This window comes from Meles meles, chromosome X (assembly GCF_922984935.1).
Source record: "Meles meles chromosome X, mMelMel3.1 paternal haplotype, whole genome shotgun sequence".
Lineage (NCBI taxonomy): Eukaryota > Metazoa > Chordata > Mammalia > Carnivora > Mustelidae > Meles > Meles meles.
The window spans coordinates 125,600,782-125,672,870 of NC_060087.1; positions in this window are offsets into that span (position 1 = coordinate 125,600,782).

Sequence of the window (72,089 nt, forward strand, 5' to 3'; positions counted from 1 at the left end):
TAGGGAGGGCACGTATTGCATGGAGCACTGGGTGTGGTGTAAAAACAATGAATACTGTTACAGTGAAAAAATAAATTAATTAATTTTAAAAAATAAGCTTATACATAATTTGAAATGTTTTAAGTAATCTTAACATTTACTTTTAAAACAGTTTAAACCTAAGAAGCAATTAAAAATTTATAATCAATACCTGCATACCCTTTATCTAGACTTCCCAATATATAGTCAGTTGTATGATATAATTATGCCAACATTAAGTGCCTTGTGTATGATAATGATATTATGGTCATTTTGGAGAATATCCTTGTTCTTAGGTGATATGTGCTGAAATCACTATGTTGAAGAGATATCTGCAACCCCCATGTTCAATGCAGCATTATTCACAACAGCCAGGTCCTGGAAACAACCTAAAAATCCATAGATAGAACATACACTCTTTTTTTGTACCTTCAAAATGGAATTAAATTAGAAATCACAAAAGGAAAGATGTCTGGAAAAATCACCAAATACTGAAAAATAAAGAACACACTTCTAAAAATCCCCACAGGTCAATGAGGAAATCAAAACTAAAATTAGAATGTATTTAGAAATGAAGAAAAAATGAAACACAGCTTATTTGAATGTGTGGGATGTCTCTAAAGCAGTAGTCAGGGAGCAATTTATAGCAATAAATTCTGGTGTTAGAAAAGAAGTAAAGCCTCAAGGACCAAGACTGCAACTTCAAGAAAGAAGTTAAAAGAATAAGAGCAAATTGAATACAAAGTAAGCAGATGAAAGGAAATGGTAATGAACAAAACTAAAATCAATAAAATATAAGAAAAGCAGCAGAGACAATCAATGAAACCAAAAGCCCATTCTTCGAGAAGACCAATAAAATTGATAAATCCTTAGCCAGAATGAGAATGACTGGTAGACAAACAGAGATGAGAGAAAGAGATGAAAGATGAGACAGAAGAATAGAGAAGACTAGAGAAGAGAGGTTCTGATTTAATTTTACACACATGAACACGCTCATGAGTGCACCACACACACACACACACACACACACACACACACACACACACACACAGACACTGGGGTAAATTTTCTTTGACCAGATTTAGGGAAAACATATTGCTCACCCACTGGTTTAACAAGTGCCTAAACTATCAAACTATTAAAGGGAGATATCTCACCGTTAGATGCAGTGCCACTTGTGAAAAATTTAAAATCACATACAACATTATATCAGCTGCCAAAAGTTAACTTGTCTAAGAATGACTACAGGGAGAAATTGTGATAAAATGACAGACATGTCTGCTCAGGAGATGATGGGAAATCTATCAGAGAAAAGGTTACCTGTAAGGTTTTCTCAGTACATCATGAATCATGATTTCAGAATGGATATTGTGAAATCAACAGGCTTAGGGAACAGTTCTGAAAGTAATTACCTTGACATTTTTATAAGATTTCACCGAAAGCTATGGAGCAAAGATGGGAATGACGACCAGAGCCTGGATTAATTTAAGGCTGACAAAAGGCATATTATATATTTTTCCCCCCTAATGGTATAGAGTCAGAAGAGAAGAGTTACATCTGTATTAGCAGTTCTCACTGAGCCAAAACCTTCTTTGTCAATACTGTTCAATGTATGAAGCAAGTGATTTTGAGGAGAGGAATTATGTATTATCACTATTCAAGGGACCAAATTTGTACCTATATTCTTAGTTAGGGAAAAGAACTTTAGTTTTATTAGGTAATGATGCAGGAAACAACTTTTTATGGAAATGTCAAGAACTATAATTTCACTCATTGGCAAAGTTAGTACTAAAAATTTGTTATTATCCAGTTGTCTACCTATTTTACGTTATATAAAGGTTAAACATTTGCATTATTTTGCATGATTTGTGAAAACCAGAAAATTCTGTGTTTGGTGATTTAAGAAATCTGTACCAGCTCCAACAATTTCCTCTTTCATTGTTTCCTCTTGGGTGTTATAATTTCTACTACAAGTATTTCTTGCTTTTAACAAAACTTTTCTTGTAGTATTGACTTCAATCAGATGGTCTACAAATTTATATTCCACTTTTTACTTGTATTTTCTTTTTTTTTTTTTTTTAATTTATTTGACAGAGAGAGAGATCACAAGTAGGCAGAGAGGCAGGCAGAGAGAGGAGGAAGCAGGCTCCCTGCAGAGCAGAGAGCCCGATGCGGGGCTCGATCCCAGGACCCTGAGATCATGACCTGAGCCGAAGGCAGCGGCTTAATCCACTGAGCCACTCAGGCGCCCCTTTACTTGTATTTTCTAACATTAGTGATTCTGATACATATTTCCCCTCAAAGTTTCTCATTTGATTTTCCTTAAAACCAACTTTTTATGTCTACATCAGTCTGTTCTTCCTCCTTTTCATGCATTTTTTAAAAAGATTTTATTTATTTGACAGACAGAGATCACAAGTAAGCAGAGAGGCAGGCAGAAAGAGAGGAAGGGGAAGCAGGCTCCCCGCCAAGCAGAGAGCCCAATCTGGGGCTCAATCCCAGGACCCTGAGATCATGACCTGAGCGAAGGCAGGGGCTTAACCCACTGAGCCACCCAGGCACCCCTCATGCCTTTTTTTTTTAATCTCAAAATTTCAAACCTTTGTCTTCTTCCATCCATACTAATTGAGATATAATTACCATAATATTGTGTAAGTTTAAGGTATACAATGTGATGATTTGATTCACTTGTATATTGTGAGATGGTTGCTACAATAGCATTAACACTTCCATCACCTCACATAATTATCATTTTTGTATGTTGTGAGAATGTTTAAGATTTACTCTTGCAGCAACTTTCAAGCATATAATACAGTATTGTTAACTATAGTCATCATGTTGTATATTATATTCCCAGAACTTATTCATTTAATAACTGCACATTTGTACCCTTTGACCAATAGCTAGTTCCCCCACACCCCAAACCCCTAGTAACCTCCATTCTACTCTCTGTTTCTATGAGTTTGGCTTTTTTAGATTCCACATATAAGTGACAACCCTAACTTGTTTCTCTTAGCCTTTGAGGTTTGTCTATGTTGTCACAAATGGCAGTATTTCCTTTCTCGTAGCTGAATAATATTCCATTGTAGATGGACACTTCTTTCCAAGTCTTGGCTATTGTGAATGATGTTGCAGTGACATGGGAGATGCCTTTGATATACACCCAGATTGGGATTGCTAGATCATATGGTAGTTCTATTTTTAATTTTTTGAGGAACCTCCATACTGTTTTCTATATCATATAATGATATGGTATTGTTAAGATGACAAATCTGCTGAAGTTGATCTATTAATTCCATGAAAGCACAGTCAAAATAGTAGCACAATGTGTTGAAATTTATAAGCTGATTTTTAAATTTCTATGTAAAGGTAAAAGACCAAGAACAGTTAAATAATCTTAAAAAGGAAGAGTGAAGTTAGAGAACTAACACTCTCTGGTTTGTAGGTAATACTATAAAGATGATGATAATAAAGATGTGTGATGCTTGGGATGAATACATAAATAAGTACCAATGGAACTATGGCGAGAGCCCAGAAGGAATCCACACATATGTAGTCAATCAATGTTCAACAAATGTACAAAGGCATTTGAATGGGGAAAAAACTTTTACAACACATGCGTAGGAATTTTGTTTATGTATCTTTTCTACATAGGACCAGTTTAATAGAGCAAAATAGCTCTCTCTACATATATGTATTTTTTGTATATTTATCCATAAGGAAATGTAAAACACACACAGGGAACAAGGATACTGGAAATACAAGGTTGACTCAGCAGTACCTCTTTCAGGTGGGTCACCTGGATAATGCCTACCACATGTATATTCTCTGGTACATATTACATATAAAAGATTAATTTCAGCATTATTTATAATTCAAAAAATAGGAGGTCCTTAAATATTTATCAAAATAAGAATGGACTGTGGTGTGAAGCCTCACCAGTAACTAGTAACTGAACACTACCAGAAAATAGATCTTAGATTTTCCAGCCTCTAGAACTGTGAGAAGACTAGTGTCTGTTGTTTAAGCCACACAGACAAGGATATATTGTTATGACAGCCTGAGGAGACTAAGACTGACTGTACGGTCATTACTTTGTTAGGTACGTATGTATGTATGGCGTATATCTATCAGTGTTGATATGTGTGAACATGTACAGGTGCTCCTGTATGCTTTTCTGAATCTTTATCTCTGAAGTTCTATATGTATGTCTGAAAACACCAAAATTTTTATAGATGTTACCTTCATGTAAAAGGATTACTATGCCTGTGTGTGTCTATCCACATGTGACATGTGTTTGTGTGTGTATGAGAAATTTTTTACAGAATATGTTTCCTTATATTATCATGATTATTCTACATTCTCTCCAATTATATGGATACTTTGTTTTTTACTAAATATTTAGATAACAATGGCAAGCAAGAAATTGAGCTTACCTAGTTGCTTAAGTGACAAAAAGAAAATCAACTGGATAGCATGTGGCCAAATATTCAGTTTATGGATAATTATTCTGCTTTATGGATCTTAGTAAGGAGTGAGGATGAGATTTTTTTTTCTCCCTAAGGAAAGAAAGGGAAAATATTATTTATGTGAAAAAAATTCTCTGAGCATTTTTGAATTAAAGGATCAAAGCCTTATTTCTAGGATTTAGCAAGCAAATTAGAATGTTTATTAGTTAAATGCCTCTCTCTGATCAGATAAATATAATAATCTTTGCTTTATGAGACTGGTTCATCTTGAGCTTGACTTCCCAAATCAACATAAAAAAGAGAGTCCCAGAGCTAGACTCTTTTTATTCTTTAAGTTGCCTTTCCTCCCTACTCATGAGTACTTTAGAATTTCTGCTAGAGTAAACATCTCAGTTAATAATAGACTTGAATTCCATTCAACATAACCCACTGAACTGATGTAGAAAATGACCCCTACTATACATTGAAAGGAGAAATGCAGAGTTAATTATTATATTAAATAATAATCGGTAGGACCTGAATGGGAGAGAAATATCTGGGAACCTGGGGAGAAAGAAAATCAAATCCAATGTGGTGATTCCAAAATGTTTACTCCCAAGTTAAAAATGGAAAAGACTGCATCAGATCACAATGGTCCCTTTAAGTACTGGGTTGAGATTTTGACATCCCTTCCACTACTGAAGTCAGACTGCTATCTTGGAGGCTACCATTGGTGGGTGTGGGGAGCCTCGAATGAAGCTCTATGCATAAAGCCTTGAGCTACTTATGGTCACCCTGTGTAATGAAGACTAGGAAAATCTCAACCAGCTGGTCCGAGGGGGGAGAAGGAAAGGTGCCTATGTTCTGAGCTAAGAGTGGAGAAAGTGTAATATATTAGAAGTTAGAATCAGAAAATTTTCCATACATGGACAGTGGGATCCAAGTACTCACTACCCACAAAGTGTGACTACTCTAAGACTATAAATTAAGCATTAAAACTAGTCCATAAGAAATGAAGTCTATTGAGTCCCATGGAGGCAAAATTTGAAACTGCCTCATAAGGTTGCCTCCATAGCTAGGGCAAGGGAGACTCCAACAGAAAACAACTCCCTCTAAAGAACAACTAAGAATTTTTAAAAAGTCAGTGCATATAAGGGGAAAAAATCACCATTAGAATCAGAAAAGACAAACCCGTAGTAGGAGAATTCACATGCCAGGAAAGAGACATTTGTAGTATCTGAAAGAGGCTGAAAAAAGTATCTTTGAAATGCTCAAGGGTATAAAAGCAGAAATAGTCAATTCAGTGAACTAAAGCAAGTTTTTAAAGTTAAATACCCTGTTTATGTTTGTGTCTGCATCAGGTACCATGAAAGTTTTTGTCTTTTTAACATTTTTTTAACCAAGGACATTGTCCTGACAATAAAATATTTAAAATTTGGTTGAAGGAAAATAATTCCTGTATGTAAAAGGCATTAAGGTTTTTTTTAATTATCTAAATTTAAAAAAAAATATTTTTCATTATCTAAATATTCACAGTGTATGCACAAATACATGTACATAGGTGTGCATGTGTGTATCATGTGTAATCACATATCTATATCAAGCTTCTATCTGTCATATATGCATGTATGTATCTAAGGGTGGAATTATTCTGGGGGAGGGAAGTGTGTAAGAAAGAAGGGAAATGGAGATGAAACAAGAAATGTAGGAGGAGAAATAAAGACAGATGGGAAAGAGGGGAGAGAAAGTAAAATATTTAATTTTGTTTAATTAAAACAAGAGCAAAATGGATTATAGTTGTTACTTGTGAAAGTGTACAAGTATATTCAACTGTTCCACTCATTCAGAAAATAAGGAAAAATTATCCTTTCTTCTTTCTCCCATCCATGATTATGGACTTTGATAGACTTCCACCAATGATGTAATAATACTTCCTTCCTTGCTTTTGTACCTCTTGTTGCAGTTCTTGAACTTCAGCTGACAGAATTAGGACTCCAAACAATATAGAAAAATTATAATGGGGTAAAAAAATCACATTATGTGCTGATAAGGTATTATGCTAGTTCTTTTAAAAAAGACTTTAAACTATATTTGAAAAGGTCTTAGAACTGATCACTCTGTTTTTTTTTTTCCCAAGCACAGTAGTTAACTGCTTAGTCAGACATTTTGAACTTGGATGGTAATATGTTTATTTATAAGAAAACATATTTTTAAAGAGGAAAATGACATTATTGTGCAGTAAAAGTTTGTCATTTAAAAGTATTTGCAGAATGAAAACAGCATGGAGTTTCCTCAAAAGGTTGAAAATAGAGCTACTCTATGACCCAGCAATTGCACTACTGGGTATCTATCCTAAAGATACAAATGTAGTGATCCGAAGGGACACTTGCTCCTGAATGTTTATAGCAACAATAACCACAGTAGCCAAACTAGGAAAATACCTAGATGTCCATCAACAATGAATGGATAAAGAAGATGTGGTCTATATATATAATGGAATACCATGTAGCCATCAAAAGAAATGAAATCTTATCATTTGTAATGACATGAATGGAACTAGAGGGTATGCTGAGGAAAATAAGTCAATCAGAAAAAGATAATTATCATATGATCTCTCTGATATGAGGAATTTGAGAGGCAGGGTGAGGGATAGTCGGGGGTAGGGAAGGAAAAAATGAAACAAGATGGGATCAGGATGGAGACAAACCATAAGAGACTCTTAATCTTACAAAAGAAACTGAGGGTTGCTGAGGGGAGGGGGGTAGGGAGAGGGTAGTTGGACATTGGGGAGGGTATGTGCTATGGTGAGTGCTGTGAAATGTGTAAGCCTGATAATTCACAGACCTGTACCCCTGGGACAAATAATACATCATACGTTAATACAAATAATTTTAAAAAGAATTTGTAAAATGAGAATATTTTGATATATTTGAAAATAACAAGATAAACGCCCCATTTTTAAGATAACACACACTAGTTTTTGCCATTTTCATGATATACTTCTTAAATGTGTCCTGCTTATGAAATAGATTAATAAGTATATGGAGTAACTATAAAAATAAAATCTAAAATTAGAAAGAAGTGTTCAGTAAGCGATCTGGTTAAGAAAATATCTTGCTTTCTTTATTATAATTTCAAATACTCGTTTTACTTGGGTATAGGAATTGCACAACTTCTGGGAGAGTACTACCTATAAAATTAAGTACCATAACTCCCCATTTTCAAATATCTTTGCCTTTAAGTCAAGGATAAAGTGAAATTTTATAAGCAACCAATTCCAACAATGACTTCCAGGCATTTGTCGTAAGATGTGAGCTTCTCATTCTCTTTTATTAAAGAACAATGATGGTTCCAGAAGAATACAATAATCAGTGACAATTTTATTTTTTTTAATTTTTATTTATTTATTTTTTCAGCGTAACAGTATTCATTGTTTTTGCACAACACCCAGTGCTCCATGCAATACGTGTCCTCCCTATTACCCACCACCTGGTTCCCCCAACTTCCCACCCCCCCCCCCTCAAAACCCTCAGGTTGTTTTTCAGAGTCCATAGTCTCTTATGGTTTGCCTCCCCTTCCAATTTCCCTCAACTTCCTTCTCCTCTCCATCTCCCAATGTCCTCCATGTCAATCAGTGACAATTTTAATTGAAATCTAGATGCCTGTCTTTCATTTTAAAGCAGTGACTCATTGTTCAAGATGAAAGAGTATTTCCTATAAGGGAACATTTAGATGTCAGACAAGGAATGGACTACATATCAGTAAAGGAATGTACTAATAAGGATTTTGCATTTAGGATTGTTTTTCAAGTTAGGATTTAAAACCCATTCTATAGGTTCAAGGAAAGGCCACTGAGTTACAGGATGCTCCAGCTTATTGGGCATGTATTTCAACAGAATTGGAAACATATGAAGGATGAGGAGCCATGTGGACAGCTGCTCTATATTCCCCCAAGGAGTGGGTGGAGAGAAGCAGCTATATGGATGGATAACACCCAGCCTGCCAAAAAGTAAATATCAAATAACTTTTCAATTCCATCTTAGTCAGTGACAATGTAGTATTTAATATAAAGTTTCTATACTTATACGGTTAAACTTTCTAAGCAAACAAAAGAAGGACAGATAAAAGGCAATAAAGATATGCTCAAAATTATCACTTTGAGCTTCTTTCTCAAAAATGGAAGGCTGTACAAATACACACACACACACAAACACACATACACACATACACACACAATATGCTTGTGGACCTGCTACATTAAGTAGAGAATAATATTCTTGATATTTGGCCACCAACTTCTGTAGAAGACCTCTGCCTACTGTATGCCAAACTCTATGATACGTATCACAACTTCATATCCTAGGAGAAGGAGAAATAATGAAACTTTGTCAAAATAAGACAAAAATAGAATTTAAGCTAGAATCACCTGTGGTGACAATGATATTTTACAAATTCATAAACTGGGACCTAAATGGGAGTTGATCCACCCAGGAAAGTGGAAAAGGTGCATCAGATTACAAAATTTGTCCAACTCAACTGTATGTTCTCTAGGTTATTATTTTAGGGTTTAGCATTCAGGAAACTGGGAGCAAGTAAAGGTGGCTTTCCAGAATAAAGAGATGAACTAAGGGCAGTGGACTGCTTCCAAAATTTGTACTGCCCACAAAACTCACATAGTAACATACTTTCATCTCCTCTATATTCCTGACACTGTTACTCATCAATTGTTTCTATTTGAAAACATTGAGGTAAATATCTTTTGTCAATATTATATATAATGTACAATATCTTATTAAAAAGTCTAATATTTAAAAGAAGCTATATGCCATTATTTGGGATAACCCCAATAATGTATGAGGACAAGCTCAGTATAGACAGAAATATTAGTAGTATGTTAAAGTATATGTAAGTAAAAACATGACATATAGGAACACTGGGTAAGAGGCAGTTATAGTAGTACAAATAAGAGATAATCCTGGCTTGCATTAAACAGGGTTTCTTACCCAAGCACTATCGAGATTTTGTTCAGATTTTTTTATGTGGAAAGCTGTACTGTCCATTTCAGGATACTTAGCAGCAACCCTGGCCTCTATTAGAGGCCACAAGATGCCAACAAATACTTCCCCAGTGTGACAACTAAAAATGTCCCCAAATATCCCCTGGCGGGGGGGATGTTCCAAATGACAACTATTGAATGATAATGATGGAAGTGGGAGGTGGAAGTAAAAGGATCCTCCATGAGTTTTGGTGACAGAACTGGCTGAATTTGCTAATGAATTATATATGGGAATAAGGAAAATATAATTAAATTTAGGGTATTTTTAAAAATTAGGATGCTTTGGGTTTTTATCTTGGGAAGCTGTTGAGTGGATGTTCTATTTAATAAGAGGAGAAAAAATAGACTTCTATGCTGTGGATAGTTCTTGCTGCATTATACTGAAATTACATATATGTACTCTCAACAGAGTTCCCTGAGAGCAGTGCCCAAATTTTATATGCCTTTCTATTCCCCAAACAGTACCTATTACCAGCATGAATGGCAGATGTAAAGAAGTGGGAGAATTCAAGGGAAATTCATAGATTTCTGGGTTAGGACAGTGGGTGGCTGCTGGTTACATTTGCAGAGATGGGTACAACTGGAAGTAAACCACATATGGGATTAGGATATGATGAGTTCAGTGTTATGCATATTGATTTGGAGCTTCCTGTTTTTCATACATTGAAGGTATTCAATATCCCAATTAATATATGTGGCTAGAGCTTAGAATAAATATTTGGGCTAGGGATGTAGATCTGAGAGTTATCAGTAATCAAATGATAACTAAAGCCATTTGAATAAATTAGATAACCCTAAGAGAGAGTATAGAGAACAGGGTGTAAAAATAATCATAGGGAATACATACCATTATTGTATGCATAGATTATATCCTGAAGAGACCAAGAAGAGACAAAAAACAAATGCATGTGTACACCTGTGCATGTGCATGCACACACACAATATTAAGATATTGTAGAATGATAATTATTATCATGGCACATATTTATTGAGTGCATGTTATATGTCAAGAGAACTTCAAATATACATTACCTTATTAAATCTTTCTTGACAATCTTAAAAGCTAGATAGGTACTATTATCTCCACTTAAAAGATAAAGAAAATGAAGTACAAAAAGGTTAATTAATTTGCCAGAGATTACATTACTAGTAAGGTGTACAGCCTGGATTCAAACAATGTGACTAACGAACTTACTCTTCCATTCAACTGTGCTTTAAAGAAGTTAAAGGAGAAGAGTGTCTCAAGGAGAAAGAAGTGGCAACTTTCAATGTGAAGGTCTTGCATATGTTTCATAATATTTGTTTCTAAGTATTTTATTTTCATGTTATTGTAAATTGAGTTGTTTTTAATTTCATTTGATAGTTACTCATTGCTAACATGTAGAAATACAATTGATTTCTGGATATTGACCTTGTATCTTGCCCCACTGCTAAATTTTCTTATTAGTTCTAGTGTCTTTCTTATAGTTTCCTTAAGATTTTCTATATAATCTATACAATATATAGATTAATTTCTATATAACCATGTCTTTCTCAAAACAATATTATTTCAAATATTTATACCTTCTATTTATTTTTTTTCTGCTTCAATGCAAAGATGAGCAAACTACAACCCATTGGCCAAATTCAGTCCACATCTTGTTTGTTTAAATAAAGTTTTATTGAAACATAGTCCTCCCAGTTCATATAAATATGGTATATACATCGTGCTACAATGGGAGAGTTGAGCAGTTGCACAGAGATTATATGACCCACAAAGCCCAAGATATTTAATATCTGACTCTTTACTTAAAATGTTTTCCACTCCCCTGTCTTATTGCACTAGTTGGAACTTCTATACAATAATGAGGAGAATTGGTTAGGGTTGATATATCCTGGTCTTTTCCCAATATTAGGGTGTTAAAGTCAAGAAACTAAAAATGTCTTTTAGTTCTAGTTTGAGGAGAGTCTTTACAAGAAGTAACTTGTGGTGTAAACAAAAAATGTGCCCTTCTAATCTTTAATTGGCAGAAATATGTCCCCAAAACAAAACTATTGCATTTAAGCCACATCACCAAAAAAGAACAAAACAAACAAAAACAGCAGAAAAAACAGAGCATAATCCCTTTTTTACTGATGAATCTTAGAGATTGACATGACCAAAAATCATATATTTTCATTCAATTTCCAGTCCCACCTTCTGCAACATACACCAATAAATATATGCTTCTGTAACTTCTGAAAGATGGTATGTAGGATTAGAATTATTGCATCTTAAATGTTTGATACAGTTTATGAATGAAGACATATATCCTGGAATTTTCTTTGTAGAGATGCTTGAAATGATGAATTCAAGGCGTTTTATTGATATGTAGCTGTTCGAGTTTTTTTCTTACTTCTTGGTTCAATTTAGATATTTGTGTCTTTCAAGAAATTTGTCACTTTTTTTTAAAGATTTTTATTTATTTATTTGACAGAGAGATCACAAGTAGGCAGAGAGGCAGGCAGAGAGAAAGGGGAGGAAGCAGGCTCCCTGCTGAGCAGAGAGCCTGATGCAGGGCTCGATCCCAGGACCCTGGGATCATGACCTGAGCCAAAGGCAGTGGCTTAACCAACTGAGCCACCCAGGCTGTCCTGAAATTTGTCACTTTTATATAAGTTGTCAAACTTAAATTTGCACGAACTTGTTAATAATACCACTTTGTTACTTTTAATGTTATATAATCAATATGGTGTCACTACAGTCACTTCTGATATTGATAATTTGTGTCTTCTTTCCTTCCCTCTCCTGTTCTCTCATCCCAGGCGACCCCCAATTTTTTTTCCTTAACTATAATATTATTTGGTGCTGAGTTGTTTCATTTGCAAACATTTGAGATTTCCCCCCTAATTTCTTCCTATTATTGATTTTTTTTTAGTTCAACTCCATTATAGTCTAAGAACATCATCTATATGATTTCAGAATTTTAAATATTATTGAGACCAGCTTTATGGCCAGAATTAGGATTTTTCATGGTGAATGAGCCCTATGCAATTGAAAAGAATGCTGTGTAGCTATGGTTATATATAAGGTTTTATACTATTAACCCAAGGTGTTTGATAATGTTTGATAATCTATATACTAATATTTTTTCTAGTTATCAGTTACATAAAGATGGCTGCTGAAATATCCAATTATGAATGTGAAATCATCTATTTTCCTCCCTTATTTTGGTCAATTTTGCTTTATCTTTTTTGACGATACATCACTAGGCACATACACACTTATGATTAATAGGCCCTTCTGATAAATTAGCCATTCTATCATAGTGAAATGTCCATCTTTATTTCTTATAATAATTTTGTTTATTTTGTCTGATATTAGTATTGCTTGGCATAGTTTTCACTTTCCTTTTGCTTTCATTCTGTGTTCAATATATTCAGTCTCTTGTAGATGATTGGTCTCGGGGTCCTGGGATCCAGTCCCACGTCGGGCTCTCTGCTCAGCGGGGAGCCTGCTTCCTCCTCTCTCTCTGCCTGCCTCTCTGCCTACTCGTAATCTGTCAAATAAATAAATAAAATCTTAAATAAAAATCCTTAATTCTGATAGTGTTTACCTTTTAACTGGTGTGTTCAGTTCTTTAGTGTAATGATGGTGTGGTTGTATTGGGGTCTATTCTATTATTTGCTTTGTAATTGTTTCAACAATATTTATTCCTCAAATCTATATCTTTATTGGATTTTATAAATATTTTAATATCAATATTAATTTTCTATTGGCTTTTTAATTATATTTGTTTTATATTTTAGTTATTGAGCTATAAATCACAATATGTATCTGAGTTTTTTGCAGTCCACTTAATCATGTGTCTTCATATGAAATACAGAAACCTTACATAACTATAGATTATGCCATTGCCTTCCTTTATATTTGTCATATGTATATATGTATAATTGTCATATATATAGTAAACCCCATAAAAGCATGCTATATTTTGGTCTACACTTATGATTTAAAATATATTAAGATAAAAATCAGAAAAAACCCATAGCCTTCATTTTTATCCGGATTTCAATCCTTTTTATTCATTTTTGAGTATCCCAAATTCCATTCAGTATCATTTCCCTTATCCTGACAACTTTTAGCATTTCTTCTAATAACAACCTTCTGGCCATAAATTATATTGGTTTCTGTTTACATAAAAAGTCTTTTATCTTTCCTTCATTTTTGAAGGGCTGTTTTTATTTGTTCATTTGTTTTATACATAGTTCTAAGTGAATAAATTCCCCCTCCCTCATTACTTTAAAGATATTATTTCTATCTTCTGGCCTCAGTCTCTAATAAGAGGTCAGCAATCAACTCTGTCATTGTTATCCTCTTTGTAATATGACATTTTCTCTGCTTGTTTTCAAGATTTCTTCATCTTTGGCTTTTGACAGTTTGTCTACAGTATGCCTCTGTGAACTTCCTTCTATTTATTCTGCTTGTAATTTTAGACTGCCTAGTCTCTATACATCTCCCAATTTTAGAAATTTTTGGCCATTATCTTTTCAAATATCTTTTTCTGTCCTGTCCTCTCTTCTCTTTCTGGGTTCCCAATTATGCATACATTGGACAATTTTAGATTTTCTGATCATTCTCTGAAGCCCTGTAATTTTTCCATTGTTTATCTCTTTATTCTTTACATTGGATAATTTCTATTAGTCAAGCTTCATGTTCACTTATTTCTTCCTCTAATGTTGGATACATTTGACTGTGGTCACTCTCTACCAGTCATTTTATTTCACTAATGATAATTTTCATTTCTAGAATTTCCATTTGGTTCTGTTTTATAGTTTCTGGTTTCCTTTTGCTATTTCTGTTATTCTCTGGAAATATCTGTTATTTTTTTTTTTTTTAGTAAAAATGACTACTTTGGAACAATATTGCCTAGGTTTGAATTTTATTAATTAAACAACATACTTTATTTCATTAATTATAGAATTAATATATTCTTTAAAATCTTTCTCTGCCAGTTCTATATCCCGTTTATACTGAAGTTGGAGACTGTTGATTTTCTTTCTTTTTTTTTAAAAAAGATTTTATTTATTTATTTGACAGACAGATCACAAGTAGGCAGAGAGAGAGAGGAGGAAGCAGGCTCCTTGCTGAGCAGAGAGCCCGATATGGGGCTCGATCCCAAGACCCTGGAATCATGACCTGAGCCAAATGCAGAGGGTTTAACCCACTGAGCCACCCAGGTGCCCCGAGACTGTTGATTTTCTTATCTCTTGTGAATATGTTTCATTTTCTCAATTCAAGTAATTTTGGATTATGGTCTGGATATTACTATTGAATTGTAAATAATCTGGATTCTTGCTTTTTTTAATAGATGAGTACTCTATCTTGAGAAATGTTTTCTGGTTTTGAATACTGACTCTACCATTTGCACAACGAATAAAATGAAACATTTCATCATCTCTCTGTTTCTTAGCTATGTGTAATAAAAACAAATACTTACGGTACTTTGTTGTACATAATGAACTCTTCATTAAATGCCAACTGTTATCATCATTGTTTTGATTATTCTTTCACATTTTTCCCAAATATCTGGTGATCCTGGATTGTACAGGTAAGTTGCCAAGTAAGAAATATAAGTTGTTACCATAATTTAGGTTTCTTTACCGAACAAATTTCTGTCCTGAATCAGGTTCTGATGAGTGGTTCTGTATGAGTAAAGTTTTTTTTTTTTTTTAGGAATAGAATCATTTATCACTGACATGTGTGTGGGAGCACTGGGGGGAGCAGGGGGCCAGCAGGGGCGGGGGACAGGTGTGAGGTGTACATCATTTCAAAGAGAAGAGAGGGGTCTCCCTGCTCCTTGGGAGGGCCCTGGCGGGGGGGCAGCCATTGGCCAGGGAGACTGTGGGTGATGGCCAGCCCTGGGGGCATCAGCGCTGCTCCAGCAGTCCCACGAATTTGCAGATGTCCCAGGCCAGCAGCTCTGGCTTCTCAAAGCTGGCAAAGTGGCCTCCACAGGCCAGGTAGGAAGAGGAGACGAGTTTCGGGTACTTGAACTTCTCCCATTTTTCAGGAACATGCATTAACTTACAAGGGAAGGCAGCAAAGCCTGTTGGCACGTGGACCTTGATCTGGTTGTGCTCATGGGGAGTACTGACCCACAAATTTCACTTTAAGGTTGCAGAGGGGTGGATTGCTAAATTGGGGATCCGGTCTCCCCAGTGACTAAAATAATAACAGCTTACAACCATATTTACCTTCTAGTCAGCACCATCATGGTAATTTTCCTCTCCTTTTGTTTGTTTATAATCAAAATCTGAGTCTGAAGTAATTCTCAGGCAGGTGCTTCAGTCTTTTACAGTGAATGTCTTGAATTTATAGAATTTACTAGAATTTGTCTAACTACATACTACATCAAAACTGCTGCTACTGCTTGCATGTGTGTGTGCACATGCATATGTGCTTTTGGGTGGGTTAAGGAGTGGACTCTGATGGAGCTCAGTGTTCAGGATGTATTTATTTATTTAATTAATTAACCCAATTGTCCTAATGCTTCTTCCTGCTTTGTGTATTTGTTCAAGCTGAGATTTTTCTTTGAATACTTTGTCTTCATCAATAGGTTTCTCCTCCATAGTTAGGTTTTAAGCAGTCTATTTTCATTTGTATGTTATCTCACAAAAGTTCTTCAAATTCTGTGTTCTCTAATAATGTAGTGATTTCTTTCTTCTGCTTATTTGTACTTTTTAGAGATGTGTACTAAAGCACTAACCCTAGACTCCTACAAATATTTACTTCCATCTTTGGCTTCTCTGGTATACAACAATTAAATCAAAGATAGGTCCCTCATTTGTACAACACAAGATCACTAATTCCTGCACAGAACACAGTAAGAGCATGACCAAGACTTTTTGAAAAAAATGTAAGTTCTTTTAGAAAACAATTTAAAATTTGTTGAGGTTACATAGATTGATGCACATTCTTTGATATATGGGAATATTCTGTTTGTATCCTGACCTTTTTTAACAACCCACTAACAGGGGCACCTGAGTGGCTCAGTGGGTTAAGCCTCTGCCTTTGGCTTGGGTCATGATCTCAGGGTCCTGGGATCGAGCCCCACATGGGGCTCTCTGCTCAGCAGGGAGCCTGCTTCCCCCTCTCTCTCTACTTGCCTCTCTATCTACTTGTGATCTCTCTATATATACCAAATAAATAAAATCTTTAAAAAAAAAAACAACCCACTAACATACCTATAGAATCCAAAGTTTCTTTTTTTTTTTTTAAAGATTATATTTATTTGACAGAGAGAGGTCACAAGTAGGCAGAGAGGCAGGCAGAGGGGAGGGGAGCAGGCTCCCCACTGAGCAGAGGGCCCGATGCGGGGCTCGATCCCAGGACCCTGGGGTCATGACCTGAGCCAAAGGCAGAGGCTTTAACCCACTGAGCCACCCAGGCATCCCTAGAATCCATAGTTTCTCTGCCAGCCATTTTCATGGCTCTATTCTTACTGAGTGGGTAGGCATAAAGTAAGACCTACCTCTCACAACCTTCCCTCATCAAGAAAGACAGAAAAACAACTTTCAGACAATATTTTTCATTTTCAGTCAATTAAAAAAAATTTTTTAATTTTAATTTTATCAGGTATACAAAGGATTTATCAGGATTTTAATGTTATCAGGTATACAAAGAGTCATTGATTAACACAAAACAAAACTCTGTCTCTAGGAGAAATGTGAATTTCTCCCATAGACTATTTTCAGGTATTTTAAAAGGAACAATCCCCATGATAGTGAAATGAATTTAATTGCATAAATTTGTGGTGATAACAGCCACCTGATAAAAATAACCAGGGACAAACCTGTCATCAAAGTTCTGTTAATTAACTTTCTACCACATAGAAACCACACAGGAGGGAAACAAGGGGTTTTTCATCATATTAAGGAAGAGACAGGGTAAGATAGAATTTGGGGGAAGGATGGAGTTTAAGTAAAATTTAAGTGAGGCAGTGTTTTGATAGACACAAAACAAACCAGAGTGTATATAAAGGGGTAAAAAAATTCCTGGAACAAGAGGTTTTCTTGAAAACTATAACGTTAACATAAAGGTGGAGTGTGTGTTCCAAATCCTTTATCTTTTGCTCTGCACCTAGGTTGGAAATCAACCTTTCTTTTATGTCAAAGTGACCATATTTTAGATCCTCCAGGCAAGAATGAGAGGTTTCATTCTTGCTAAGATGATTTCTATCAACACATTTCTAACAATCCATAATTTTAGAGAGCAAGGTGTCTTAACACTGTGCCCCTTTGTTAGTCACCCAAAGTATTTTAAAGTTTTGCCTAAGGGTGAAATAAGTATCTCTCCCAATGAAAATCTGTCACTTTTTATTCCTAATTTGACAGCCAGAAGAAAAATGCCATCTGTTTTTACCCTCAGAATCCCTCAAAACTCAGTTATTTTCATGTGAAGCCAATAGAAAATTAACATTCGGTAGAAGCCTAAGGCTCCTAAATATGCCCAAAGCTTCCTAGGTAAAAGGGACTTATTTACTTCTGTAGAAAAGAAGGAACATATAAGAGAGAATGGATAAAAAGGAAAAGACTAAGAGCAGAAGGTAGAACACTAAGAATTATGGGAGCTCTATTTGATACATCCTCTAATTTGCTTTTCAAGCAAAATCTTGACCCCTGTAGAGCAAGAGAGAAGGAGCCAGCTGCTGGCGTCATATTTAAGTAGCGACTTCAGCCTTTTTATGTTTACTGTGTACATGGCAAATATATGTCCGCAGATTCTTGAATAATTATCCCTTTAAGAGTAAGCTTAATTCTGTTTTTTTTTTTAAGATTTTATTTATTTCACAGACAGAGATCACAAGCAGGCAGAGAGAAAGGAGGAAGCAGACTTCCTGCAGAGCAGAGAGCCCGATGCAGGGCTTGATCCCAGGACCTTGGGATCACGACCTGAGCCGAAGGCAGAGGCTTTAACCCACTGAGCCACCCAGGCGCCCCAGCTTGATTCTGTTTAAACAGAGTTGGATTTAGTCACTCATTTGTAATTAGGAGAATATAAGAAACACAAAATTGTGTGACTTCTAAGACTAAAACACAAAATATATTGATGTTTCCATGATTCTTTCTTTTGGATTACTCATTCTGAGGGAAACCATCTGCCTGCTGTTAGGACACTCAAGAAGATACACGCAGCTAGGAACGGAAGACCTTTCAACACCCAACAAAGAACTAGGGCTTCTTGTCAACAGTTATCTAAATGAACCATTTGAGAACCAGATTTCTCCAGCCCCACTTACACTCTCAGATAACTGGAACCCTAGCTATATTTACTGCAACTTCATGAGAGATCTTAAGTTGGAAATAACTGAGGGTCACCTGGGGTGGCTCAGCTGGTTAAGTGTCTACCTTCAGCTTACGTCATGATCCCAGGGTCCTGGGATCAAGCCCCACATCCAGCTCCTTGCTCAGTGGGGAGCTTGCTTTTCCCTCTCCTTCTGCCCTTCCCCCCAACTCATGTTCTCCCTCACTCACTCTGCTCTCTCTCTCAAGTAAATAAATAAAAAACCTTAAAGAAAAAATAAAAACAAAGCCACTAATGAATTCAGGACTCACAGAAATTATGAGATTGTAAAATCTTGTTGTTTTAAGCTGCTAAATTTGGGGGAGATTTGTTATGCAATAATAAATAAATACACATGGCATATATTTTTCATCTATTTATTTTCAATTTACCTATGTCTTCATACTTTAAGTTACCTTTTGTGGGTAGCATATAAAATTTTTCTGTTCTATTCTATCACTACATTTTAGCCTGTTTAGGTTATTAGCATTTATTTTCTCAATTATTTTAGTAGAAAAAAACGAGACAGATACAAACTTCCAGTTATAAAATAAACAAGTCATGGAGATGAAAATTACAGTATAGGGAATATAGTTAATAATACTGTAATAATGTTGTATGATGACAGATGGTGACTACACTTACAGTGTTAAGTACTGAGCAATGCATAGAATTGTCCAATCAATATGGTGTATTGAAACTAATATAACACAGTATGTTAATTATAACTCAATAAAAACAAAAAAAATTGAAAAAAAACCAAAAAATTAAGCATCAGATGAAAATACACACAGACACACACACACACACACAATGCCCGTTAATATATTTAAAAGGAGTTAACCTCACTCATAATTAAAGAAGTATAAGTAAAAAGTAGAAATGCCAACCTCATCTATTCGGGAAGGAAAAAAATTTTAAGACTGTAACTACTCTTTATGTTAGGAAGCCCAATTATGCCTCCATACTCCTTGAGTTGAGGTTATCTTTTTGAAAATATGTATACCCTTTGTAGGTCATTAACATTTAGTGTAAGCATTGGTGTGCTTGGACTTAGGTCTACTACTTTATTGTTTTCTATTTTTCTCCTCTGTTTTATGTTCCTCTTCTATTCTTTTCCTCTCTTTCTTTGAATTATTTGAGTAATTTTTAGGATTTCATTTCAATTAATCTGTTGGTGTTTTGGGTATATAACATTATACCATTACCCAGTGATTAATCTAGGAATTATAATATACATGTCTAATTCTTCACAATCTACTTAGAGTTAATATTGTAACATATCAAGTAAAAAATAGGAGCCCTTTAATCATTTAAGTTTTTTTTTACACTCAACTCCATTAATCTTTGTTACAGTTGTCATATGTAATATATCTACATTCGTCAAGAACCCCATCAAACAATGTTACAAATTTTGTTTCTGACAGTCCTCTCCATTTTTATATTGAGGCTATACAGTGGATTTTATTTCAAGTATCATATTTTTCAGTTCTAAAGTTGGCATTTTATTCAATTTAAGCTTTTTTCTTTTTCTCTGTCTCTACAGAGAACATATCTTTCGATTTCTTTCAGGTGTATTTTCCTTGACACCAAGTTGCATAATTATAATAGCTGCCACACAATTATTTTCCTCCCCAAGGCTTTATCTTAATTTTTTATCTTAATTTTTACCTTAATTTGCTTTTGCCAGCTTTATTGAGATATAATGGACATATAAACATTTTATAAGCTTGAGATGTACAATGTGTTGATTTAATACACTTACATATTACAAAATGATTACTACCATAGTGTTAGCTAATACCTCCATCACATCACATAATTATATAGTTTTTGTCTTATAATCCAATCTGAGTTAACTTGGGTATGGTACCTATTGACTGCTTTCTCTTGTGAGAATTGGTCACACTATTATGTTCATTATTGCAGAGTATTTGGCATTACATTCTGAACATTATGAATTTTCTGTTGTGTAGAACCAGTTTCTTCTTACAATCTTCTGGAATAAGTTTTAATTTTAGCTGATAATCAGCCCTATTAGTTTCAAACTACAGGTTCTATTTCACCTTCATTAGGTAGTAATTCAAATTCCAGTGCCTTTCTCAAAATCTTTGCTCTACTAGTTTAGGTCTGTCCCACACATTTGCCTCTCAGGTATTAGCTCGAGTCTTCTATGGTAACTCTGATTCTCTATACCTTAGCTATTCTGGTTTACATCTCTCTCACTCTTTTTTTTTGAAAAATATTTTATTCATTTACTTGACACAGAGAGAGAGCAAGTGCACAAACAGGGAGAGCAGCAGAGGGAGAGGGAGAAGCAGGCTCCCTGCTGAGCCTTGGCATTATGACCCAAGCTGAAGGCAGACACTCAGCTGACTGAGCCACCCAGGTGCCCCTACTTCTCTCTTTCTTAAACATTCAAAGATCAGGGATTATTTTGAGAGTTGTGCAAATTCAGATAAAGAATTAGAGAGCCCCTTCTTGGTTGGCTCAGTGATGCTCCTGTCATTTTCCAGTCCCAAAGGACTCCTTTTCCTTCTCTCTTTAGCTGGAAAGGTGGGGTGTCTAATGGCATTTTACCCATTTGGATCATCACTGGCATTGTTTTGCTTCCTAATTGAGCTCTGCCCTCAGAACAATGCTATATGGGAATAAAACAAATGAGAAACTGAGTCGTACATTCACATCTCCTACTTTTGACTGTCCTCCAAATTCTGCCTGCCTTTGTTTACTTTTCAGAGTTCTCTTTGTCAATACAAAGAAAATAACTAATATAGATAGATGGATAGATAGATTCAAAGACAAAGATTCAAGGGGCACCTGGGTGGTTCAGTGGGTTAAGCCTCTGCCTTCGGCTCAGGTCATGATCTCAGGGTCCTGGAATCGAGCCCGTATCAGACTCTTTGCTCAGCAGGGAGCCTGTTTCCCCTCCCCATCTCCTTGCCTCTCTGCCTACTTGTGATCTCTCTCTCTCGGTCAGATGAATGAAGTCTTAAAAAAAAAGACAAAGATTCAAAAATAAAAATTAGTTGAAATAAAATGTGTACAGTTTAAATCGTGTGAACAATATCTAAAAGACATCTGAAATACCTATAGTAATAGGAAACAAATAGACATTAGGACAAAAATTGTTTTATGTTTGAATAATCTTCATTTATTCTTTTGCACATTTATTTATTAATTCAGTAGAACATAGTTATTGAGTGCCTATCATGTGCTAGACACAAAATCCCAGACACACTTATTTCCTAGTCTCAGTACTAACTAGTAGATTCCTTCAGTGTTATATATCAAGCAAACTTATAATGCCAAATGGTTCCAGTATTGTTTTACACATAGTTTTAAATGAACTATCACCAGTTCACCGGGTCTTTGTTCTATGACTAGACACATTCTTTTTTTTTTTTTTTTAGATTTATTTATTTGACAGATAGAGATTACAAGTAGGCAGAGAGGCAGGCAGAGAGAGAGAGAGGAGGAAGCAGGCTCCCAGCCAAGCAGAGAGCCCGATGCGGGGCTCGATCCCAGGACCCTGGGATCATGACCTGAGCTGAAGGCAGAGGCTTTAACCCGCTGAGCCACCCAGGCGCCCCTAGACACATTCTTTACTGTCACTTTAGTTACTATCTTTTGTCTGCTTTGAGTCTATCTTCTCTGATGATAATATAATTAAAAATTAAAAATAAGAAAAACAATAAGAACAATAGTGGTGGTAGCAGCCTATTTACTAATCACTGATAACTGACAATGACACTCTTTTCTCTCATGAGTTTCAAGGATTCAAATTCTCATAATTATAAGGAATTCAAAATTCAATTACCAATGTCAGAAAACATGAAAGCTATTTGCTATCCTGAATCTAGAAAATTTCACAGAATTCTACTAAACATATCCACAGCACTTCCCATGGGGTACCATACTCTTCTTTGGGATTTTACCTCAATTTTCACAATAATTTTCCTGTATTATTTTGATTCAAACTTAGCTTACTCTTCATTACTGATCTTTCTGTGAGTATGAAATATCTTATAAAAGGGACTTGAAGTATATTGACTTTTGTGCTGATTATTTTACCCTTTACTGAATATGTCCACATGTATTTAAGGAAGTATCTAAAAACAAAGATATTTTCTAACAAATATAAAGATATTATCTAAAAACAAAGATATAATATAATCTGATTATGAAAATTTTTGTCTTATAGTATGATCCTAGGAGGAGATGATCCATGGTAAGTAATTTTCTTGTAAGCCTCTTCACCACTATGACCATTAGTTTGAATGTCTTTTTTTCTCAGGTTTCAATAAAGACACCATTGTTAATGTGGTGGGGGCAGGATGTTAACAGTATTTGATTTGTTGTATCATTGGATTATTCAAAAAATTGAACTGGACAAAATGATTTTGCACATGGGCACCCCAGAAATTGGAGGTCTCTCATACCATATATTAAAAAAGTAACTCCAGGTGGATTACAGACTTAAATATTCAAAACAAATCTTTAGAAACTTTACTAGAAAATACAGTAAAGAAATACTAGACCCTGACAGCAAAAGCTTTCTTTTTTTTTATAGCAAAAGCTTTCTTAAACAAGATTCAAAATCCATTGACCTAAAATAAACTGTTATTAATTAGAACCCAAGTTGTTCACCTACAACTCTCTAGGATAAAACCAAGTTGGTTCATTTTGAAAGTCTGTGCCCTGTGAGAGAGAGAGAGAGAATGACAAAACAGGCCCAAAATGAGTCGCTTGTGCCAAGCTTACATCACCAGAGACATAATACTTTTTTTTTTTTTGATGCAAAAAAAAAAAAATGGTTTTATTAAAGCATGGGGATAGGACCCATGGGCAGAAAGAGTTGCACTGGGGTCATGAGAAGTGGCTGACTATAAGCTTTCAGATTGGGAGGGGATTAGAGAGAACATAAATCTCTAAGGAATTTTGAAATCAAGGTTTCCAGGACCTTTGGGGGGCTACGTATTGTTAAGAAAATGTCATTTATTACTGTCTAAAAAAACCTTAGCCATGAGACCCTTCAGTTACATATTGGTGGGTCACATGTTTGGGGAATGACTGCCAACATGTGTCTTGGGTGGTTGGTGGGGGGGGGGGGGGGGGGCGGGGCAGAGATAAAGGAAGTTTCCAAAGGAACTTCCAAAGGAAGTTTTTTTTTTTTTCAATTTTAATTTATTTAATTTATTTTTTTCAGTGTAACAGTATTCATTCTTTTTGCACAACACCCAGTGCTCCATGAAAAACGTGCCCTCCCCATTACCCACCACCTGTTCCCCCAACCTCCCACCCCTGACCCTTCAAATACTTAACCCAGCTGCAGTTTTAGCTTCTTCCAGGAACGTACTCTTTACCAGTCAGTCTGGAATTTCCTGGTCAGCTCTGGTGAGCTATACCACCTGAGAGACTCCTGTCATCCCCCCAAAGGAAGGTCACCTTGTCTGAAACAATCTACTCTTTGCTAGTATCTTCCTTGTCCTGCCCACTTCTGACTAAAAAAGGTTTTGCTCTATACAGCTCTTTGGAGTTTCCTTTCTATTTGTTAGATGGGATGCTGCCTGACTCATGAATCATTGAATAAAACCAATTATATTTTTTAACATTTACTTAGTTGAATTTTGTTTTTTTAACAGCCTTTTGCACTCGACCCCAAAATATGTATACCCCTTAACATGAAGGCCTCATTTTGTGACACTGTTAGGCATGCTTTATCTTATTTGTATTTATATATGTGTACCCTTTTCCGTTAGGATTATGAGCTTATTGAGGTAAGCTCTATACCCCCAGTATCTTTCATATTTCCTGTACATACTAAGTAGTTTATTAAAATTCTACACAGTGACTATTGCAAGGGTGATTTGTTTTTCCCCTTCTACGGATAAACTATACTGGTTTCCATTGTTCATGTCTCCCAATAAGGCACTAGATTCTTTCTTTGGTTAGCAGGCCCTTGTTAAAATGATCTTTCATCTATAGAGCTGTTAGAAAGAAAAATAAAATTTGTACCATAATTTGAGCTACTTAAATAAGTAGTAATGTATAAATAATATAATCTGATTATGAAAATTTAGGTCTGCAAAATGAAAAAAACGTAATTCACATCCTCCAAAACTGTGAGGACTACTTAAAAAAAAAAAAACCTATGTCTTAAAAAATTATTTACAAATCTGGGGCACTGGGTGGCTCAGTCTGTTGTATGTCTGACTCTTGATTTCAGCTCAGGTCATGATCTCAGGGTTGTGGGATCAAGCCCCAAGTTGGGCTCCAAACTCAGCAGGCAGTCTGTTCCAGATTTTCTTCCTCCCTCTCCCTCTGCCCCTTCCCTTGCTCATATTCTAACAAATAAATAAATCTTTAGAAAATTATTTACAAATCAATCACCATTCAACTGTGTCACTGAAACACTGAAGCAGTTGTGCAAAATTTCAAGTTTATAAAATCAATATTAACAGTATGCTTACACATGCACTAGAAAGGAAGCAGAGCTCTTTTGGTTAAAATACGAATTAGTGCATCAGGATAGGTAGAATACAGGAGACAGTTCCAGTGCTAAGATATATAAATATTAGTTCATCTCTGTCATTAATGTGCTGTATAAATTAGGCCAGGTAATTCACTGCTCTGGGACTCAACTTTCTCATCTGTGAAATAAAGGGATTTGGCAAGATCATTGATTCCTTACCAAGGTGAGCAGGGAAGCCATCTAGAGAACTATGTTTTTTTTTTATTTGTTTTGACATCACACCCAGTGCTCCATGCACTACGTGCAATATGTGCCCTCCCTATTACCCACCACCTGGTTCCTCAACCTCCCACACCCCCCCCTTCAAAACCCTCTGGTTGTTTTCAAGAGTCCATAGTCTCTCATGGTTCATCTCCCCTTCCAGTTTCCCTCAACTCCCTCTCCTCTCCATCTCCCCATGTCCACCGTGTTCTTTGTTATGCTCCACAAATAAGTGAGACCATATGATACTTTACTTTCTCTGCTTGACTTATTTCGCTCAGCATAATCTCTTCCAGTCCCGTCCATGTTGCTACAAAAGTTGGGTATTCATCCTTTCTGATGGAGGCATAATACTCCATCGTGTATATGGACCACATCTTCCTTATCCATTCGTCCATTGAAGGGCATCTTGGTTCTTTCCACAGTTTGGCGACCGTGGCCATTGCTGCTATAAACATTGGGGTACAGATGGCTCTTCTTTTCACTACATCTGTATCTTTGGGGTAAATACCCAGCAGTGCAATTGCAGGGTCATAAGGAAGCTCTATTCTTAATTTCTTGAGGAATCTCCACACTGTTCTCCAAAGTGGCTGCACTAACTTGCATTCCCACCAACAGTGTAAGAGGGTTCCCCTTTCTCCACATCCTCTCCAACACAACTATGTTTTAATGCAGATTCCTAAGTTTTGTTCCCAGCAGATTCTGATTTAGGAGGTCTGGAGAGGTGTTTAAAATCTGTACATTTTAAGTCCTATCAGTGATTCTGATGAGTACCCATGTTGAGAACATTTGGATCAGAAATCCAAATTCTCTTTTAGCTCTCAGTTTTTACACATTAGCTCTAATTAACAACTGACATTAATACTTTTTAAAAATGAAATTGGATTGACTCACTTACTTTTTGTTTTGAAATTTTTTATTTCTGGAAGGACTAAATATCAACCATGTAAAACAAGAATGAAAATAAAATCAAGAGACCAACTGAAACATTGGCCATATAGATGTAACAAAGAGGAACTTATGAAACATTGGTCCTAAAGGTCATTGTGTTTCTCCTGTTGCATCCCTAATGAAAATCAAAGTGATGGATGGTGTGTTATTATACCATCTTTGATAATAATGATGGTCTTAAGTTAAAAGGCATATTTGCTAAGCAATCTGCCCATGGTCCTTTTTCCATCTAATTAGATTCTAATTAAAAAACAAAATAAAACCCAAGAAAAGCAAAGAAGTTATAATTGAAACAATGTGAGCTCTTCAAGATACCAGCTTCTTTGCAAATGCCAGCAATCTAAAACATATTAGCTAACAGACACTGTTGAGAAGGAAGAATTTTCTCTGCCCTTCAAAGTCCTTCTAGCTGGACTAAGAACCAAATTGGTGCAAGGCAGATTAACAGGAAAAAAAAATCAAGTTTAATGGAGTACAAATGGGAAGTCCACAAAGACATGGGAATTTCAAAGACAGTGAGGCAATGTGATATTTTAAGGAGCTTATGGAAGGGGCAGGGTCTGTGGCTAAAAAGGGAAGAAAGTCCATTAGCAGGAAGGTGAAAGGAGGTATTTGGAAAACAAAGCTTGCCCTATTATGCAGATAAGTTTCTTATATAAAGAGGAACCTTTGTCAATAGTATAAGCAGGGAGTTGGGAGGGGGGTGAAGAGCTTTTTCTGAATCTGCTGGGTTTGGATCGCTTTTAACTCAAGATAATGTTAATGCCAAAGTGACCTATCTTGGGGTAAACTACCCTTGGCCCCTACAATACCCAGGTTGCATATCACTCTCCCCCAAATAAACACACATGCATACATGTACATGTGGATGCATACATGTGGTAAGTGAAGGCTTCTAGGCTTGAGAAAAGTATGGAGAATATTCATTTAAACACACATTTGCACAAAACAAACAATAAAACTTATGTCCAGCATAGCTCAGAGAAAGAAATACAGTAAACTTATCAACATCACTTTTTTTGAAACACTTTATTTTCTAACTCCTTATTAAGAAATATTTAAAGTTCAGATGGCCCTTGAACAATTGAGGAGTTAGGGGTACTAACCCCCACATGTAGCTGAAAATCCACATATAACTTTGACTCCCAAAAACTTAATTACTAATAGCCCATTGTTGACCAGAAGCCTTACCAATAACACAGTCAGTTTTGAATACGTGTTATATACTATTCTTACAATAATACCTAACTTTCTCTTATTTGGGGGACATTTCTAGGTTACATGGTTCATCTGTGAGTTTTTTCAAACACTTGCAAATCTCCCCCAAATTTTCCAAAATGTATATTGAGAAAAGTTCATGAATAAATGGGCCTGCACAGTTCAAACCCAGGTGATTCAAGGGTCAATTACATAAAGTGATGTTGAGTGGAAAAGAAAGTTTTCATGGATGGCTACTTTAACTGTCCACATTAGCGAAAGAATTGTCTGAGAAGACATGTGCTGATCATAATGTTTGAGGAAAGGAATCAAAGCCACAGTGTTTCCCATGGTGAAAAATTATTATGCTTCTCTTCCTGTCAAAACAATTTCAAACATTGTACATCTTAGGAAAATTATAGCATATATTGTAACTAGTTCCATGACTGCAAATTTGAGAAAAGTATCCCTACAGTACTGACGTTTAGTATTTTGAGGTACATTTATCCCATTTAACTCTCAGATTATTCTCTGGAGGCCAATATGCAAGACACTTGCTGGCATTGTGTGAGGTAAATTTTAAAGAGAGTGACCAAGAATATTCTTATGAAGATATTCAATAAATAAATGATGTAGTGTCATATTCTGATTCAAACTACCAAAAAAGAGCACTTTATGCTTAAAGCCAGCAGTGAATGCATTGTTTCCAATATTTTCAACTGAATGCTCAATGCTCAGGCTGCTTTTGAAAGCCATGACATAAATGCTGTGGAGTTCTTGTTTCTTTTCAGCATGATTGGCAAAATAATTATAATAAAAATAACAGCAAAATTATTGAGTATAGTGTGTAAACACTTCTAAGTGCCTTATCAGTATTATCTTATTTAATCAATTCATGAAATCTTTGAATATATTCTTAGACAGCATATTGTGGTGGTTAAGAACACCAGAATGGAGCTAGAATGGGTTAAATATTTTTTTCTGGACTACTTACTAGTTATGTTCCTTAAACTCTCTTAACTCCAGTGTCCTTCATTTTAAATTAACCACTATGCTGATAATTGAAACTACCTGGTACAATTTTCAAAGTCAAATTAGTTACAACATATATAAAAATCTTATAATAGTGCCTGACACATAGTAAATGCTATCTAAGTTTTATTATCTATTATTATCTCCATTTTTATGTGTGACAAAGTCAAAAGGTTAATAAAATTACACAGGGTTATATAGCTATTAGGTGTCAGATCTGATTTAAACCTAGGCAGTCTGACTCCAGAACCTCTATTTTTAAGCTGAAAATTATGCAGTATTTATGCATTTTTTTGGTGAGATGTATAAAATATTTAAACAAAATTATATAGATAACAGTTTAATAAGATGGCTACCTATATATACATCCTCTGAATTTTTAAAATCTGTTTTGTCATATCTTCTGTTTTAGCTATTTCTTAGCTTGGGTCTCCTCCAGTCTGCCCCCCAGAAAACAGAATAGGATACAAAGATCTTGGGTATAAGTACTCTGTTTCAGGGAAACACTACTAGAGGAAACACCTCTGGATAAATTGTGTGGAGTTGCATGTTGAGTTGCAAAAAAAAAAAAAAAAAGACTATCAATGACATACCCATTGAATATATGTCAAATCCCAATTTTGGCAATGTTTAAGTGCAAATATTATAGAAATTTGAGTCATGAAAACATGGTCTCAGTTTTAAATCCCTATATACATCTTAAGTCAGTTTGTATACTCTCAAATGTGTTCAATTTCCAGGGCTGAACCAGGAATTCGTTGCTTCTTGGTACAAAATTATAAACTATAAATTTCTTGAAATGGGCTCCTAGTGACCATGAGGTAAGATATTCTCAGCCACCACATGCACAGGCACAAAGAATAATGGTTAAAAATTACTTTTGTTTATTTAACTTCTTTGTATAAAGATCCTTCCAGAATTTTCTAAAGTGTGCTCAGTGATTGAATAATTTTAAGAGAAGCTAAATTAAACACAGTAAAATAGGAGGATTTGCCTTAGGATTTCTTGCACTCTTAAAACATAGTTATGCATTGTGAATATACATGAAAGAATGTTCATAGCAGCAATGTCCACAAATAGCTAAACTGTGGGAGGAGCCAAGATGTCCTTCAACAGATGAATGGATAAAGAAGATGTGGTTCATAGATATAATGGAATATTACTCAGCTATCAGAATGGATGAATACCCACCATTTGCATTAACATGGATGGAACTGGAGGGGATTATGCTAAGTGAAGTAAGTCAAGCAGAGAAAGACTATCATAGGTTTCACTCATATGTGGAACACAAGCAATAGCACAGAGGATCATAGGGGAAGGGAGGGAAAACTGAATGGGAAAAAAGAATCAGAGAGGGAGACAAACTGAGAGACTCTTGACTCTGGGAAAACAAACTGAGGGTTACAGAAGGGACGGGGGTGGGGAGACAGGGTAACTGAGGGATGGTCATTAAGGAGGGCATGTGATGTGATGAGCACTGGGTGTTATACACAACTAATGAATCACTGAACTCTTAAAAAATAAAAAAAAAAGAAATTTAAGTATACAGCCTTTCCCAAATGTATCTGGCCATGGGGACTTTCTTTTATTCTTACTATAATTTTGTGGAACACTAGAGCCAACTAATGTTCTATAAAATATACTTTGAGAAATGCTGACTTATTTTATTGTGACAATCAACTAAAATAATGTAAGTCAATATTATTAAATTAATATGCTATTTAAAATGCTTTTTAAAATATTTAATGAGTCACATATAATTCAAGAAAGAATGAATTACAGTGTTCCTCAAAGGGTAGTCATTGATCATCACTGAATTATGTACTCATTTAAAACTTATTTTCCTATGTCCCACCTTTAGAGTTTGAAGCCTAGAAATCTGAATGGTTTTCCAGCTGCTTAAACAATTAATTTAAATATCAAAGTTTTAGAAACATTGAATTATTTTATACAAGTTCTATGAAGTTCAGAGATTTTTAAATATTTTAAAATATATACATCCCTCACTTTTCAAAAGTTTGGCTTATGTCACTTCTCTTTAATGAAAGTCTTATATTAGTATCGCCAAACTCCTTCCCCCAGGAACTATACACAGCATCTCAGGATCAAGGTTCCAGAGCTCTAAACTGTGTCTGTGAGCATCTGTGCTTTATCTTGATTTATCTTGTGCATCTGTTAGCAAGAAGTGTCCTGAGGTATCAGAAAACAGTAGGGGATTTTGGGGGGAGGGAGTCTGAGAATATTCAAAAAATTTTTCATATAAATTAATGGTAATTGCTTTTTTGTTTTATACCATTTCTCCTTATGAAAAGTTTCATAGGAACATTCCACTTTCAGATAGTGGGGGAAACCTGTGTGTAAGAGTGTGTGTGTGTGTGTGTGTGTGTGTGTGTGTACACACATATATATTTATCCTAGAGAAAATATGATTAGGAAATCTAGTTGTGTCAGGAACTTGCCATGAGGATGCTCAAGGGGAAAACATAACTTGTAAGGACACCTTGGGTTTGTCTCATTGAAACCAAGAACAATAAAGTGGCCAGACCCTAGCCACAGCTGTAACCCAGGCTATTAATGCTATCAAAATGTTCAGTCTCTTTTCCCTGCTTGAGTCTCACTGCTTCATTCTCGGCCATGGGATGACTTCCCTTTGCTTCTGAGGCTACATGGTATACAGTCCCATGGCATAAAAAAGGATAAACTTGACTGTCTCAATTTTAAATCTAAATTATCTGATGCAGACCTCTGATTGGCACCCTCAGGTAAAATGACTGCACCTCTGGATGAATTGTGTTGAATTGCATGGAGAACAAATGAAGAAACATTGCTTGGTCAAATGTGATACCCACTCTTGGTAGCATAAGCTGGCCAAGGATATTATATGCTACTAACATGGCAGCCTCTATCATGACTCTAGAGTATGAGGAAGTTTTCATAAGAATGCAATTTCCATTACTTGAAGGGGATCTGCACAGACCAATGGAAAAACCCAATATGCAAAATAAAAGAGAAAAATTCCTCAATCTCTCCCATATCCCCTCCTCATGGTGGCCACTGAGATGGCTTCACAGAATCTCTAGAGGTTTGCAAAGCATGGCCTAAAACTTATACAGTGGAAGACAATTCACTGGAGAATCAAAGTTGAGTTTAAGTTCAAAGTATTGTAACTTTGGACAAGTCATTTCAATTTTCTGATGCTCTATAACACAAAGGTAAGGAATGCCCTTAGGGTTGTGTGTGAATCCAGTGAGATAAAAATAAGGTTATGGATGTGAAGTACTTTAGAAGCTGGATATAATTATTGCGCTCTTCAGACATAGTTCCAATGCAATCACTACCAAAATTCCAATGACATTTTTTCCTGGAATACAAAAATCCATCCCAAAATTTGTATGGAACCACAAAGGATGCTGAATAGCCAAAGCAATCCTGAGAAATAAGAATAAAGCTGGAGGCATCATACTTCCTGATTTCAAACTATACTATAAACCTATAGTAAAAGAGTATGGTACTAGCATTAGAAAAAAAAAAAAAACTTGTGATCTCTGTCTGTCAAATAAATAAAATCTTTTAGAGTGCCTGGGTGGCTCAGTGGGTTAAAAAAACCAAACAAACAAACCACATAGACTAATAGAACAGAACCGACAGCACAGACATAAGGCTATACACATATGGTCAATTATTCTTTGATTAGGATTCCAAGAAACTCAGTGGGGGGAAAGATAGTGTCTTCAATAAATTCTGATGTACAAACTGTATATCTATAGGCAAAATAATGAAACTTGATTCCTACCTTATACCACTCACAAAAATTAACTCATAATAGATTAAAGGCTTAAATGTAAGACCTGAAAAAATAAAAGTCTTAGAAAAAGTATTGTTAAAATGTTTCTTGGCATTAGTCTTGACAACAATTTTTTTTACTATAATACCAAAAGCATGGGCAACAGGCAAAAATCAACAAGTAGGACTATAGCAAATGAAAAATCTTCTGCACAGCTAAAGAAGCAATCAACAGAATAAAGAAAGAGGCAACCTACATAATGGAAGAAAATATTTGTAAACCACCTATGTGATAAGGGGTTAATATCCAAAGTATAAGGAACTCATACAACTCAATAGCAAAAATAATTATAATCCAATAAAAATTGGGCAAAGGATAAGTAAATAATCTTTTAAAAATTGGGCAAAGGAACATGCAGAAAAATGAAATTGGACCGCTTCCTTACACCACACACGAAAATAGACTCAAAATGGATGAAGGACCTCAATGTGAGAAAGGAATCCATCAAAATCCTTGAGGAGAACACAGGCAGCAACCTCTTCGACCTCAGCCGCAGCAACATCTTCCTAGGAACAAAGGCAAAAGCAAGGGAAGCAAGGGCAAAAATGAACTATTGGGATTTCATCAAGATCAAAAGCTTTTGCACAGCAAAGGAAACAGTTAACAAAACCAAAAGACAACTGACAGAATGGGAGAAGATATTTGCAAACGACATATCAGATAAAGGGCTAGTATCCAAAATCTATAAGGAACTTAGCAAACTCAACACCCAAAGAACAAACAATCCAATCAAGAAATGGGCAGAGGACATGAACAGATATTTCTGCAAAGAAGACATCCAGATGGCCAACAGACACATGAAAAAGTGCTCCACGTCACTCGGCATCAGGGAAATACAAATCAAAACCACAATGAGATATCACCTCACACCAGTCAGAATGGCTAAAATGAACAAGTCAGGAAATGACAGATGCTGGAGAGGATGTGGAGAAAGGGGAACCCTCCTCCACTGTTGGTGGGAATGCAAGCTGGTGCAACCACTCTGGAAAACAGCATGGAGGTTCCTCAAAATGTTGAAAATAGAACTACCCTATGACCCAGCAATTGCACTACTGGGTATTTACCCTAAAGATACAAACATAGTGATCTGAAGGGGCACGTGCACCCGAATGTTTATAGCAGCAATGTCCACAATAGCCAAACTATGGAAAGAACCTAGATGTCCATCAAAAGATGAATTGATAAAGAAGAAGTGGTATATATATACAATGGAATACTATGCAGCCATCAAAAGAAATGAAATCTTGCCATTTGCGACGATGTGGATGGAACTAAAGGGTATCATGCTTAGTGAAATAAGTCAATCGGAGAAAGATAACTATCATATGACCTCCCTGATATGAGGACGTGGAGATGCAACATGGGGGTTAGGGGGATAGGAGAAGAATGAATGAAACAAGATGGGATTGGGAGGGAGACAAACTATAAGTGACTCTTAATCTCACAAAACAAACTGGGGGTTGCTGGGGGGAGGTGGGGTTGGGAGAGGGGTAGGGGGTTTATGGACATTGGGGAGGGTATGTGCTATGGTGAGTGCTGTGAAGTGTGTAAACCTGGTGATTCACAGACCTGTATCCCTGGGGATAAATATACATTATATGTTTATAGAAAAAAATAAGAAATAAAAAAAAAGAATAAAAATTGGGCAAAGGACTTGGATAGCCATTTGTCCAGAAAAGACATAAAAATGGTCAACATGGGGGCGCCTGGGTGGCTCAGTGGATTAAGCCGCTGCCTTCGGCTCGGGTCATGATCTCAGGGTCCTGGGATTGAGCCCCACATCAGGCTCTCTGCTCAGCGGGGAGCCTGCTTCCCCCTCTCTCTCTGCCTGCCTCTCTGCCTACTTGTGATCTCTCTCTGTCAAACAAATGAATAAAATTTAAAAAAAAATGGCCAACATGTAAGTGAACACGTGCTCAACATCACTAATAATCAGGGAAATGTAAGTTAAAACCACAATGAGCTATTGTTTCATGCCTGTCAGAATGACTGCTGTCAAAAATACAAGTGCTAGTCAGGAGGTAGAGGAAAGGAAATGCTTGTGCACTGTGGTGGGCACGTAAATTGCTGCAGCCACTTTAGAAAACAGTATGGAAGTTTTTCCAACAAATTCAAGCAGAATTACCATATGATCCAGAAATCCCACTTCTGAGTGTATATCTGAAGGAAATAAAATCACTATCTAAAAGAGATATCTAGGGGCACCTGGGTGGCTCAGTGGGTTAAGCCTCTGCCTTCAGCTCAGATCATGATCTCAGGGTCCTGGGATCGAGCCCCTCATTGGGCTCTCTGCTCAGCAGGAAGCCTGCTTCCCCCTCTCTCTCTGCCTGCCTCTCCGCCTACTTGTGATCTCTCTTTCTGTGTCAAATAAATTTATAAAAAATCTTTAAACAAATAAATAAAAGTGATAGCTACACTCCCATGTTCATTGCAGCATTATCCACAATAGCCAAAACATGGAAACAATCTAAGTGTTTGTTGGCAGATGAATGGATAAAGAAGATATCATATGTATACATATAAAATGGAATATTATTCAGCCATTAAAAAAGAAGGAAACCCTGTCATTGTGACAACATGGGTGAAGCTTCAGGTCTTACATTAAATGAAATAAATCAGAAAAAGATGGTATGATCTCACTTATATGTGCAAACTAAAAAACACCAAACTCAGAAACAGAGAGTAGATTGCTGGTTGCTAAGGATTGTGGGTTTTGAGAAATGGGTAAAGGTAGTCAGAGGTACAAATTTCCAGTTACAAAATGAATAAGTTCTGGGGATGTCATGTACAGTAAGGTGATCATAGTAACAATATTGTATTGTGAGAGAAAGACAAATACCATATGATTTCACTCATATGTGGAATTCAAGAAAACAAACAAAGGAGAGAGAGAGAGAAACCAAGAATCAGACTCTCTTAACTAGAGAAAAAACGGTCACCAGAGGAGAGATGGGTGGGGAATTGTTAAAATGGTTGATGGAGATTAAGGAGTGTACTTGCTGTGATGAGCACCAGGTGTTGAATGGAAATATTGAATCAGTAAATTGTACACCTGACACTAACATTACACTCATATGCTAACTTGAACTTAAATAAAAACTTAAAAAAAACAACAAAAAACAATATTGTATTGTATACTTGAAAATTGCTAAGAGAATAAATCTTAAAAGTTCTCATCTCTCTCTCTGACACACACACACACACACACACACACACACAATGGTAACTATCTGAGATGATGGTTGTCATAACAGTATGGTACTCATTTCACAATATACATGTATATCAAATCATCACCTATACAATGTTTAATTAAAAAAAATTACCTAAACAATAAGTTCAGATGTTTAGCCTGAGAACTCTCCAGAAACCTTGATGAGATCTTTTAATTGCTCAGTCTGTGGGCTGAAATGTCAATTTCCACTAGTCTCATGAGATAATAGATGACATGAACAGTGGAATGGTAGATTGCTCGAATAGTTAAAGGCTATTTTTTTAAGGAATATTTTAAAATGAAATGATTTTGCAGGTGCCTGTGATGATCTTTCTGATGGGTGAATTTGGCTAAGCCACAGTCCCCAGCTATTCAAACAAACACTAATCTAGGCATGGCTGGGAAGGGATTTTGCAGATATAATTAAAGCCTCTAAACAGTTGGCTTTAAGGGAAATTATTCTGGTTTGGGTGGGCCTGACTAGATAATTTGTTAAGGCCTCAAAAGCAGGGCTGAGGCTTCCTGGAGAGTGAAGAAATTGTACCTGGTCGAGACCATTGCCCACAGTCACATAAGCCAATTCCTTGTCTGTGTGTGTGTGTGTTGCGGGGGGTGTTCTATTTATCTCCATATCCTACAAGTTATATTTCTGTTGTTGAATCCGGACTGACATGTACATATGTGCATGCCCCTCCCAACACTGCAATTCCTCCACAAGTTGTCTGCATACCATCTCTCTCTTTTTAAAAAAATATTTTATTTATTTAAGAGACAGAGAGGGGGAGAGAGAGGGAGAGAGAAAGAGAGAGAGACAGAGAGAGTGAAAGCATGAACAGGGGGAGGGGCAGAGGGAGAAGCGAACTCCAGGCTGAGCAGGGAGCCCAATGTGGGGCTTGATCCCAGGACTCCAGGATCATGACCTGAGTGGAAGGCAGATGCTTAACCAACTGACCCACCCAGGCACCAGCATCCCATCTCTCTTTACCCAGTAAGGACTTTGCTCCACTGTCTCTCCTTTATCTTCCATTCTCCATACCTCTCTACTGGATTAACTTCAACACTTCCCAGTATCTCTTGGGATCTCCATTTCCTGAATCTCTGAACCTTTCTCCTTCTTTCTGATTAGAGTACTGATTTTTCAAAAAATAAAAATATTCATACATGGTGTTCTAACTTCCTCACCTGCTATTCATTTTTAAACCCATTACATTCTTGTTATGGTATCCCACTAATCCTCTGAAACTTTTATTTCCAATTATCTCTGTTTTGCCAAATCCAGTAGATTATTTTTAATGTTACCTGATACATTACACAGATGACCACTCAGTTCTTGAACCTCCTGATATTCTTTCATTGTTTTAGTGACAATATCGTGTGTTTTTCTTTATTTTTAGCCTACTGCCCTGACTTCGTCTTTCTTACCATTAAATGTTTCAATTTCTTTAAAACATTGCATTAGACTCTTATCTTATCTTCTCTTCTTCTACACTTTCCCTTAGTAATTTCATGCCATCTAATGTTGATAACTCCATAATTTATGTCTAAGTTCTTGTGAGGTAGAGACTTGCATATTTAATTTTCTGGTTGATATATTTTCTTAGAGTCTCATGGACATTTTCAAACCTAACATTACCCAAACTGAGTTCTTCTGAATCCTCCCTAATCCCTGCATCCAAGCTGCAATTAGTCTCAGACCAGCTTTCCATAACATTCTCCCTAGATTTAATCTTTGTACCATCCAAGCCCATAATAAACATTTACAAAATTATTTTACTATAATTATTTGCACAACCATAAAGCAAGAGAAGGTTCAGTGAAGGATAGTGAAGGAAGATTCCTATACCTTAATATAATTCTCACTTTACCTGCACAGTATTATTTATAGTTACATGTATCCATGAGGAACTTTAAGAAACTTGATAAATCAAACCTCAGTCTGAGAGAATACCATGTTATGCTATAAGTGTTTACATTTTGACCCCCAGTTAATCAGTACTTGGCATCATACTGGACTGCTTTGTGAATAGGTTAAGTTATAAGTAGCATGATACAGTCTAGTATTTAAAGTGGCTCAGGTAGGCTTAGGTGTGATCACAAGTAGCCTCTCCTATTTACACCATAACTTATACTAGTTATTATTTTGTGTGCCAAGATGTGAAAATGTTTGAGAAGAACGGCAATAAATCATTTGCACTAAATCAATACTACTGATAAAGGTTTGTGTTTTTTCATACAAACAAACATTCATCCTTTACAAAATATAATTTTTTCTTGCTACTCCCTTGAAACTCTCCAGTTGTTTCCCAAGTTCTCTTGGGATACAATACATCTTTATTTCCATGAGTCAGTATAGTGTTTCTCACACCTGCTTGTGTATCAGAAACACCCTATGTGTCTAAGGCTATAAAAATACAGTTTCCTGCAAATTCCCAGGATTTAGTAAGTTTCTGGTGGTTTTGGGAAAAACAAATGTACTTATTTTCACTCCTGATTCTATTTTCCCTATAGAGAGATGTATCACAGTGTAACCCACTCAGCCTTTCTGTACCTCTTACTTAGTTACTAATGAGTGAGTCAGGCTGGGGAACTGAGCACGGATAGCCCTGTCCCTACTTATCCAGTCTCTCTGGGGAATGAACTGTCTACAGGGAGCACTTAATCTCATCTGCTTTTCTTATATTGTAAATCTGAAAGGGGCTGTCCCTCTTCCTGTAGGGAAATCTTCCCTGCCTACTGCTATGACTGAGTGGGGAGACAATTCTGCCTACTTCTGGAATTCAGAATTAAGTCTGCTTCTTTTCAGATATAAGCTACATTATCTAATAATAACTTTTTAAATAACAAAGGTGATATTTTATAGTTTTATCTATTTATTTGTCAGAGAGAGAGAGAGAAGGAGAGAGAGAGAGAGCATGAACAGGGGGAGCGACAGGCAGAGGAAGAGGGAGAAGCAGGCTCTCCGCTTAGCAAGCCCAAGACAAGGCTCATCGCAAGACCCTGGGATCATGACCTGAGCCTAAGGCAGACACTTAACCAACTGAGCCACCCAGGTGTCCCAACAAAGGTGATATTTTGGTCTCTATCTGTGGATTCTTTGTCTTGCCTCTTAACTGGCTCAGAACTTGGACAGCACAGAAGGTATTATTTATCCCCTCTTGTGGGGGGGGGCACTAAAAGTTAAAGACTTGGAATAGTATTTTTAAAGTAATTTTTCATATCATTATAATGATCACTGTATTTTGAAATCTTGAGTATAATTGGGTTATTTGCCCAGCCCTTCTTTTCCGGGAATTACCCACTTGACTAAGAGGGATGGCCTTCTAGCAACCACATATTTGTTGTTTGTCATCATACTTAGTGCCATAGTAGATTGTTGTGGGACAGCGGGGGGAGGGGGGAGAGAATATGGAAATCACATTACAAAAATTAAAATTAGTGTGTACAAAGTTTTGGACTCTAAAATTTATGATATTTTCATGGAATGATAAACAATTCTCTGTTGATGGAATTTGGGGTACATGAGAAGCATAGAGAGAGATACAAATGTAGAAAGAATGTAGAAGGTTTTAGTCCACACTAGTATGGAATTTTTCCTGAATCATATAGGTTTCTTCAGAGGAATTTTTATCATGAGAGTGGTACTCTTACACTGATGTGTACAAAAAAAATTGGAGGACCATGAGATAAGAGGTAGACACTATTTCAGAGACCAGAGCAATTGTTCAAGCCTGAGTTCATAAATGGTAGTAGAAAAAGGAAGAGAAGTTCAATTCATAAGATCTTTAGAAGGTAAACAATTGAGGTACTCTGTGACAAACAAAGCCATACATTCATTTAACAAACCTGCCCATTGCATGTTAGATAGTCACAAAATATTAGAACTCAAAGGAACCTCAGATCACTTAGTTCAATGACTTCATTACCAACCTGAGCAAAGGGAGGCTAAGAAAATTCCTAAGACAATAAATTAGTGAAGAACTGAACTTAGAATATCTCCTATTTATTAGTGAAATGGTTTTTCCCCCTCTGAAACAGATCAGAATTTATAGAAAGAATATTGCACATTTTAAAATGAGGGAAATTACATCTTCTACCAGTTAGCTCTAAAGAATTCTGAAACATGTAAATATAAACAACTTTCCCATTTTCTCTTTACTAATTAAAGGGGAAAATCTCCCTACCTCATTAAACTTGTAAAGGACAGCAACTATAGAAGATTTATGAAGGCATTTGGAAGGACATATGCTTGGAGAGTCTATCCAAAACACAATATGAATAGAAATGAGGAAAAAAATGAATGAAAGTCATATTAGTAAGTATAAAATGCATGCTGCTTAAATCTCACATTCAGGTGTCCTTGATCCCAAATTGAGAAGATAAAAATGCTGGGCATTTCTCATAATTGTTGTGTAGATGAAATGAGAGCATGCATAAAGCACATATTGCACACCTGGCTTACTTTAGCAACTCAATAAAAGGAAGCTATTGTTACTGTTGATGGTTTCATTATTATTATTTTCACATAATCAGGCAAACATTATTCACAATAGAAAATTATTTTTATGATTTCTAGATTTATTAGCATCTGTGCATCCTTCACATTAATTTAGCTAAAGTTCAGTCCAATTCAGTAGTTACTGATTGCAAACTATGTACTAACCACTCTTCAAGGCACTGGAATTAAAAGAAAAATTACTTGTTGTTTTAAAGTAAGTCCTAGTCAATTGGGAAATGTAGTCATATGAAACAGGTTATTTCAATACAAGATATACGTGCAAGGATAGGTAGGTACACTATGGGAGCAGAGAGGATTGTTAATAAACCCACCTAAATGTGTAAAAGGAGGCTTTTTAAGATGAGGTGATATTCATGCCACATCTTTAGAGATGACCAGACATTATCCAGGCAGAAAGAAATCACAAATAGATGGAATAGCAAGAGCAAAAGCATAAAGGCATGATGCATTATAGTACATTTTAGGAATTGTAAAGGAAAACACTGAAGTGTGGGATAAAGTGAACACACACATATAGCCATTCCTATATATACTAGATAATATATGATCAAGAAGATTTTATATATATATATGTACATGTATATATGTATATATATATACACACATACATACATATGGAGAGAGAGAGATAAAATCCCAACTTATTCCAGGGTTTTCCCTTAATTGTAGTGTGTATGTGTATATGTGTGTGTGTGTGTGTGTGTATATATATATATATATATATATATATATATATATAAAATATATAATATAAATGTAAATAAAAACAAATAGTTATATATTTATATTTATGTAAACATATAAAAATATATATGATATATATAAAATATATAAATGAATACTAAAAACACTTTTGTACAAAAAAAGATAAGTGAAGTAGACAAATTCCTATAAAGATACAAACTACCAAAACTGAGTACATATGAAATAGAAAATTTGAATAGACCTTTAATAATATATATGTATTTGTACCCTGGCCCCAAGACCACACTGTTAGTGTCCATGCCTTGACACCGAAGCCACTGTGCTATAGCAAACATGCCTACATACTACACCCCAGAGCTGTGGTGACTTCCATGCCTATTCTCCAGACCCTGACTCCATGGCCACTATACAAGCCTCTGAACCTAGGATGCCTGAGTTACTGCTGCAGTGGTATCTCTCATATCCCAACTTTGGAGCCACTGCTGCTCCATGAACACTTGCATTCTGGACACCATCCTACAGCTACTCAATGAGTTTCTGTGTCTTGTACACCATTAGCAAGGCTACAATGAGGGGATGAATCCCAGACACTGACAGCACTGTTACTCTGAACTCCAGAGCCACAATCTCTCCAAATGTGCCCATGCTCTAGACCCTGAGGTTCTGTGGCTCCTCCAAAGGTGCCTGTACATCAGACACTGGTGCCACTGCCATCAAAAGCACACCACAAACTGGTGAGGGTGCCAAGAGAGATCCCCTCAGCCACAACATCCCCTATAGGGAAAAAAGAATAGGACCCTAGCAGCTTTTGCTATTGAAGATTTCAACAGCCCAAACCATCTCTGGGGATACCCACAGCCTTTGTAGTAGAGAATCCCTGCAATTTTCATGATGCTGACATCAGCTGATGGAGCTGTGTGGAAACTGTGATGTTGTGCCCCTTCCTAGAACCAGCACATACCATCAAGTGGCCCCTCAAGTCCATATATGAAGATTATCTTCTCCAAAACCAGTCAGTAAACTCTGTTAAAATGCCCATACTTTCCCAAACAATTGACTAATTTAATACAATCTCTATCAAAATTCCAATGAAATTTTCACAAAAGTAGAAGAATCCATCTTAAAATTCATATGCAACTACGAAATACCCAAAATAGCCAGGGCAACTTTGAACAAGAACAAAGCTGGAGGCATCATACTTCCTGATTTCCAACTGCCCTGTGAAACTATAACATCAGAACTGTATGGTACTAGCATCATAATAACAGGCACAGAGATCAGTGGAACAGAAGAGAGAGCTCAGAAATCAATCCATGCAAATATATTCAACCGATTTTTGACAAAGTCACCAAGAATAAACAGTGAAAAAAGAATAGTCTCTTCAAAAAATAGTGTTGGGAAAACTATGTCCACATACCAAACAATGAGATTGGATCTATATCTTACACCATACACAAAAATCAACTAAAAATGGATTAAATACTTAAATGTAAGACCTAAAATCATAAAACCCCTGGAAGAAAATAGGAACAAACCTTCTTGTCATTGGTCATGGCAATGATTTTTTAGATATGGCAATAAAAGCACAGGCAAGAGAAGCTAAAATAAAGTAGAACTACATTATACTAATATGTTTATACAAAAGAAAGGAAATGTCATCAAAATGGAAAGGTAACCTATGTAATGGGAGAAAATATTTGCACACCATATAACCAACAGTTAATATCCAAAATATATAAGGAATTTAATAATCATCAATGATAAAACACAAATAACCTGATTTTAAAAAGGGAAAAAGATGTGAGCAGACATTTTTCTAAAGGAGACATACAAATGACCAACAAATACTTGAAAATGCACTCAACATCACTAATCAATAGGGAAATGCAAATCAAAATGACAATGGGATATCACCTCATACCTGTTAGGATGGCCATTATAGAGAAAGACAGAGTAGCCAATGAGGTTTATCCGAGGCGCGATTATTGCTAATAGAGAAAGACAGAGAGACAGAGAGAGATAACAAGTTTTGCCAAGGATCTAGAGAAAAGGGAAACCTTGTACACATTTGGTGAGATGTAAATTGTTCCCGCCATTATGGAAAACAGTACGGAGATTCCCCCAAAATTAAAAATACAACAACCAGGGCACCTGGGTGACTCAGTGGGTTAAAGCCTCTGCCTTCGGGTCAGGTCATGATCTCAGAGTCCTGGGATCGAGCCCCACATCGGGCTCTCTGCTCCTCGGGGAGCCTGCTTCCTCCTCTCTCTCTGCCCACCTCTCTGCCTACTTGTGATTTCTCTCTGTCAAATAAATAAAATATTAAAAAAAAATACAACAACCATATGATCTATCCTTCACACTTCTGGGTATATATCCAAAGGAAATGAAATCAGTATCTCAAAGAGAAATCTTCAATGCCATGTTCATAGCAGTATCATTCACTGTACTCAAGATATGGAAACAACCTAAGAGTGCAATAACAGATGAATGGATAGAGCCATAGTGTGCATATACAGTGAAATATTATTCAGCCTTAAAAGGGAAGGAAATTCTGCCATTGTGACAACATGGATGAACTTGGGAGATACGCTATGTGGAATAAGAGAGATATGGAAAAAAATACTATATGACCTAACTCATATTTTGAATATTAAAAAAACTGAACTTATAGAAGCAGAATAGAATGGTGCCTGCTAGGTGCTAGAGGGTGGGGGGGAAAGAGGAGACATTAGTTAAAGTTATTTATTAGTTATTATTAGTTATTTCATTCATAACATGAATAAGTTCTGGAGACATAATGTATAATACAATGACTCTAGTTAATAATAACATACTGTTTACTTGAAATTTGCTAAGTTAATAAATCTCAAGTGTTCTTGCCACAAATAAGTAACTATGTAAAATGGATTTGTTAATTCACTTGATTATAGTAATTATTTCACAATGTATTTATATAATAAAACATCACATCATATACCTTAAATATATACAATTTTTAAATCATTCTTCAATAAAACTAGACAAAAATGCTAATTGTTGGTAAGAATAATGAAATTTGTGGCATTTTAACTTACTCTGGCTCTTTCTTCTGCTCTCTATACCAGTAGTAGCCATGAAAATAATGGAGCACTTTCCAGGTTTTGGTACCCCATACTGGAAGGAGCAGAACAGATCTCATTCATAATAATTATATTTAATTATTTGTTCTGACCTGTCTGGTGATTCCTTGGAAGATCTGCTCAAAAGGCTTGTCTTTATTTCACCTGCCTGGGAACTGGCCTGCTGCCTTTTTTTTTCCTTAAATGTGAATAATCTTTATTTTAGGTTTATCATTAGTGAATATAATCTCAAATTTTGTGGTAGTCTTCTCTCCTAAGAAAAAAATGAAGTTAATGGACTGGCCTACTGCTTTTAAAGCTACTTCCCAGAACATATTTGTTATATACATTTACAGGCTAATCTTAGGTTGCTTCTGCCTGAAGTAATAGATAATATTTGCGGCAATCAATACAGTAGCAATATACCTTGGGAGGAAAGGGTAGGGAATGAGATGTTCCCAAAGGCTTTGAAAACATCAAAGATATTCCTGGGAATCTAGAGGGCCACGTGCTTAGAGCTGTGCACATATTCAGGGAAGACCTAAGAAGGCCCTATGCTTTCCCAGAAGGAAGTGAGACTACATATGTGCCTAAAGAAACCATTGTAAAAAAAGAAAAGAAAACAACTGTATACCACAAATGATATAACTGGCAAAACTATCTTTTAAAAATGAAGGAGAAATCAAGACACTGCGAGGTTAACACACACACACACACACACACACACACACACACAAACAGGAGCATGTCATTACCAGGCCTGCCTACAACAAATACTAAAAGCAGAGGTTCAGCCTAAAATGAGAGGACACTTCACAATAACTTGATCCTTCATAAAGAAATAAAGACCACCAGGAAAGGTAACTATTTGAGTAACTACACTTTTTAAAAGATAAACTGTTTTGGGGGCACTTGGGTGGTTCAGTGGGTTAAGCCTCTGTCTTCAGCTCAGGTCATGATCCCAGGGTCCTGGGATCCAGCTGCACATTGCAAATAGGGATCTCTGCTCAATGGGGAGCCTGCTTCCCCACCTCCCTTTCTGCCTACTCGTGATCTCTGTCAAATAAATAGATAAAATTTAAAAAAAGATAAATGGTTTTTTATACCATGAGTTAATGAGGTTCAAACCAGCAGAAAATTTAAAGCTTGTTGTTCAGAGAACTGTTTTCCCCTAATCAGCTACTGTATCTTTTCAGAACTCACTAACAAATCCACAAGCTGTCTCTGCAAAAGCCTGGAGTCCAGGTCAACTGGTATGGTTCTAGGCTATGAACAAGCAAAGCCTTGCATTCCTTTCCCAAGATAACAGGCCAGCACCCCATCCAGTTTATAACTACTCCCAGAGCCTGCCCATAGACCATTCTTCTCCTAAAATAACCTCCTGATATCAGGGGCTGAATTTTGCCTCCTGTTGTCAAGTCCACCAGAAAATGAAGAGGTAATGTACGTTACATATATGTTTGCTCAATGTGCCTGCTACAAGTTTCCTCATGAATAGTCATAAGCTTCCTTACCTTTCCCATCAATATGTATGTAATCTCAACCCCTAAGATTATAAAACACTTGTTCTCTCTCCCCCCTTCAGGGAGGCAGATTTGAGGCTTGCATTCCATTTCCTCCTTTAGCCAGCTCTCAAGTAAACTCTTTCCTTGCTGAATACCTGATGTCTCAGTGATTGGCTTTGCTGCGCATCAGACAGATGGATTTGGGTTCTGTTGCTTTTTTTTTGTCAATCCTTTTTTACTGTTTGATTTAAAAGAACCAATAATTATAAATCTAAGTTCTTGGGTATACAATGTATAAAGATGCAATCTATGATAATAACAGCATAATGAGGGTGGCAAATGGATACATAAGAACACACATTTGTATACTATTGAAGGTAAGTTGGTATTAATATGTTCTAGGTTGTTACACATTTAAGATGTTGTCTGTAACCCCTCAGGTAACCACTAAATAAAGAACTCAAAATATAGGGAAAAAAGTAACAAGTTAATTAAAATAATACACAAGAAAATATTGATTTAGTAAAAGAAATTACACAGTAATAGAGGAATGGAAGAACAAAAAAAGGACATAGACATATAGAAAACAAAGACCAAAATGGCAGAAGTAAATTCTTCCTTATTGGCAATTGCTTTAAATACAAATGGATTAAACTCTCCATTTAAAAGGGAGAGATTCAAACAAGAGATTAGAAAACATGATCCAACTCTATGCTATCCATAAAAGACCAACTTTATTTATTTATTTTTTAAAAGACTCACTTTAGATCCAAAGACACAAATAGATTGACAATGAGAGGATGGAAGAAGATATTTCAAGCAAATAATAATCTACAGAAAGCTGGAATGGTTATAACATCAGATAAAATAGATAAAATCGACTTTAAGTCAAAAATTATTATGAGATAAAGAAGGACATTACATATTTATAAACCTGTTAATCCACCAAAAGATATAATAATTATCGACATGCACACATCTAATTACAGATTTCTAAAATATATGTAGCAAACTGACAGAATTGAATGGAGAAACATTCTCCAATAAGAATTCATAAAATAGAAAATCTAAACAGACTGTCACAAGGGAATAGGAGTTTGACCATTATACACCAAGAGTACTAATGTATATCTATTGAAGACTCCATCCAACAACAGTAGAATATACATCTTCCTCAAGTTCACATGGTGTATTTCCAGGATACACCATATGTCAGACCACAAATCAGGTGTAAATAAATTTTAAAAGACCAAAATCAAACAAAGTATCTTCTCCAGGCAAAATGGAATGAAAATATAGAAACTGGAAAAGTTAAAAATGTGTGGGAATTAAATAACACAGCCTTAAACTTCCAAGAGATCAAAGAAATGATCATAATGGAAAGTATAAAATACTTTAAAGAAAAGAAAATTAATACAGCATAGCAAAATGTGTGGGATACTGTGAAGGCACTGCTTAGAAGGAAATGTATAGCTGTGAAAGCCTACATTAAAATTAAGGAAGATCAAATCAATTACCTAATATTACACCTTAAGGAACTAAAAAAAGGAGACTATGTCCAAAACTATCAGAAGAAAGGAAATAGTAAATTTTATAGCAGAAACAAATGAAAGAATAGAAAACCAATAGAATTAATGAAAACAAAATTTGGTTCTTTGAAAAAAATACAGGGGCGCCTGGGTGGCTCAGCGGGTTAAAGCCTCTGCCTTAGGCTCAGGTCATGATCCCGGGGTGCTGGGATCGAGCCCCGCATCGGGCTCTCTGCTTAGCTGGGAGCCTGCTTCCTCCTCTCTCTCTGCCTGCCTCTCTGCCTACTTGTGATCTCTATCTGTCAAATAAATAAATCTAAAAAAAAAAAATACAACAAAATTGACAAATCTTTAGCTAGAATTATTTAGAATAAAACAAGACTAACGTGCCTGGGTGGCTCAGTTGGTTGAGTGACAGTTCAGGTCATAATCCTGGAGTGCTGGGATTGAGTCCCGCATTGAGCTCCCTGTTCAACAGTGGGTCTGCTTCTCCTTCTGACCTTCTCCTTCTTATCTCGCTCTCTCTCATTCTCTCTCTCTCGCAAATAAATAAATAAAATCTTAAAAAATATATACAGAATAAAAGAAGACTTAAGTTACTAAAATCAGAACGGAAAGTGGGGTGAATACTATAAATCTTACTAAAATAAAATGGTTTGTAAATAGCCAAATTACTGAAAACACACAAATTATGAAAACTGACTCAGGAAAAAGTAAAAAAAAAAAAAGTCCAGAGACTTATAACAAGTATAGATAAACAGCCCAGCAAATAAATCTCAGGTGTAGAAGTCTTCACTGGTTGAATTCCACCAAACAATTAAAGAATACATACCAATCCTCAAACTCTTACAAAGATTGTAAGATGAGAAAAAATTTTCTAACTTATTCTGTGAGACTATCAATACTTTGATATCAAAACCAGGAAAATAAGCCACAAGAAAAGAAAAATTGAGACAGATAACCCTTATGAATATAAATGAAAAATCCTCAACAAAATACTAGCACAACAAATCCAGCAGAACTGGGGGAAATCAGAGGGGGAGACAAACCATGAAAGACTGTGGACTCTTATGGTTCGCCTCCCCTCCCCAATGTCCATAGCCCGCTCCCCCTCTCCCAATCCCACCTCCCCCCAAGCAACCCCCAGTTTGTTTTGTGAGATTAAGAGTCATTTATGGTTTGTCTCCCTCCCAATCCCATCTTGTTTCATTTATTCTTCTCCTTTCCCCCTACCCCCCCATGTTGCTTCTCCATGTCCTCATATCAGGGAGATCATATGATAGTAAACAACCTGAGGGTTCTGAAGGGTCAGGGGTGGGAGGTTGGGGCAACCTGAGGGTTTTGAAGGGTCAGGGGTGGGGGGTTGGGTGAACCTGGTGGTGGGTATTAAGGAGGGCACATATTGCATGGAGCATTGGGTGTGGTGCATAAACAATGAATCTTGGAACACTGAAAAAACAAAATGAAATTAAAAAACAAAAAAAAATTGAAAAGGGAAATAAGTTAAAAAAATAAAATGCAACGTGACTAACTGGGATTTATCCCAGGAATGCAATGGTGGCTTAACATACGAAAATCAACCAAAGTCATACAGCACATTAACAGTATCAAGGAAAAAATTACAAATGATCACTTCAAATTATACAAAAATAATCACTTTACAAGCTCTAATAACCTTTACGATAAAAATAAAACAGCACTCTACATGCTAGGAATAGAAGTGAACTTCCTCAGAAATGGCAAAAAATATATGAAAAACCCATAGCTAACATTGTATCTATGACTACAATTAGGGACTGAAATGAGCAATGATACTCACGATTATGGGGTCAAAGTTCTATGATAAGTAAAATAAAATGAGAAAACTTATATTTTACCTTACTTGGCATCTCCTCTTTACATTCAGCTCAGTTCTCCTTAAGCTTCTAGTAAATGAGTACTGCTAGGATCTGACCTTCCACAGGAATGGAGGGCCATTCCTGTGGAAGGTCAGATTCTTCTAGCAAATAACTCTGACTTGAGGATTCCCCATCAGCCTGGCCAAATCTTTCCTAGAAATGCACTGCAGTATGAAATGCTTTCTACCCGCTTTTCATTTCTTCCCCTTCCTGTCTCCTTTATATAAGTCACACCTGCTTTGTCATCTGAACCTCTCCCACCTACACCTGATTGTTTTCCCCACTGGCTTTCCTGCATATCTAAACATGTCTTCATGTCTGTTTCTTGGGGGACCTGAACTAATATACTCTGTGTGCTCCAATTATGCATCCCTCTATTATACAGACTTCTATTATGGCATTTATCATCCAACACTCCAACGATTTCTTTTTCCTCACTCTCTATACGCTGCAACCTCAGTAAGAGAGGTACTATATTTTACCCATCTTCCGAATCCTCAAGACCCAGCATACTGTCTATAACTACAGTCCCGTATTTATCTTTTTCCATCTTCATATTACCTGGAGGTATATTTCAATAACAGTGGTCTACTGGCTGCATGTGAATGCAGAATACAGGGACATACGGTACAAATGGTTTACAGGTGTCTGAAGATATCAATGAGGTTAGCTGATTGGGATCTGAGGCAGCTGTGTCTCCTTGGCTGTTTAAGTAACCCTAAGCTGCCTTGTCCATTTATTCCAGGAGATGAAGGGGACAGATATCTTTCTGTTGGTGCCATGATATGAAATAGTTTGGGAAACACTGCTATAGAACATACCAGAGTCTTTCTGTTCAGAGGGCAGTTCTGAAATTTGGAAAAAAACAAGTTGTAGATTTTGATGTGTCCATCCTTTCCCACAATGGGAATCACTTGCTGTGTATATTGTAGTTGTTTATTAACTGGTTAATGGATTAAATATGAGTTCGCTCAGCACAAAAATTTTAAAATTGCAATAAATATATACAAACATACAGGGGGTTTAATAAGCATTTGCTAAACTGGAAGTTAAAACTGGAAAGTAGAAAATATTAGGATGAAAATGAGCTTCCCACTTTCAGATGAACTTTATAACTTTTTGTTATCAAATCATCAATTAATTGGCTCTGCCATTAGGGAAATTTTCTGCTAAAGGGGGCTATTTCCACAAAGATCAAAGTTCTGAATAAGGTCTTAATGCAAACCAAAGAAAAAGTAAACTTGCCTGAAGAAATTTATATGCATGAATAATCCATAATAATGAATTGGCAAATCAGATTCCTGGATGAAAACATGACTTCAGAAATTATGAGGCTCCTTATTTAATTTTCAATTTGTTAAACCTGATTTCTAGATAGAATCATGAAGCACTGAAGCTTGAGGAGGCCTGAGAGATGTACTCCCACTCTCTCATACAGAAAGAAATAGGGACTTTGAGAAGTGGTTGAGCAAAGCCATACAATGAAATGGTGTCATAGTGAAAGTAGAGCACAAATTTTCTGGATCTTAGTCCAGCATTTTACTATGTCCTCTCAGCATTATTGTTCTATAAAACATTCATATTTAGGATGATTGATAAAATGTCTTACACAAAAGATGTCTATCAAGAAACCAAACTGGGGAAAGGCAGAGATTAAAAGACCAGCTGTGAAGGAATTGGATTGTGATGGAGGTAAAAGGAGGTTTTGGTTCTAACCCTTACATTTTGACCTAAGAACTATAAACTAGTATCTTCTTTAAGAACACAGATTTACAAGTGGTTATCAATTATCTTTTTTCATTAAGGGATAACTTACATACAATAAAACACACCTTTTTATGCAGTATTGTGAGTTTTCACAAATGCACATGGTCATGTAAGTATGGCCACGTTCAAAGGATAAACAAGTTCCATTACCTCAAAAAATGTTCCATTCCCATTGATAACAGACATCTTCTCCTACCTCATGCCCTGGAAGCCACTGACTTCTTTTATGTCCCTATACTTTGGTGTCTGTAAAATGGTCTCACTTTGGATCTAATTCCTTTGATTTGGCTAGTGCCATTCAGAGCCATCCATGTACTCTTGGGTACCAGTAATTAATTTGTTTGCATTGCTCAGTAGATTCCAATACATAAATGTATCAAAACCCATTTATCCATTCCCCAGGTTAAGAACATTTGAGTTATTTACAGGTTTTTAAATTTTATTTTATTTTGAATGAGGCTAGGAGCATCCATGAGCAAATCTTTGATTAACAAATGTTTTTCATTTGTCTTTGGTAAACACCTAGAAGTAGAGTGCTTGGTACATATGGAAAAGTATACATTTCACTAAACAAGAAACTGGCAAACTGATGGCATTCTGCATTAATTCTGTTTTCCTACCAGATGCAAAAATAATCATGAAGGTAAAAACAGTTCTTCTCTAACAACAACCACTGCTTCTAGAAAGCCAGCATTGTAAGAGGGGCAACATTACTACAGGCTGAATGAAAAACTGAATCAAAATCTGCCAAACCAGCATCAAGAGACCCTTGAGAACTGAACCACTGCAAATGGAGCTGGTAACTATGTAACAAGGGCCAGACACCTCAGAACTGTCTATTGCAACTTTAAATGGCCCACCATGTAGAGACTAAATATTACAACAGAATACATAAATGGTGGTGAATAAAATAAAATCACCAAGTTATGAAAAGATCTTCCTTCCAGGAGATGTGTGTGTTCTTTTCTGTGAGTTCTCTGATGGTGAGAAGGAGAAAAAGAAGGGGACAAACAATTGTAGGAATGGAGTTCTGCGGGGTTGAGGTTCACAGCTAGCCAGGCATTGGGGGTAAGGACTGGGTGAGGACTGAACACGGAAGACAAATTTCCTCCAAAGCACTAACACATAGGCAAGGTTGTGGTGATTCTGTGTGTGTTTGGGGGAGAGGGTGACGTCAGGGCTTAGCCTGCCAGAACCCAGATGGGAAGAGGGCTTGAGGTGTGGAAGGTGACATAACACTCCCCCAAAAGAGGCAGACTAAGAAATTGCCGTGACTTACCTCATAGTGATATTTGTTGCACCCCACAGTATGCTGTAAGTATCTAAAGACCCTCTGGAGAACCAAGAAACTCACCTTTCAAAAGTTACTGAGGACTGAAATAATGGTGTTTGAGAGGCACAAACCCAGCACCAATTAAATTGCAGTGGCCACCCAAGGGGCAGGTGTGGGAATGAGCCTCCCAGTTTAGGCAATAAAGTAGAACATTTTCTTAAGAGATTTTTAAGACAAGAATAAATCAGTGTAAAAACTAGTCTTGCTGGGGTGCCCGGTTGGCTCAGTCGTTAAGCATCTGCCTTCAGCTCAGGTCATGGTCCCAGCATCCTGGAATCAAGTCCCACATTGGGCTTCCTGCTCCGCGGAAGCCTGCTTTTCCCTCTCCCGTTCCCCTGCTTGTATTCCTTCTCTCACTGTGTGTGTCTCTCTCTCTGTCAAATAAATAAATAATCATTAAAAAATAAACAAAACTAGTCTTGCCTTTTTTATACTATATTATTTCTACACAATATCAGTGTGTAAATGTTTCCCCTAATAATCTTCTGCTGGTATACATTCTAAAAGACTGTTGTTTAACATTAAATTTTTATTATATATATCACACAGTTTTATATATTTACATGTAATTATATATACACATGTAATTATTATATATCACAGATACACAAAGTTATATATAATTAAATTATGTGTGTGTTTAAGATTCAAATTAGTATATTTTTGTACTTATATTTAGTCATTGTACAAGGTTTTTTTGTTTAAAGATTTTAATTATTTATTTATTTGAGAGCGAGCAGGAGCAGTGGGGAGGGGCAGAGAGGGTGAGGGAGAAGCGGACTTTCCACTGAGCAGGCAGCCCCAGTGCACCAGAGCCCCAGTGCACAGGGCTGGATCCTAGGACCCCAGGATCATGACCTGAGCCGAACGCAGACTCTTAACCGACTGAGCCACCCAGGTGCCCCTTGTACAAGGTATTTTATTTGGAGAACTCTCTGTTAGGCAGCTGGGTGCTGACACAACCCTCAGCTGCCCTGCTCCTTTCTAAAGCATAGTGTTCATGCTTTGGAACTGTTGAAGTTTGCTTCAAGCACACTTCCAGTCCATAGTCCCTGTGGAAATGTGCGATGCACATACACCCGACTCATAGACAGTAGCTTATGAAAGAACAATAAAAGCATGCTGATCATAAAGATAAAAGATCCCTCAGCTTTTATCGTTCTATCATTTTATGTAACCACTTCTCTTATATCTATGTCAGTGAAACAAAATATGAATGGCAAGGTGTAAATTGTTTGAAGGGGCATGCAAAATTTTACTGGATTAGAACATAAAGTATTTTACTGAATTTGAACAAGAGCTTTCAAAGTAAAGTGTATTATTCTTTAATAGTTAATTATTTGGTTTTATTGGTTTTAAACTGCAGGACAAAATCAGAAATGAAAACACTACGTTTGCTTTGTGACTTAGTTACCTGAATTGTACTATTTGGAGTGCTTGCTTTCTTAAAAAAAATCCTTGTTTTAACTATCATAATTATGTATAAGATGCTCAATAAATAATATTTATTATATTTTTCTGATTATTATTATTATTTTCTTTAATTCATGAGTATTAAAATTTTTTTTCCTGTTTAAAAAGATATGCTAAAAAATATGTCTCTTTGAATGTCAAATACACTTATTATGCCACTGGAGGGGGATATTTTATTGCCTAAAATCCTTCAGGATTTAGCCCTAGTTTCTGGGTCTTTGGTTTTTTGTTGCTGTTCTTTGTTTCCATTTTAAACAGCTTTATTTAGGTATAATGGACTTAGAATAAACCACACATGTTTAAATTGTACAGTGTGATAAGTCTTGATGTCTGTATGCAACCATCACTGTGGTCAAAAGAGTAAATACAGTTGACCCTGTAACAGAGAACATCATGGGTATTAGGGGCACCGACCCCTGGTTGTCAAAAATCCTCATAAAACAAAACTACTGGTAGCCTACTATTGACTGGAAGCCTTACCAAGAACATAAACAGTTGATTAACACAGATTTTCTATGTTATATGTATTCTGTACTACATTCTTACAATAAAGTAAGCTAGAGAAAAGAACATGTTAAGAAAATCATGAGAGAAAATATATTTACAATACTATACTGGAAAAAAAATCCAAGTATAAGTGGACCCACGCAGTTCAAACCCAGATTGTCCAAGGGTTGACTGTATTTTCATCACCTTCAAGAACTTCCTTTGCCCCTCTGCAATCTGCCGGTTGCCCTCTTTGCTACTCCCTTATACCTCAGGAACCATTCGTCTTTCTGTTACTGTAGTATACATTTTCTAGAGGTTTATATAAATGAAACTGTGCAGTATGTACTATTTAATGCCTCTTTTATATCGAATTTATTTCAATCAGTATAATCATTTTGAGATGTATTCAGGTTGTTGCATGTACCAATAGTTCATTCCTTTTCATTAGTGAGTAGTAGTATTACATTTTATAGATATACCAAAATGTGTTTATTCATTCCCCTATTGGTGGACACTTGAGTTGTTTCCATTTTTTTTTTGCTATTACAAGTAAATTACAAGTAAACACTTAGAAGTATTACTGCTCTGTGTGCAAGTCTTTTAGTGAATATATATATACTTTCATTTGTATAAGATAAATATCTAACAGTGGAATACCTAGAATCTGAGGTAGGTGTATGTTAACTTCATAAGAAGCTACAAAATGTTTTTCCAAAATGGTTGTACCATTTAAAATTTTACATTTCCACCAGCAGTTTGCAAAAGCTCCATTCCTCCAAATCACACTTGCTATGGCCAACCTTTCAAATTTTATTTTTTTAAAGATTTTATTTGTTTATTTATTTGGGGGGCAGGGGAGAAAACATAGGCCAGGGGAGGGGTAGAGGGAGAGGGATAAGCAGACTTCCCTATGAGCCAGGAGTGTGACACGGGGCTCCATCCCAGGACTCTGAGATCATGACCTGAGCTGAAGGCAGACTCTTAATGACAGAGCCACCCAGGCCTCCCTTTAATTATATTTTAATTTTATTTGAGAGAGGGAGAGGGAGCATGAGAAATGAGAGGGAGAAGCTGACTTCTGCTGAGCAGGGAGCCTGACATGGGGCTCAATCCCAGGACCTGAGATCATGACCTGAGCCAAAGGTAGATGCTTAACCCACTGAACCACTCAGGCACTCCAACCTTTTCAATTTTAGGTATTCTAATAAACCTGTCATTGTTTCTCACTGTGATTTTAATTTGTATTTCTGTAATGTCTAATGATGTTCAGCATCCCATCGTGGTCTTACTGACCATCTCTATTATCTGTGCTTTCTCAAATGTTTGATAGACTTCTTCTTTGACATATCTAGGCCTGCCTTAGTCTCAGGAGTTGAGGCCTTCTCAGTGATACTGAACCTTCCCCAGTTTATAGAATTTTTCTAAAGGTTTCTAGCAGGATGGAATCAACTCTTCTGCAGGAACAGAGAATTTTCTTCTGTTCTCTTCCCCCTGTTGTAATGGGTCTTCACCTGCACCTTCAAGACAAAAAGGGCTTTTTGCATTTCTGCCAGGGGTTTAAAACTTTGGTCTCACAGGGGACATGAAATGGAGGGGGAGTCCAGTCAGGGCCAATAGCTGCTGCTTCCCATCTCAGGCCTGCATTAAGAAGGAGGCTCTCTCTGCTCTCTATGCCTTCTTTCTTCTTCTTCTTTTTTAATATTTTATTTATTTATTTGTCAGAAAGAGTGAGCACAGGCAAAGGCAGAGGGAGAAGCAGGCTCCCTGCTGAGCAAGGAGCCTGATGTGGGACTCGATCCCAGGACATTGGGATCATGACCTGAGCGGAAGGCAGACGCTTAACAAACTGAGCCACCCAGGCATCCCTCTCTATGCCTTCTTTAATTCATTCTCGTAAGCAGCCAGAGAGGTTCATGGGAAAGTGTCTGCAACTAGGTTTGCATTTTCATTGTGTCTGCAGATTCCAGGAGTTCTATACTCTCATGCTAGGCCACACTCTGCCTTTAGTATTCTTACAAAATGTTAGCTGCACTTTTTTTTTTTTTTTTTGCATTTCATTTTCCATTTTATTTATTTTTTCAGCATAACAGTATTCATTCTTTTTGCACAACACCCAGTGCTCCATGCAAAACGTGCCCTCCCCATTACCCACCACCTATTCCCCCAACCTCCCACCCCTGACCCTTCAAAACCCTCAGGTTCTTTTTCAGAGTCCATAGTCTCCCCAATGTCCATAGCCCGCTCCCCCTCTCCCAATCCCACCTCCCCCCAGCAACCCCCAGTTTGTTTTGTGAGATTAAGAGTCATTTATGGTTTGTCTCCCTCCCAATCCCATCTTGTTTCATTTATTCTTCTCCTATCCCCCTACCCCCCCCCATGTTGCTTCTCCATGTCCTCATATCAGGGAGATCATATGATAGTTGTCTTTCTCCAATTGACTTATTTCACTAAGCATGATACGCTCTAGCTCCATCCACGTCGTCGCAAATGGCAAGATTTCATTTCTTTTGATGGCTGCATAGTATTCCATTGTGTATATATACCACATCTTCTTTATCCATTCATCTGTTGATGGACATCTAGGTTCTTTCCATAGTCTGGCTATTGTAGACATTGCTGCTATAAACATTTGGGTACACGTGCCCCTTTGGATCACTATGTTTGTATCTTTAGGGTAAATACCCAGTAGTGCAATTGCTGGGTCATAGGGTAGTTCTATTTTCAACATTTTGAGGAACCTCCATGCTGTTTTCCAGAGTGGTTGGACAAGCTTGCATTCCCACCAACAGTGGAGGAGGGTTCCCCTTTCTCCACATCCTCTCCAGCATCTGTCATTTCCTGACTTGTTCATTTTAGCCATTCTGACTGGTGTGAGGTGATATCTCATTGTGGTTTTGATTTGTATTTCCCTGATGCCGAGTGACGTGGAGCACTTTTTCATGTGTCTGTTGGCCATCAGGATGTCTTCTTTGCAGAAATGTCTGTTCATGTCCTCTGCCCATTTCTTGATTGGATTGTTTGTTCTTTGGGTGTTGAGTTTGCTAAGTTCCTTATAGATTTTGGATACTAGCCCTTTATCTGATATGTCGTTTGCAAATATCTTCTCCCATTCTGTCAGTTGTCTTTTGGTTTTGTTAACTGTTTCCTTTGCTGTGCAAAAGCTTTTGATCTTGATGAAATCCCAATAGTTCATTTTTGCCCTTGCTTCCCTTGCCTTTGCCGTTGTTCCTAGGAAGATGTTGCTGCGGCTGAGGTCGAAGAGGTTGCTGCCTGCAAACAAAAGCCCAGGGCCAGATGGCTTCCCAGGGGAATTCTACCAAACATGTAAAGAAGAACTCATTCCTATTCTCCTGAAACTGTTCCAAAAAATAGAAATGGAAGGAAAACTTCCAAACTCATTCTATGAGGCCAGCATCACCTTGATCCCAAAACCAGACAAGGATCCCACCAAAAAAGAGAACTACAGACCAATATCCTTGATGAACACAGACGCAAAAATTCTCGCCAAAATACTAGCCAATAGGATTCAACAGTACATTAAAAGGATTATTCACCACGATCAAGTGGGATTTATTCCAGGGCTGCAGGGTTGGTTCAACATCCGCAAATCAATCAATGTGATAGAACACATTAATAAAAGAAAGAACAAGAACCATATGATACTTCAATAGATGCTGAAAAAGCATTTGACAAAGTACAGCATCCCTTCCTGATCAAAACTCTTCAAAGTGTAGGGATAGAGGGCACATACCTCAACATTATCAAAGCCATCTATGAAAAACCCACCGCAAATATCATTCTCAATGGAGAAAAACTGAAAGCTTTTCCATTAAGGTCAGGAACACGGCAGGGATGTCCATTATCACCACTGCTATTCAACATAGTACTAGAAGTCCTAGCCTCAGCAATCAGACAACAAAAAGAAATTAAAGGCATCCAAATTGGTAAAGAAGAAGTCAAACTATCACTCTTCGCAGATGATATGATACTATATGTGGAAAACCCAAAAGACTCCACTCCAAAACTGCTAGAACTTGTCCAGGAATTCAGTAAAGTGTCAGGATATAAAATCAATGCACAGAAATCAGTTGCATTTCTGTACACCAACAACAAGACTGAAGAAAGAGAAATTAAGGAGTCAATCCCATTCACAATTGTACCCAAAACTATAAGATACCTAGGAATAAACCTAACCAAAGAGACTAAGAATCTATACACAGAAAATTATAAAGTACTCATGAAAGAAATTGAGGAAGACACAAAAAAATGGAAAAATGTTCCATGCTCCTGGATTGGAAGAATAAATATTGTGAAAATGTCTATGCTACCTAAAGCAATCTACACATTTAATGCAATCCCTATCAAAATACCATCCATTTTTTTCAAAGAAATGGAACAAATAATCCTCAAATTTATATGGAACCAGAAAAGACCTCGAATAGCCAAAGGAATATTGAAGAACAAAGCCAAAGTTGGTGGCATCACAATTCCGGACTTCAAGCTCTATTACAAAGCTGTCATCATCAAGACAGCATGGTACTGGCACAAAAACAGACACATAGATCAGTGGAACAGAATAGAGAGCCCAGAAATCGACCCTCAACTCTATGGCCAACTCATCTTCGACAAAGCAGGAAAGAATGTCCAATGGAAAAAAGACAGCCTCTTCAATAAATGGTGCTGGGAAAATTGGACAGCCACATGCAGAAAAATGAAATTGGACCACTTCCTTACACCACACACGAAAATAGACTCCAAATGGATGAAGGACCTCAATGTGAGAAAGGAATCTAGCTGCACTTTTCTTATAGTTTCTACATGTGGCATCTACCCTAGAATAGAAGCACTCACATCCCGTTTCTCACTGGAGGTGCCTTTCCTTTAGAGTTCAAGTTAGTTGTTCACCTGAAACCATCAGTTTTCAGATGAGTTCAAGAGAAGTTGAAGAAGATATCCTAACGTTTCAAGGTGAGAGCAATGCTCTTTCTAGCTTTCTAAATCCTAAGCAGAAGATAGAAATCTATCTTTTGTTTTTTAGATTAATAATATTGCATTATTGTCAGTATATTTTGAAAGAGGTTGTTGATTATTTGGAATTAATTTGGACCTAGTATATTTTTGAATGTTCTATTTACACTTAGAAAGAACATGCATATTATATAAGGAATAGTGCAGAGGACCACAGGGGAAGGGAGGGAAAACTGAATGGGAAGAAATCAGAGAGGGAGACAAAGTATGAGAGACTCTGGACTCCAGGAAACTGAGGGTTATACACAACTAATGAATAGTTGAACACTACATCAAAAACTACTGATGTACTATATGTTGGCTAATTGAACATAATAAAAAACATTAAAATAAAGAATATGCATACTGTTATTGATGGGTATAAGGACATATATATGGAATAAAATATTCCATATTATAAACTTATATTAATATTGCTATATTTTCTGCATTTTACTTAATTTTGTCTTCTTGATTTGTCAGTTTCTAGAAGGCTGTGTAAACTCTGCAAAAGCAACTACTAACTTATTTAGTTCTTTCTATTATTCTATCAGATGTTCTTTATATTTTGAGTCTGTATTTTAGTTTCACAATTGTTGCATCTTTTTGATCTATTATTTCTTTACAAGCGCATACTCTCCTTCTTTGTCCTTTATGATGTTTTTGGCTTCATATCTTATTCATCAGATAGTACAATGTTTACCTTGGCTTCCTTCTGAAATATTAAGATTTTTTAAAAATTCATTTGTTTTCTTCTTTTTCATAACATTAATACTTGACCTTAGTTTTCTTATCATATGTTATTCTTCCTGATTTTTTTTTTTTTGCTTTTACCATATGGCAACTTTTTATTTTCAATTTCTGTGTCATTTTTACCTAAAATGTGTCTCTTATAGATACTTCATTTCTAAATGGTATTTCTCCTTTCCTTCACTTTTATCTTCTATTCTATTGAGTTTGTTTTCTTCTGCTTACTTAATGATATACATTCCACTTCTGTTTGCCTTGATTACCTCTATTCTATTAAGATAGACTTACATTTATTTTTCATTATCAGTGTCTCAAGCTTGTGAGATACCTATGTCTTCCTCCAAATAAGACAAGAAGTTCATCACTTCAAATGGTGTTTTTCCCTTCCCCTCCTCCATGCCTATTTAACTCACCATATTGAAGGTTTCCCTCCCCACACCAACATACTTTCTTATATCTTTACCTTTATTTTTTTCCTTCAACTCTTTCTTATTCTCTTTCTCATCATGCTCATCCTCATTCTTCTTCTTTATTATTTTCTATAATCTGGCACTGCTCGTATCCAGGGAAATGTGTACAAAAGAAACAACTATAATGATTCTACCCCCTCCTACTCCACCCCTCCCAACACTTCACACTCCACTGCCATCTTAGTCTGCTTGGGCTGCTGTAAGAAGTTACTACAAACTGGGTGGCTTAAACAACAAATATTTATTTTTCATAGTTATTACTCTTGGTTCTGAGAAGTCCAAGATCAACATGTCCACAGATTCAGTTCTTGGTGACAGCCCTCTTTCCTGATTTACAAATGGCTCTCTTCTTCTTGTCCTCGTGTGCCAGAGAACAGAGAACGAAGCAAGATTTCTCCTGTCTCTTCTTGTAAGGACAAGAATCTCAACATGACAGCTCTACTCTCATGATCTAATTACCTCCCAAACGTCCCATCTTTTAAATACCTTCACATCGGGGACTAGGGTTTTATAACGTTAATTGTGAAAGGACTCAAACATGCAGTCTCTAGCAACCCCCCAAACACACACACACACACACACACACACGTCCAACTACATTTTATCTCATAAAACATCTCTGTTCTTTCAAGACTGGTTAGTTTTTAAATGCATCTCAGATTTTGACCAACCTCTCTACCTCACCTATGCTATCTTCAGGATTAGATTGACAAAGTGAGGCAGTAGCCTGGGTTCATTTACCATCTTGTCAAGAATAGCTTTTCCTTTATTCATTTCAACAAAAGCTTCTATGTCAACTTTCCCTCTGGTCCTCTGAACATCCACTTCTTCCTGTCACATCAGGGTTGGTATCTGTACATTATATTTTAAAAATATTATCAAACATTGGGGTAGAATAATGTAGTGGGAAGAATGTAGGCCCAGAAATCTTATATCCAAGTCACAACTTACCATAACCCTTATTAATTCACTTGTAATGTGGAAAAAATAATGAAATTGCTACTATCCTAAATAGGACTTCTTGAAAGCACAAATTGCATGATGGATATACAAGTTTCTGGATAAGGTTACATAATATACAAATGCTATGGTCTGTATCAGTTATTACTGCTATAGTCATGTGAGATGTGTTCCTAGAGCTTTCCCTGAGCTTAGCCATTGACTTCTTGCGAAATTTAACAACTCAGATGTCACCTTTTCTGGGAAGCCTCCTCATATCCTAAAGAAAGAATATCTCACTTTCTTTTTTTTTAATATTTTATTTATTTGACAGAGAGAAATCACAAGTAGGCAGAGAGTCAGGCAGAGAGATAGGAGGAAGCAGGCTCCCCGCAGAGCAGAGAGCCCGATGCGGGGCTCGATCCCAGGACCCTGGGACCATGACCTGAGCCGAAGGCAGAGGCTTTAACCCACTGAGCCACCCAGGCGTCCCAGAATTGCTCATTTTCTTTTTTTTTTTTTCCATTTTATTTATTTTTTCAGCGTAACAGTATTCATTCTTTTTGCACAACACCCAGTGCTCCATGCAAAACGTGCCCTCCCCATTACCCACCACCTGTTCCCCCAACCTCCCACCCCTGACCCTTCAAAACCCTCAGGTTGCCCCAACCTCCCACCCCTGACCCTTCAAAACCCTCAGGTTGTTTTTCAGAGTCCATAGTCTCTTATGGTTCGCCTCGCCTCCCCAATGTCCATAGCCCGCTCCCCCTCTCCCAATCCCACCTCTCCCCAGCAACCCCCAGTTTGTTTTGTGAGATTAAGAGTCATTTATGCTTTGTCTCCCTCCCAATCCCATCCTGTTTCATCTATTCTTCTCCTATCCCCCTACCCCCCCATGTTGCTTCTCCATGTCCTCATATCAGGGAGATCATATGATATTTGTCTTTCTCCGATTGACTTATTTCACTAAGCATGATACGCTCTAGCTCCATCCACGTCGTCGCAAATGGCAAGATTTCATTTCTTTTGATGGCTGCATAGTATTCCATTGTGTATATATACCACATCTTCTTGATCCATTCATCTGTTGATGGACATCTAGGTTCTTTCCATAGTCTGGCTATTGTAGACATTGCTGCTATAAACATTCGGGTACACGTGCCCCTTTGGATCACTATGTTTGTATCTTTAGGGTAAATACCCAGTAGTGCAATTGCTGGGTCATAGGGTAGTTCTATTTTCAACATTTTGAGGAACCTCCATGCTGTTTTCCAGAGTGGTTGCACCAGCTTGCATTCCCACCAACAGTGGAGGAGGGTTCCCCTTTCTCCACATCCTCACCAGCATCTGTCATTTCCTGACTTGTTAATTTTAGCCATTCTGACTGGTGTGAGGTGATATCTCATTGTGGTTTTGATTTGTATTTCCCTGATGCCGAGTGACGTGGAGCACTTTTTCATGTGTCTGTTGGCCATCTGGATGTCTTCTTTGCAGAAATGTCTGTTCATGTCCTCTGCCCATTTCTTGATTGGATTGTTTGTTCTTTGCATGTTGAGTTTGCTAAGTTCCTTATAGATTTTGGATACTAGCCCTTTATCTGATATGTCGTTTGCAAATATCTTCTCCCATTCTGTCAGTTGTCTTTTGGTTTTGTTAACTGTTTCCTTTGCTGTGCAAAAGCTTTTGATCTTGATGAAATCCCAATAGTTCATTCAAGCCTTTCTCAAGAAACAAGAAAGGTCTCAAGTACACAACCTAACCCTACGCGTAAAGGAGCTGGAGAAAGAACAAGAAGGAAACCCTAAACCCAGCAGGAGAAGAGAAATCATAAAGATCAGAGCAGAAATCAATGAAATAGAAACCAAAAAAACAATAGAAAAAATCAATGAAACTAGGAGCTGGTTCTTTGAAAGAATCAATAAGATTGATAAACCCCTGGCCAGACTCATCAAAAAGAAAAGAGAAAGGACCCAAATAAATAAAATCATGAATGAAAGAGGAGAGATCACAACTAACACCAAAGAAATACAGACAATTATAAGAACATACTATGAGCAACTCTACGCCAACAAATTGGACAATCTGGAAGAAATGGATGCATTCCTAGAGACATATAAACTACCACAACTGAACCAGGAAGAAATAGAAAACCTGAACAGGCCCATAACCAGTAAGGAGATTGAAACAGTCATCAAAAATCTCCAAACAAACAAAAGCCCTGGGCCAGACGGCTTCCCAGGGGAATTCTACCAAACATTTAAAGAAGAACTAATTCCTATTCTCCTGAAACTGTTCCAAAAAATAGAAACGGAAGGAAAACTTCCAAACTCATTTTATGAGGCCAGCATCACCTTGATCCCCAAACCAGACAAGGATCCCACCAAAAAAGAGAACTACAGACCAATATCCTTGATGAACACAGACGCAAAAATTCTCGCCAAAATACTAGCCAATAGGATTCAACAGTACATTAAAAGGATTATTCACCACGATCAAGTGGGATTTATTCCAGGGCTGCAGGGTTGGTTCAACATCCGCAAATCAATCAATGTGATACAACACATTAATAAAAGAAAGAACAAGAACCATATGATACTCTCAATAGATGCTGAAAAAGCATTTGACAAAGTACAGCATCCCTTCCTGATCAAAATTCTTCAAAGTGTAGGGATAGAGGGCACATACCTCAATATTATCAAAGCCATCTATGAAAAACCCACCGCAAATATCATTCTCAATGGAGAAAAACTGAAAGCTTTTCCGTTAAGGTCAGGAACACGGCAGGGATGTCCATTATCACCACTGCTGCTCACTTTCTTGATAGACTTCTTACACTTAATCATTCTCCAAAACTGAACCTTTCATTTTATCTGGATTATTATCACCCTTCATCTCTAACAAAAGTTCTTGTACTTACCTCTGCTGTGGTCTGTATATAACAGGGGTCAATTTTTTTTTCTCTCTGACTAATACTCAGAATTCCATGACAAAAACCATGTGTCTATATCTCTGGTATCCACTGTATTTCTTGGTCCCAGTAAGGTACTGAGTAATTATTTAAAGGTACTGACATAATAAAACAGCATTAACTTTTGGGGATGCTAGTTCTACTTTTTATCTAACTGTTGTCTTCCTCCAAATAAGGAGCACTAGAAAGCCTTAAAAAAATGTTCACTGTGGACTATGGAGGGGGAAGTGGCTGGCAAAAAAAAAATGTTCACTGTGGTAGGGAAGGTGCCTGGGTGGCTCAGTCTGTTAAGCAACTGCCTTCGGCTCAGGTCATGATCTCTGGGTCCTGGGATTAGGCCCTCCACTGGGCTCTGCATTGGGCCCTCCACCTGGCTCCCTGCTCAGTGGAAAGTCTGCTTCTTCATTCTCTCTCTCTCTAATAAATAAGTAAATAAAGTCTTTAAAAAAAATTTAAGTATGGTAGGAAAATAAGGGCCTCCATGAGCCATATGCTCACTAACCCATTTTTGAATCATTATTGAATCCATATGTGCTTTTTTTGTTTACATCTTAATGCTCTGAGCGGATTTCTTTTCCTCCATAACTCTTCTCCACAATGTCTGTGAGATTAGGCATGAGATTTGTATCATAACAATTGAGGCTAATAAAAGAAAATATTTCTCTGGAACACAGAATGCCATTTAGAGCAATTAATTGTAATCCAAAGGAATAAATTCATTTAGTAATATTCTTGCTGTTAGTACTGAAAGAACAATAATTTATTTTCAAATTACATTGTAAAATTCTTCTAAAATTGGAATAAATGAAATTATTTTTAAAAATCTAATAATGTTTCAGAAGACAAGTTATATTAAGCATCATGCGAGTCAAATAATAATAGTCCCAAGGACAATGAAATTAGTATTTTTCTATTTGAAAACAATTGAGCTGGATGTTTTTAAGTACTCATAAATCTTTGCAGTTGCAATTGAGTTGAATATATGAAAGATTAATTTTAACTGAAGATCATAGAATAACAGAGAGAAAAGATTATAGTTGTGATCCATTTGGAATAAACATTTTTTGTTGGGGGTATAATGAAGGTGATGCTAAATACATTTCTTCAGGAGTGGGTGTTGGGAAATTGAGTCTGAAACAATGAACATTACACAAATCCCCATTTTTATCTTCAAGACACTGTCAAAGGAATTTTCTTATATTAAATCGCAAAAACATAAGAACTTACCTAAATGAAAATAGATTATCAATTATATTAGCAATAGATAACTTTTGGGGATGGTTTTTACTGAGTCTTGAACAAGACTATTTAATATTCTTGGTTAGTTACAGTTAAATCTAGTAATTGGAAATCTTGAACATTAAGTTTGTTTTGCTGAAGACTGGGAATACATGCTTCCCCAACTTAATTCAACCAAATATTTTCCAGAATGATTCTTTTGCCATGAAAACTGTGAATGCTTATTGAACCATCCTTAGCAATTATATCTTTGTGAAAATAGTTAAACAAGAGAAAAAGAATGACAACTGGTATACTTTATTTTGTTCCTTTTATGTGCAAGGCTGTAAACTAGACAGATCATTTTCATGCATCCTCTTAAGTGTTAATGTAATGATTTCATGCCTTTTTGAAACTGTGACTCTCTTATTTGCTATTATAACTACATGTGCCAAATGAGGCTTACTGGACCCTCCCCAGAAGACTAGTTTTGGGTCCAAACTGTAAGACCCCCTATTTTGTTTGAGAAAACCTCCCAACTGGACATCCAAACACACCTCTCACATAGTAGGTGGCATGACCCTAAAGACCATGTCCTGAATACTATGGTAATTTCCAAGGTCAGCTCTGGAATAATATTTGGTTACATGAACGCATACCTCATACCATACTATAACTCTAAATGGATACAAGATCTGAATGTAAGAAGTAATACCATGAAACTCTTAGAAGAAGCTACAGTGTAAATCTTTGGGGCTTTGATTTGGGCAATAGTTTCTTAGATCTACACAAAAAACACAAACATCCTAGGAAAAAATACATAAATTATATGTCATCAGAATTAATGTTTTTTTGCATCAAAGGACACTATGAAAAAGTGTAATAGTGCTGTAGAGTGACAGATAGTAGCTACACTTGTGGTGAGCATAACATAATATATAAAGTTGTTGAATCATTATGCCATTCATCTGAAACAATATAATATTGTGTGTCAACTGTCCTTCAATCAAAAAAAAAAAAAGAAAGTGAAAAGACAACCTACAGAACTGAAAAAGATTATGAATCATATATATGTTAAGGTTTTAATACCTGAAACTTATGAAGAACCCTTAAACTCAACAATAAAATGGCTAACAACCCAATTTAAAAATGGGCAATCAGGGGTGCCTGGGTGGCTCAGTGGGCTAAAGCCTCTGCCTTCGGCTCGGGTCATGATCGCAGGGTCCTGGGATCGAGCCCTGCATCGGGCTCTCTGCTCGGCGGAGAGCCTGCTTCCCTTCCTCTCTCTCTGCCTGCCTCTCTGCCTACTTGTGATCTCTGTCCGTCAAGTAAATAAATAAAATCTTTAAAAAATAATAAAAAAATAAAAATGGGCAATCATCTGAACAGGGACAGTTCTCAAAAAAGATATGCAAGTGGCTAACAAACACATGAGATGTTGACCAGCATTAGTCAAAATTACAATAGGATATCTTCTCACACTGACTAGTGTAGCTGTAATATTTTCTAAAAAAATAGTAAACAACAAATGTTGGCAAAGATATGGAGAAATATACTACTCATACACTGATGGTGGGAAAGTAAAATGGAGCAGCTGCTGTGGAAAACAGCTTGGCAGCTCCTCAAAATGTGAAACATAGTTACCATAAGACCCAATAATTCTACCCCTGCCTATATACCCAAGAGAATTGAAAACACATGTGCACACAAAAATCTTCCATGGATGTTTACAGAAGCCTTATTAATAATATCTAAAGAGTGTAAATGATCCAAATGTCTATCAGATGATGAATGGATAAACAAAATGTGATATATGGATACAATGGAATAGTATTTAACTATAAAAAGAATGAAGTGGGATGCCTGGGTAACTCAGTTGGTTAAGTGCTTGCCTTCAGCTCAGATCATGATCCCAGTGTCCTGGGATTGAGTCCCACTTTACTCTTTTCTGAGCAAAGAGCCTGCTTCTCCCTCTGCCTGCTGCTGCCCCTGCTGTGCTCTCTCTCTTTATGACAGATAAATAAAAATATTTTTTTAAAAAATGGAGTACTGATACATGTTACAGTGTGGATGAACCTTTAAAATATGCTGGATGAAAGAATCCAGACTAAAAAATCCATATATTATATGATTCCATTTAGAAAAAATGTTCAGAATAAGAAACTCTTTAAAGAGGGAAAGTAGATTAGTGGCTGTCGATAGCTCAGTGGGATGAGGGAACAGGGGAAGAGCAACTAAAGAGTCCGAGGTTTCTCTTGGGTGATAAAAAGATCATGAGATTGGAGAGTGGTGTGGTGATGGTAGCACAACCTCATGAATTTAAAAGACATTGAACTATTCTCCAAAATAATAAACTTATGGTATGTGAATTATAGCTCTGTAAAAAAAAAATTGAGGGTGAAATAAAGACATTCCTAGATTTTTAAAAAACTAGGACAATGTGTTTCTAGAAGATCCACTTTATAGGAAATATTGAGAGAGCTTTTTCAGGCTGAAAGCAAATGACTCATTTGATAGCAAGATGATTATTTGAATACAGGGGAAATAACAGAGAATACTAGTAGAGCTAATTATGTAGAGTTACTTCAATATAATTCTGTTACTTGTCCCCTTTTCTGTGACATTGGCGCTATATATATTATTTCAATACATTTTCAATCTCAAAATTATTTTTATTTATAAAACACATGCTATTTTAATCATCTCGTGAATTCAACTTACCATATGATGTCATTTCCTTATTGAAATACAACTCCTTTCCACAACTCTGTTCTACTGTCAATTAGACAATTAGTATTTCTGTATGTTATAGCCTCAGTAATATATTTATATACATATTGTTTTATACATTGCTTTTGATAGCCAGTTAAGAGATGAAATAAGAAATATGCAATTACATTATCTTTTATAATTACCTACATAATTAGCTCTACCAGTGGTCTCTGTTATCTCCTCTGGACACAAATAATCATCTTGCTTTTGAAGCCAACATTGCCACTATTAAATAAAGTCTCCCAGAATTAGGTAAGGTCAGAAACTCAGATCTATATAAAGATGAAAAAAGGCTCAGAGAAGGAATAAATAAAGGTAAAACACAATCTTTTTTTTTCTTATTCTTAACCTAGAAGCGACTGCCTATAGTAGTAACAGTAACAGCGTATCATGTGATTATAAAACATAGATAAATGAAATGAGTAAGAACAAAGCCATAAGGCATTGAAGAGGGGAATTAGGAATACTCTGTTATAAGATACTTGGAATAAATATAAAGTGGCATTGTATTATTTCAAGGTAGACACACAGTAGTTGTAAATATATACTGCAAACTCCTAAGAGTTCCTTCATCTTCAAACCAGTAGTGTAGCATCTTCACATTTCTCCCATGTTGATCTCGGATTCCAGCTTCCATAGCCATATTTTCTTCTCTGACAGTCTTATCTCCCTTATATAAGGATTCTTGTAATTGCTTTGGTCCCACCCAGATAACCCAGGATATATCCCCATATCAAGATCCCTAACTTAATCACATCTGCAAAGTCCCTTTTACCATGTAAGCTAACACATTCCCAAGTTGTAGGGATGAAGGAGTGGACATAGTGGAGGAAAAATTATTCACATCACAATCATAGTTAAGAAAGCTAACATTATCAGTATTCTAGTATCCCCCTGTGCCACTCTCCTCCACAAACAGATAATCGCTATTGTTTCTTGAGATAATAATAGTTCTCCGGCTTTTCTCTATATTTCTGCCCCTTAAGTGTGTATTCCCAGAAAATAACTAGCTGCATATCAAAGAATAAGTAGCAAGCACAAATCTAGCCATATTAGGAAAGAGTAGTATTGCCACTATTAAAGACTTACAAAATTAGAGAAGCTAAAAAAATCAGTTCTCAGTTTCCCCAAAAGTTTATAAGATCCCCTACTGGAAAGTCCATGTATCAAGTCACAAAAAGCCTGGACAGCATACAGCTCATCCAAGTCAAGGCATCTGCTAGACTTGAATGTAAAGCAGGTACTGAATGTCTGACAAAGATATAGTTAGGTTGGGTATGTGTTTTCTTCATGATTTAGAACTCACTACTTCATTATTTTGACTCTACTGGTACTTTCTGAGATTTTTGTAAATGTGTGTGCCTACTCAGGGCTCAAAGCTTTTGTTCTTTTGTCCTTTAAGCAAAAATTATTTTCTAACTACAGGCTGATTTATAGTGCCTACCTACACTCATTTACAGTTGCATCTCACATTTATGCATTTATTCTATGGGAAGCTTTAGGAATTATTTTTCTAATCAGACATCAGTTCTCTTCTAAAGCATGCTTTAACTATGAGGTTAAACAGGATTCAAACATAACAGAATGCTGTTATTTATTTGTGACTTGTATCATAAGGTCACTTCTCCTCCACCTTGAAATATTATTATTCTCCTATCCAACACACACACACACACACATAAACACACACACACACATATATACATACATACACACACATACATACATACATATACACACACACATACACACACACAACCAGTTCAGGCAGAGTTGCTGCTTATTTTGGAAAATTGCTTCCAGTACATAGATGGTTAATCTGCTCTCCCTGTAAGCTGGTGTTGCCTGTAATCACTAGAGGGTAGCAGAAAACTAGGTGGAGATGAGTCCGATGACTGAGGTACTCTGGTTAATTTCTTGTGGACAATCTATGTTGGATTTTATTACAAGTCAAACTAGTTGCCTAGAATAGGTTTTTAAGGAAGGCATCAAAAGTTAAATCAGAGATGATTTCCAAGTACTGAATTTTTAAATTTTATATACCTACGAAACATTATATCGAGAAAATAAAGCCGTTATGGGCCTTCTGGGACTTTTAAACAACAACATACATGCAAGAAAAAGTGATATCACAGATCATTATAAAACTTTCCAATATCACTAAATAAATGAGGCTGAAGTAGTGGGGAAGATGTGGCTGTTTACATGGAACTACAGTATTTTATTAGCATTGATGGGGAGAAGAAAGCATATAAAAGTATATATCGCATAGAAAGTGCCTTATTTTTATGACTGGTACTGATGCCTACACTTCTATTAGCTCTCCAAGTTTCTTTAAATGGAATCAGAGAGGAAAGCTTATTAGTGGTGTTCTACCATTTAAGTATATAAAATAAAAATGTCTTGAGGAATGAGCCAGATCTTTACCAGTAATAGCAAGGCAAAGAAATGACCTTGACCTCAAAATGCCACCATTTAAAAAATGGATGCCTGTTTGTTTGTTCTTTTGTTTGTTTTTAGCATGAAATAATCCTCACCAGCAGAGCAAAAGGCAAAGAGACTGAAAAATATTTTCTGATAGTTTCTTTCCCCCATATTGTAGCTGCAAAGTCAAAATAAATCCTGGCCTTCTTCATAGTTGGAGAACTGAATTTGATTTCACTAAGTTACTGCTCTGGGGCCACAGGCTTCTTTCTTTAAGTCCCTTAAAATAGAATTATCTTTAGTTGACAAGCATTTTTTTTAAGATATTTTTTATTTGACAGAGATCACAAGTAGGCAGAGAGGCAGGCAGAGAGAGAGAGGAAGGGAAACAGGCTCCCCGCTGAACAGAGAGCCCGATGCGGGGCTCGATCCCAGGACCCTGAGATCATGACCTGAGCCGAAGGCAGAGGCTTTAACCCTCTGAGCCACCCAGGCGCCCCTTTAGTTGACAAGCATTATGCTAAATATTTTTTAAAGATTTATTTTTTATTTTAGTGGGGGAGGGGCAGGAGAGGGAAAAAAATCCTGAAGCAAAATCCCTGCTGAGCATGGAGCCCCATGCAGGGTTGGATCCCTGAGATCATGACCTGAGCTAAAACCAAGAGAGAAGCTCGACTAACTGATCACTCAGTTTCCCCTTTTATGCTAAACATTTTACATGTACTAGTTCCCTTAATCAGAACAATCACCTCATGACAGAGAAATTCTCATTGATTTTATCCCCATTTAACAGATGATCATAGCTGTGTTAAATAAGATGAGTAACTCATACCACAAATCTAAACTAAATTCTGAGGGCTCTACTTTGAAAATTTTTCCAGACTCCCACTATTTCTCACTGTAACTACTGCTACCAACATCATCAGACACCAGGTAATTATAATAGTCTTTTATCTAGTCTTACAACAATCTTAACATTTTTAGTGAGGTTACTGAAACCAGAAGGGCGAATGACTTCCACAGAATAATTTAGCTGCTAAATACCTGAACCACAACAGTACATGTGTTGCTATTCATGCACAACACTCTGAAAAATTTCTGCAACATCATGATGTTTGGAATTCTACTAGAAAATTATCTCATATGTGGAGTTGTTTTTAGAGAAATGATCTTTAGTTTGAGTGTCTCTTTTGCCTTTTATATTTTTAGAAGACAGACCCTCATGGAGTGGTGTTCAATAATACTTTTTAAAAAGAATTGTTTATATGCAGATACCTTATCAAAGATTCAGAATAATTTTGTGGGAGATATATGTCTGAATGTTATTATTATAAAATTAGTTAAAATTGAAAATTAGGCTATTGTGAGGTCAAACAGATATTGGAAGCATTTACTTTCTGTATATACCTAAATGTACCCCAAAGA